At 39.7% G+C, this 70401-nt stretch overlaps 6 protein-coding genes and 2 non-coding genes across 9 annotated transcripts; 1 reads left to right on the forward strand and 7 right to left on the reverse strand.

The window, feature by feature from the left end:
• Positions 1-3222: 3222 nt before the first annotated feature.
• Positions 3223-12651, forward strand: abhd11 (abhydrolase domain containing 11). Its single transcript, XM_004550195.3, has 6 exons — positions 3223-3477; positions 6363-6507; positions 6866-7039; positions 7245-7415; positions 8847-9028; positions 10920-12651. Exons 1-6 carry the CDS (start codon positions 3269-3271, stop codon positions 11053-11055), a joined length of 1017 nt encoding a protein of 338 aa, XP_004550252.2. The 5' UTR covers positions 3223-3268; the 3' UTR covers positions 11056-12651.
• A 3472-nt stretch (positions 12652-16123) lies between these two features.
• Positions 16124-23169, reverse strand: bicdl2l (bicaudal-D-related protein 2-like). Of its 2 annotated transcripts, XM_004550414.3 has the most exons (7): positions 22851-23169; positions 22171-22706; positions 21458-21577; positions 21207-21365; positions 20204-20286; positions 19950-20070; positions 16124-17094 (listed from the first exon to the last, which is right to left on the reverse strand). In XM_004550414.3, the coding sequence occupies exons 2-7, from the start codon at positions 22696-22698 to the stop codon at positions 16741-16743; spliced, it is 1365 nt and encodes a 454-aa protein (XP_004550471.2). In that variant the 5' UTR covers positions 22699-22706; positions 22851-23169; the 3' UTR covers positions 16124-16740. The 2 variants fall into 2 exon arrangements, with proteins under 2 accessions (XP_004550471.2, XP_076745389.1); XM_076889274.1 differs by lacking the exon at positions 22851-23169 and having other exon boundaries at positions 22171-22782.
• A 4353-nt stretch (positions 23170-27522) lies between these two features.
• sumf2 (sulfatase modifying factor 2) lies at positions 27523-31181 on the reverse strand. Its single transcript, XM_004550196.5, has 9 exons — positions 30978-31181; positions 30742-30889; positions 30547-30661; positions 30244-30288; positions 29601-29751; positions 29284-29339; positions 28251-28335; positions 27921-28062; positions 27523-27823 (listed from the first exon to the last, which is right to left on the reverse strand). The coding sequence occupies exons 1-9, from the start codon at positions 31018-31020 to the stop codon at positions 27721-27723; spliced, it is 888 nt and encodes a 295-aa protein (XP_004550253.2). The 5' UTR covers positions 31021-31181; the 3' UTR covers positions 27523-27720.
• A 954-nt stretch (positions 31182-32135) lies between these two features.
• Positions 32136-37558, reverse strand: cct6a (chaperonin containing TCP1, subunit 6A (zeta 1)). The gene is made up of 13 exons (XM_004550197.5): positions 37320-37558; positions 36655-36718; positions 35906-36040; positions 35619-35792; positions 35297-35400; positions 34940-35210; positions 34466-34548; positions 34119-34215; positions 33860-34007; positions 33083-33216; positions 32838-32940; positions 32601-32673; positions 32136-32525 (listed from the first exon to the last, which is right to left on the reverse strand). Exons 1-13 carry the CDS (start codon positions 37454-37456, stop codon positions 32453-32455), a joined length of 1596 nt encoding a protein of 531 aa, XP_004550254.4. The 5' UTR covers positions 37457-37558; the 3' UTR covers positions 32136-32452.
• LOC111500477 (small nucleolar RNA SNORA22) lies at positions 33321-33455 on the reverse strand. The gene has a single exon (XR_002721125.1). It is a non-coding gene; the product is annotated as a small nucleolar RNA SNORA22 (small nucleolar RNA).
• On the reverse strand, positions 34630-34765 carry LOC111500476 (small nucleolar RNA SNORA22). Its single transcript, XR_002721124.1, has one exon. It is a non-coding gene; the product is annotated as a small nucleolar RNA SNORA22 (small nucleolar RNA).
• Positions 37559-38317: 759 nt separating the features above from the next.
• Positions 38318-49642, reverse strand: LOC101468186 (protein NipSnap homolog 2). The gene is made up of 10 exons (XM_004550198.6): positions 49344-49642; positions 48087-48214; positions 47923-47968; positions 47706-47800; positions 45900-45970; positions 43501-43641; positions 43326-43357; positions 42756-42850; positions 41953-42036; positions 38318-39660 (listed from the first exon to the last, which is right to left on the reverse strand). The coding sequence occupies exons 1-10, from the start codon at positions 49433-49435 to the stop codon at positions 39596-39598; spliced, it is 849 nt and encodes a 282-aa protein (XP_004550255.2). The 5' UTR covers positions 49436-49642; the 3' UTR covers positions 38318-39595.
• Positions 49643-50497: 855 nt separating this feature from the next.
• Positions 50498-52562, reverse strand: mrps17 (mitochondrial ribosomal protein S17). Its single transcript, XM_004550200.2, has 3 exons — positions 52428-52562; positions 51987-52129; positions 50498-51028 (listed from the first exon to the last, which is right to left on the reverse strand). The coding sequence occupies exons 2-3, from the start codon at positions 52107-52109 to the stop codon at positions 50711-50713; spliced, it is 441 nt and encodes a 146-aa protein (XP_004550257.1). The 5' UTR covers positions 52110-52129; positions 52428-52562; the 3' UTR covers positions 50498-50710.
• Between the last annotated feature and the right edge of the window lie 17839 nt (positions 52563-70401).

The raw sequence follows: 70401 nt of genomic DNA on the forward strand, positions 1-70401 counted from the left end.
TTTAACCTCTTATTAGATGGAATGTAAAGTTGCATGAAGCAGATAAAGTATAATCTGCATCTATAATTGTGTCCCAGAGATGAAGGCAAGATCTTGACCCAAGTCCCCACCCTTATCAAATGTTCTAGTTGAGCTTTTGCTGTCTATTGAATGTTTTGCTGCTCGAATGAGGGAGACTTTGATCCTAGATGTTGACAGCAATGAGTGATTGTGCGGATGTTATATATTACCATTCCTTTCCTCTCCAAAGCCATCAAGATAGTTCCCTTATCTGGATTTTAACGTTTATGACTTTGGGAGTTAATAAACCTTTTATATTTGTCATGCATCCTGTGAATCATTGTAGTAAAAGACTAAAATAGCAACTTATTTCATGGTTTTTTGTTAGTGTTGATTTTTTGTAACCTCTTGTCTTGTTTTCATACCCTTCCACCTTGTATCTTATCTATGTCAAGTTTACATGCATTTGTCTCTGCTTTTAGTCAATCGCTTCCTCTCTTATTTTTGTGCTCACTTGTCTTTTCATATTTCTTGTTTATAGTTTCTCCAGTTTCTCAATACAAACCTGTTCTCGATTCTTCGAAATAGCTCTTAGTATGTCCACCTATCCATTTTCTTACGGGCCAGATAGTTCACTGCACTGCCCTCTTATGATCTCATCTTGTATGTGCTGTCGTCCACCTTGCCTCAGTTTTTGTAAACCTGCACTTTATGTTCTTTGTTTGCTCACGAGTCAGTTCGCCTTTTACTTTTTGGACTTTGAATTTCTTGGACTGCTTCAACAGCTTTTGAGTCAACTCCTATCTGTTTTGTGTCCTGCATTTGGGTTCCTGACAGGTTTGTTTGGCGTTAAGTGTAACATTAAGTTCCATAAAAGACATTATAGGTTGCTTCACATCAGCAATGTGTCACAGAATTTCTTAGCAGGTTTGTTTCCCTGCGCTAAAGCCCCCTCCTGCAATTTTAAACATTTTAAAGGTTGCTCTGTGACCTAGACAGCACACCTCACTGATGCGTTTGATGAAATTCAGCTTATGGAAACCAGCTAAAAAGTCTGCCAGGAGCTAAATGTTCAACTATTTCTATTTTATTACCTTTTTGTCAATAAAACACTTGCCGAATGTAATATCACAATTTAAGCAGTAAGAGAACTATTGTTTCAACTAATAACTCTTTAGAATATTAGTTCTTTAGGTTTTCTGCTCCGGGATCGGAAAATAGAAAACACATTGTGCCATGTGGGAAGTGAAGTGACATGCTTGTCGAAGATTAAAATCATTAATTTGGTTATCAAAGTAGGGAAGTACTCTTACATTTACTTCCATCACAAGACTGAATGTTTCCATTTCATCGTTTCTGTGACAGCTGAAAAAGTAGAACAAAGAAATGTCACTAGTTATATAACCTTTATGTGTTTATGTGCAGGAACTATGAAGAAAGAAGTTGAGAATAAAGGAAAATGCTTTAACTATTCATTTAGTAATTATTACCCTAAGTTTTCTTGTTTTCCATTTTTTCTGTGTGAAAACACAGTGTCATGACAATAGTGAAAAGATGCACGTCTGCCACTTCCCTTTTCTTCTCTCCCTCAGGGTGCACCACATGCTCTCCCAGGGCCTCGCTCTCACACCATCACTACGGCGACAGCTGGCGGCATGCTTTATCCCACAAGACACAGCTCCCATAGCAATCAATGTTTATAGATGCGGCCAGGCTCTAAGAGCTCTTGTGGTTTGTTTTTGTGTTCCTGAACATGATGTAGACGCATAAAGACAAAACCTAACTTCACTAATGAAAAACTAAACCAGATTGAGAAAGAAGGACACGACAAAGACAATATGACACAAATCAAAGACTCAAACCAAAGATCCAATAACTTTCAGAACTAAAAAACCCACAAACTGCTTTTTTGGCTCTGGCGAAAACATCCTTACGATCCATTCCATTGACTATCACAACAATATAAAGTCACACATGATTTTGGAGCAGTCTGCTGAGAGACATGTCCAGAAACAAGAAAGTCACCTCTTTGATCTCTACAGATTTACTTGTCTTCAGTAAATGTTCCTCCTAAGACAATGTAACTCAACAATAAAGGATTTGCACTCACAGATTGGATTTCAAGCAATTCTTCAAGAAAATCATTAAGTTGGCGATAAGCCACTGTAGCCCAAAGTATGAACTCTGGCATCACCTAGTGGCTTAACGACGCAATGTGTGTTTGCATTGTTGCATTAGTGGTTTGCTTTTCTGTAATTTAATGTTTTTTTCAATTTTATCTCTGGTCAACCTGTTGTGGTGAAGAGAGAGTTGAATGTAAAAGCGAAGCTCTCAATTTACCAGTCGATCTACGTCCTTACCCTCTCCTATGGTCATGAGCTGTGGAGAGTGACTGAAAGAACGAGACTGCGGATACAAGCAGCAGAAATGGGCTTCCTCCGAAGTGTGGCTGGCATCTCCCTTAGAGATAGGATAAGAAGCTTAGCCGTCCGGGAGGGGCTCAGAGTAGAGATGCTGCTCCTCTACATCGAAAGGAGCCAGGTGGTTCGGGCATCTGACAAGGATGCCCCCTGGCGCCTCGTGGGTGAGGTGTTCCGGGCATGTCCCACCGGGAGGAGGCCCCGGGGCAGACCCAGGACACACTAGAGGAGATGGCTGGGGAGAGGGAGGTCTGGGCTTCTCTGCTTAGGCTGCTGCCCCCGCGACCTGGCCCCAGACAGGCGGAAGAGGATGGATGGATGGATTTTCCATTTAATTCTGAAATATAATGTTTGTTCCAGAAACTTTCCAACGTTCTGTTTTACAAAAACAAATCTGGAAAAAAAAAGTAAAGCCCATTATTCTTGTATTTAGATTATTTTATCGGATTCCTGAACGTGAAAAAATATTTTAGGACACTTGATTATTTTCTGACTTCTCAGAAGTCAGAAGTTCAATGGGCTGAAATTTGTGTAAAAAAAGTGAAATCGGTTTATTTGCCTGATAAATAACAATATAATTTTTGATTTTCAGATGGTTTAGTAAATTTGTTAAGCATTGTATATACATACAGTCACCTGTAGGTATATATGTACCTACTTTTCGACCTGGGTCGAAACAAACCCCCCGAAAATACTGTACATGGTAGAATGTGAAAAGTAACTAAATAGCGCTTCTCATGCTGGTAGCCTGATAGTCTAATTTCAGGGGAAAGAACCGCCTCCTGCGTCATTACGCACAGCACAGCCAGGCCCTCTCCCTGTAGTTTCAACCTCCGGCCGCTCTGTGCATGCCCGCTCATCAGCTGTCACTGTGGCCGTGTGGAGACGCACATGCTGTTTTTCTACTACCTGGTAACGGAGCATATGCTGCCATGAGTGCTTTGTGTCGCCTGCTTCAGAGAGGACTGCTGAGCGGCCGGCCTCTGTGTCGTTTATTCCCCGGACAGCAGGATGTTAGCTGGGTGGCTCCCGCGGTCCGGTCAGCCAGCTCATCCAGGTATCCGTGCTAGCTTTCCCGGCTAACAGATGCCCTCTGCCTGTCACGTCTGTGACATGGTTCTGGGTAGATATGACAGCCCAGTGTTTCTGCTATAAAATAAAAACTGTTTAAAACCGTTATATAACCAAAGGAATCTCTGGCCATGTCATATAATTTTTGTCTTTAAACGTTACTTTCACAGTTTTACGTAAATGACATTCAGATGTTAGCTGCATGGATAACGGGCAGCTCAACTATCATCACAACCACAAACAGGATTTTAGATCTGAGCTTTTATTATTTTATATTTATATTGTCGGGATAAATAAAACAGTCTTTGCTGTGATCTAGTTCGATTATTATATGCTACATACCTTCTGAATTGCCAGCAGTTTAGCAGTCATGCTAAGCCTGATTAAAATAAATGCTAACGTTGTTGTAATAAGCCCTTAATCTTACCTTTGTTTTGTTACTTATTTACATACATACAAATGATTTTACCTTAATTACTTTAATATTATATGAATATTGAGAGGTACTAAGAGGTTTATTATTATTTAAGCAAGGTGTGCCCGGTAAACAGGCAGCTGCCTGCAGATATGGTAAATTTCCATTTCAGATATATTTTCAATATAAAAATAAATAAAAACACATTGAAAACCTCAGCTTAATTAGCTTTAACTGTGTGATAGTTTCCTAGCAAGCATGACAAATATTTGCTGTTTCCAGCTCGTCGACTTAAAATGTTTAGTATGGGGCGCCGTTTGTAAAGTGAAACATGCTGAAATTAACGGCAACATTTTTCCACATTTAGCTCAAAACCTTACAAAAACATATTTTTTCGAGTAATTTTTACAACATTTAGTAAAATATTTGTAACTTTTCATCAAATGTTAAATATTAAATCTAAATGTTAAATATTAAATCTAAATATTATATTTAAATCTAAATGTTAAATATTAAATCTAAATATTATATTTAAATCTAAATGTTAAATATTAAATCTAAATATTATATTTAAATCTAAATGTTAAATCTAAATGTTAAATATTAAATCAAAATATTATATTTAAATCTAAATGTTAAATGTTAAATCTAAATGTTAAATGTTAAATCTAAATGTTAAATCTAAATGTTTAGGCTAATATGCAAATTTATGTACGGATCAACGGAAATACCAAAATAAAAGCTTCCCGAAAACCTCCAGTGCAAAATTGTGTCTGTTCTCCTCCTCACTTCTCCCCGCCATGTGCTGCTTCACTTCTTGCCTACGAGCATGTCCAGCGATTTTGCTGTACATGTGCTGCAGCGATTGTGAAGTGGAGACTGCAGCTGCTAAGAGTGCACTACTGCTAAACCTTTGGATGGCCGACAAAACGGATCTTCCGATGTTTTCAGCTAAATCGCCGGACGTGCTTTCTCATGGTCGGGTTATGGCTGAATTCCAGTGGAATGACGGTCCCGCCATAATAGACGTTCCAGCCATGTGTTCCAGCCCTAAACCTAACCTTATCTAACTATAACCTTATTCATAACCTTTACTAGCAGTTAAACGACGTAAAATAGTGTTTTCCAAATCGATTTTTAGAAAATGAACGAACATGTGTAGATTGAGTCCAAACGGTTCTCATGTGCTCTCCTTTTTCCGATGCCGTAATTTAGGAACATGTTGGGTACCCGAAAGCATAAAATGTTGACAATTTGTCACCTAGCGAAAATTATTACGCTTTGGGAGTGAGAACGTGTCTGACCACTACCGCCACACTTTTGCGCCGGAGGTTTTCGGAAAGCTTTTATTTTGGTATTTCCACTGATCCGTGCAATAAATTTGCATGTTAGCCTAAACATTTAGATTTAACATTTAGATTTAGATTTAAATATAATATTTAGATTTAACATTTAGATTGAAATACAATATTTAGATTTAACGTTTAACATTTAGATTTAACATTTAGATTTAGATTTAAATATAATATTTAGATTTAACATTTAGATTTAAATATAATATTTAGATTTAACATTTAACATTTAGATTGAATATTTAACATTTAGATTTAACATTTAAAATTCTGTTTTAAATATGAAAAGTTACAAATATTTTACTAAATGTTGTAAAAAATTACTTGTTTTGAGCTAAATATGGAAAAATGTTGCCGTTAATTTCAGCATGTTTCACTTTACAAACGGTGCCCCATAGTTTAGTGCCTATCTTTGATTTATGTTGTTGTGAATGGATTATCTCTGGACGATGACTTCCTGTTTAACAAAATAAATGTATTAAAGCTGTCGCCTGGCACTGAGGGGCTTTAAAGTGTGTCGTTTTCATGTTTTATAGACTGAATAAATGAATAATCAAGCAAACAATCACAGGATGAGTCAGTGATGGAATAACTCACAAACACCTTGTCTCATTGTCCAATTAAAACCTGAATGTATTATTTTTCTCACAGTTTTCTGTCAGTGTTTTAATCTATTAACTCTTTGTACATGTTGTCATGTAATTAGTCATCTTCCCCTTATTAACATTGTAATGACAACAATTTAAAGTCACGGTGAAATAAATAAGAACACGTTTAACATTGATATCCTATGTTTGCACGTAAGAGTAAATGTATTAAATTCATTTGTACATGTGTGTGGTTGCCTGTGTTGTACCAGTAGGTGACAGGAAAATAATTCCCATCAAATAAATTATTTTAACAGGGCAGTTTGAATGGGATTTAATATTAGAGAAGAAAAATGCCCTGTAAGTGACTTTAAGCATTTCTACTCCCTAAAAGTTGAATAAGAGTTTTATTTGTTGGATTTATTGCAGTTCCTGTCTAAGTAGTAACACAAATCTTAGCACAGCTGGAAGCATAGAGGTTCATTCTAATAAACATGAATGTTTTTTTCTTTCCCAGCCTCCTCAGTCCTGTCAACTTGACCTATGACGTCTTCGATGGGAAGGGAGAGAGCACTCCCCTGGTGTTTCTGCACGGTCTCTTTGGCAGTAAATCTAACTTCCACTCAATAGCGAAGTCCTTGGTGCAGCGCACAGGCAGAAAGGTAATGCAGTGATGAAGACAACAGACCTGTCAGTTTTTACATCAAAAACGTTCCCACTTATCTGTTCACTTTAAGCACCCTGTTAATAGTCTTCATACAAAAGCAGGTGTGGGAACGTACAGTTGACAGTGTGTTGTGTGTAATTTGATACAGCTTCCCAGCAGTCTGTGCTGTTGCGAAATTGCCCTGACAGATAATCTCTCATGTGTTTCCTTGATGAAACTCGTGTTCACAACACATTCTTTGTTCGTGCTGGGCCCAAGACAGACACAGCTGACATAAGAGCCAATTCTGCGTGTACGCTCTCTCGCCTCCTCTTCTCCAGTCCAAGTGTCCTAACTGTCCTTTGTCCAGTTAGGTGCTGACAGTAGATGCCCGTAACCACGGCAACAGCCCTCACAACCCCGTGCTGACCTACGAGGCGATGGCGAATGATTTGAACCACCTCCTCGCCCAGCTCCATATCGACAAGTGCATCCTGATCGGCCACAGCATGGGTGGGAAAACAGCCATGACGACCGCTCTGACGCAGGTCAGCGGTCACAAAATGTCACATGAATTTATCATGATAGTGCAATTCCCTCGCTGGATGTCACCTGACCTTTTTCACTGTACATTCCTATGAACTTAATAATCCTCCTGTCCTAGCAATTTCCATTTTCCTACTGGTTTTCCCACAGTGGCATTTTTTACTTCCATTGTCCTGCTTGTTTACCTCAGTCTGTCTGTCTCTGTAGCCTGCTTTAGTGGAGAGGCTGGTGGTCGTTGACATCAGTCCTGCTCAAAGCAGCACACGGACCAACTTCCGGTATTACATCCAAGCAATGCAGGAGATGAAGATCTCCACAGACATCCCTCGTTCCACTGCAAGGCGGATGGCTGAGGATCAACTGCGCAGTTTAGTGAAGGTCAGGATAATCCATTACACTTCTATAATTTAATTTCTTATATTGTTGTTATTAAATGGTATTGCATTTCTATTATTATGTTAGTATTCAGAGATGTTTTTTTTCTAAGTTTGTGTTATTATTTTATTTCATTTACTAAATGTATTGTTTGTTTTTCCCACCTAGACTAGTTGTAGGTAATTATCTTCATTGTGAGTGCTTTTTGATATGATACCAGTCAGTATTTTAAATAAATAAACCAATAAAACCAACCTTTTCCCCAAAAACGATTGTTAGTTTGTCAGAAGTGTCATTTATCTGTTTTGTTAAGGGTTTTTGTATAGATATTAAATCTGTAATAGCTGATCTGTTGGACCACTTGAGGTCAGCATTGTTCCATAACAAAGCCACTTACCATTTTAGAGTCTTGGAGAGACACAATAATGGCATTGATTATGATGACATAAGACCAGTATACTGTGTTCTAGTCACAGAGGCAGGCCTAAGTCTTTGTTTGTGTTAATGTTGAGCAAGAAGGCTCCAGAAGGTTTTTAAGAGCTTTTCTTCTTAAGAAAAGTTCCCTGTCACATCTGAGAAGGATGTTAGTGAGGAATGTGAGTAAAGTAAAAGAGGAAAGCTGTTTTCCATAAAACTATAAACTAATAATTTACATCTGTAAAATGTTAATATATTTCAATAAATCTATGTAGATTCACTACATACCAGCCCCTTCGCAAAAAAAAGGTGTTTATGCAGTTAACAGTTAGGGGTGGGGGAAAAAATCGATACTGTGTAGTATCGTGATATTTTGTTTGCTAATAATGTATCGATACAGGGACAGCAGAAATCGATATTTTGTTACAAAAAACGTTTTTGTGCTCTGACTTCAGAGCATGTTGATCCTTTTTCTGAGCAAGAATCCTGACATTCCTTCACTGTCCAAATGTGTTTAACTTTTTTTTTTGGCAGCAATAAACATGAGAGTTTACTTATTTTAATTTAAGACATGTTTTATTTTAATTAAGGTTAAAACTTTTTTATTTAATGTAAAATTATATTTTGTTTTAATTTACTTTCAAATTCTTCAGTTGCCGAATGGGCTGCATAGTTTTCATAAATTGCATAGTTCAGAATAGCTATAATTGTACCAGATGGTTGCATTCAGTTAAGTTGGACTAGTATGTAATACAAACCGTTCCGTTTGTCAACAATAAAACTGACTGAAATGAGAGAAAGACTGAGTGCGAGACTTTATCAATATTCATTTTATCGAATGTCAAAGTTTACCTTTATGTACAGAATCTGAATATCCCAGATATTTTTAAAAAAACGCAATAATATCGTATCGTGCGTTAAGTATTGTGATAATATCGTATCGTGGGATGTATGGTGATTCCCACCTCTATCAACAGTTAAGCTCGTTATTCAATAACCTGCTGTTTCCTTCCGCAGGAACATTCAGTGCGTCAGTTCCTTCTCACTAACCTGGTGGAGCAGAACGGACACTACGCCTGGAGAGTCAACTTGGAGGCCATCTCAGCGCACCTTGATGACATCATGAGTTTCCCCAACTTTGACACCGGCTATGATGGACCTACTCTGTTTTTGGGTGGAGCTAGTTCTGCTTATATCAGGTATAAAACACAGATTGTGAACTTTTTTGAACAGGTAAAATATTTCCTGAAAAAGGTTCATATTATAACATTTAAAACTAAAGTATTTAGATTTTATATATTTATGAAAATAGGAAAATATTTAACAAAAAAAATGCAAGTGGACACGAAATCATTCTGGGATGCTGGGACTGACCATTTAGTCAGTTTCTCTGATTACAAAAATGTAAACAATCCAATTAAAAATGATAGAGGTTACCTTGAGCTTATCGTAAATACCTAAACTTTAACAGTTTTGCACTGTGTGTAAAGGTAATGCGACATCTATTATATGCTGGATTAATCGCTCAATGATCACAACAAGAGTCCACAGACTGAATAACAGAATGTTTTTTTCTTTTCTCCTGCTCTGTTGAGTGTTTCTGTTTATTATATCTCCTTTAGTCTTAAGCTGTACATGAGGCATAAGAGACGTTGAACTTTCTGCAACAGCAAAGACGTTTGCAGAAATACAACTTCCAGAGAGAAGAGAGCTTTTATCATTTTTTATTGTTTTTTTTTTATCCAGTTTAACTATTAATTCTAATGTTGTAAATGCAGTTTTTAATGTACAGGTGACCATTAAATTTAAATTTAAATAATTAAACTAATTCAGATATTACTTCAAAGTAAGTGCCTGAGAGTGACTGCAGAGTGATGAGACTTAGTATTAAAAGGACTTTGGCTATACTAGCTAACATACATAATCTGTAACAGGTAAGTGAACTTGAAAGCCACTGGCTGTGAGCACATGTGTGGCTCAAGAAAATACTAATGAACTCAGGTTTAAACAACTGGAATGCAAAATGTTGTCGTAATTATTCAGACAGAAGAAGGCACAGTAATGGATATAAGAGAAATAAAATAACACATGATTATCCCTGAGAGGGTTTGCTTCAGGAAAGGCATCCAGGATGAAAAAAAAATCGAAATGTGGATCCATCTGCTGTGTGAAGCGAGCAGCAGAAAGACTTTAGCTTAGAAGTAAGCACGTCACACCAAAAAATATTCAAATATATTAAGACTGTCCTTTTATATACAGAGGAGAATGGCTAGACTGCTTTGAGCTGATAGTAAGGCAACAGTAACTCAAACAACCAGTTTTTACAACTAAGTTGTGCAGAAGAACATCTCGTATTGTTTAACATATCAAACTTTATAGCGGATAGGCTGTAATTCACACAGGCTCACCAAAATTGGGCAACAGATGATTTGAAAAAACGTTGCCTGGTCTGACATTCAGATGGTAGCTCCAGAATTTGGCGTAACAACATGAAAGCATGGATCCATTCTGCCTGGTTGCCGGTGGTGTAATGGTGTGGGGGATTATTTCTTGTACATGTCACAGCCCACCAGAGTATTGTTGCTGTCCACAGTCATCCTTTTATAAGCACAATGTATCCATGTTCTGATGGCTGCTTCCAGCAGGATAATGCATCATGTCACAAAGCTCAGATTATCTGACACAGGTTTCTTGAACATGACAGTGAGTTCACTGTACTATACTTAAAGTTTCAAGCACTTGTTGAGTTTATGCCATGATGAATTATAATATTTCTAAAACCAAAGAGACATCTGCCCTCTACGAGCAGGACTTAGAAATCCATTGTGACTGATATAAATTCGTATATATATTTATATATGTATTATATATGTAAATATACATGAAATAAAAAGACTGTATAGTGTAAAATAAACATAACATTTAACAATATATAACCCCAAAACACGAACCCAAATACCAGTGATTAACAGGTTTCATTTATATTCCTTTAGCACTTTTTCAGTTGCATATTCATGACTTTTACCACCGCCTGTCTTCCTTATAACACCCTCCTCTTCCTCCTCCTCCTCGTGTTCACTCCTGATCCAGCTCCGACGATTACCCAGAAATCCAGAGGCTGTTCCCCAACGCAGATATCCAGTACATCCCAGATGCCAGCCACTGGATTCACGCAGACAAACCCTTAGATTTCATCAGCTCCATCATCTCCTTCCTTCAATCCTAGCTGCCTCCAGCGTACGGGTCTGAACTTTTTTTATGCTCGACACCGTGAGCATCCGCTCGTCAAAAACTGAGGGTGCCGAATCAGCAGCTTCAGCAGGAGCAAGTGTAACTATTAACGATGCTTGTATTTGCCAACACTGGACCAAACTCACCCTTATACAACAGTCAGATCATACCTTTTAACAATATAGCACTTAGTGTAATGTACTGTAGGTGAACTTTTATTTTGTTTAGCCTCTCTGCCAGACAGGTAGTGTTATTAGATTGGCTGGTTTCTAGATGTGTGTTTGTTTTTTGGTTGATTTTTAGATAATAGAAACAAAAGAATCTCCAGTTTAACATAATGGGGCAGTTTTTGGAGGCGGTATACTAATCCAAAGAAATTCTCATTTGCACAGTGCTTCGTTTGTTTCCAGTGGCTTTAGGCCGAGGACAATCTGGGACCGCTGAAGTGTAGAAAGTCATGACAGCACTGCAATGAAACAAATACTGTAAATCTTAGAAGTGATGAATGTGTTAAGCAAAAAAGGTATCAGGAAGTTCGAGCTTGGCGCAGAGGACGTGGTACAGGATTTATGTGGTCAGTTGGTTTGTCATAGGAATTTATTTTACTGTTGATAATAGTGATATATTCAGCTTTTGGTGCAGAACGCGTCTCTTCGTTTGTGTATCTGCTGTGTGTCGGACACGAGGATTTACAGGTCAGTTGCATTTTGCAAAACTCAAGGTCACGGAGAGCGATGGTTGTGTTTTTTAGGCCAACTCATGCATCTATGAAAGGTGAGCAGAAACCACACATACAGTATTATCGCACTGTTTCCTGAGTGTCTCAGGTTATAACTGGATATACTACTTATTACACACTTATGCTATTGTTTTGTCTGTCTGGGGATAAGCATCGGTAACGTCGTCGTGTCTTTGTATGTGGTCAGTCCAAATAGTGTTTTGATGAAATAATGTTTTACCAGTCTGTATCTCATTTATCTCTACAAATAAGGCGCGTATGGGTATCTCACAAATATATGCTGCAACGAGGTACAACTGTACCTTGTTATGTGATCGTAATAGTAGTGAAACTGCCATTGTGTGAATAAGCAGGGTGTTGTTAATTTGTATACGTGCCTCTTTTATCCAGAGCTCCTTTTACATTTCTGTAAAACTTTATTAAGAAAAAACAACTTTTATTCTTCAATAATAATCTAGTAGAGTTTAGATTGGCAGCTGGGTTGCCAGTTCTGTGTGAATTTTCTCACAAGGAAAAGTTCAAGCACTTAGATGTTTACCAGAGTCAATGTTTTTTGTTCTTTTATTGTCATCACGAACGTCTAAAAAGGTTTAAATGGTCAGAATTAAGTTGAGTGAAACTCTTCTTAAGTTGTTTTTTTTTTGTGAAGCTCCAGCTAGTAGAGACTCACCCTTTCTTCCTCTTTTAACCCACAAGACAGATTTTGTCTTGTTGCACAATATTAATAGTTGGTTAGCACTTCCACTTAAATGCAGATCTTGCTAAAGCTTCTGGACTGTTGCAGTGGGATGAGTGGATGACAAAGCAGAGCTCTCCATCAGCAACAGTATAAAAAAATATTGTCAAATTATTCAGTAACATTACGAGTTGTTTGAAGACTGTAACCATCTGTTCAGGATTGTATAGTTTCACTTTGAGCATGCCTTCTCTCTCTCGTCGTCAGGTGTGACTTTACTGTGCTATATACATCCCTGTTTGTTGAATATGTTACCATTATGATGGCATTCATTCTAGATAATGACATATATGTATATAAATTTTAAATGTGTGGAAGATGCATATATATGTGGAATATATATTGTTGAAAATATATTATACAATAAAATGACCAGGAAAAAAAACAGTTGGTCATTTTTCTTTCTTTTTCATATTGCAAAAAGCAAACATGCTGACAGTGAACAGAAGACTGTAAATGATGGATGTCGCTCAAAGGTTTGTGTCGAGCCTCAAAGCTGAGCCAGTTCACTGTTGCTGTCTTGGCGTTTTCCAACTTGAAAATAACTTCACTGAGAAATCAAGGGGCAGTACATGTTCATACAGCGCTGTGAAACAGTATTTGTCCCCTTCCCAATTCTTGTCACACTTACCATATTTTCCATACCATAAGGCGCGAGTAATCCGGGTCCAAAACTCCATCTGCTTCAGGTCCCAAAGTTAAACGAACACTGCAGTATCACTGAGAGTTAAAAACTGTCTAAATTCCTTCATTTTTAATATTTTTAATAAACATTTTTAATAAAATGTTTAATAATGTTGCTGCTTTACTAGACGTAAGAATTAAGTTTAACATCCAGGCATCCATGAAAATAGAATTTATTAAATTTAACAGAGGTAGAAGTTAGCGGGCAGTTAGCTCACTAATTTCCACCTAAACATGACAGCATGTCCTGAGTGAGAGATTTCTGAAAAAATTAAAAAGTACAGCTCTGCTATCACTTCCACCATAAATAAAGACAGAACACGTCAGCAGTGACGTTTGTAGGGTTACTGAAGTTGGGCTAGCTGGTATAGAATGATGTGCTACGTGAACGCTAGTGACACAGCTATGTTAGCATAATATTAGCACAGTAAAGCTGAAGGATGAACGCCAAGTTTTTTTCGCTCGATAAAGGTTAACATGAGGGTTCCTGATGGTTAGGGACAAATGCAATCGCATGGCAGGATGCTGTAAACGGACTAAACTTTAGTCAGGAGGACAACTGAGATAATCCATCCACAATATGAGTCATTAATATACTGCAACAACATGGGAATAGAGCAGCTGCGAGAGAATTCAACATTAATGAATCAATGGTACGGAAGTGGAGGAAGCAAGAAAAATGAGTAAAGTTTGACTTATCTGACTGTTTTGCTTAATGTGCCTTATGTATGAAAACAGACCCGTTCATCGACAGTGCGCCTTATAATGTGGTGCACTGTATGGTCCGAAAAATAGGGTACGTGTTACAGATCATTAAACAAATTTTAATTTTAGAAAAGATCATCTAAGTAGATGCAAAATGCAGTTTTTTAAAAGATGATTTCACTGACTAAGGAAAACGGTTAAACCTAACTACCAAACCTTCCTGGTCCTGTGTAAGAAAGTAATTGCCCCCAAAACCTACTAACTGATAGGTTCACCCTTGGCACCAAGAAATGCAATCAAGTGTTTGCTGTAACCGCTTGATTGCATTTCTTTTGTTTTGGCCTAATCTTATTTGCAGAATTGTTTTCATTCAGCCAAATCAGAAGGTTTTCGATTATGGAAGTTTAAGGTGATGCCAAAACATCTCAATCTGATTCACATCCAGACTTGAATCAATTCAAAACTTTCATTTTGCAGGTTTTTGGGTTTTTTTTGAGCCATTCAATGGTGGACTTGCTGATGTGTTTTGCATCGTTGTACTGCTGTATAACCAAATCGAGCTTCAGGGCACGTCCTGATGTTCAGACATTCTCATTTAGGACTTTCTGGTAGAGAGCAGAATTCATTTTTCCATCAATTACAGCAAATTGTTGTGGTCCTAACGCAGCAATACCACACTATCACCATCACGTCTGATTGTTGGTGTGGTTTTATGTCATATGTAACAGAACTCAGACCTTCCATAAAGTTCAGCTTTTGTCTCATCAGTCCACTGAATATTTTCCAAAAACGTTAAGATGCTTCTTGGAAAATGTGAGATAAGCCTTTGCGTTCTTTTTGGTCATGGATGCACTTTTTGCCCATACTCTTTCTTAATGCTGACTTATCTTGATGCATTCTCAATCATCCAGGTAAGTAAAACCCCAAAAAGTTGATTCTGTTCATCTACGTCCAGATGAACAGAATCAACTTTTTGGGGGTTAATGCTGACTTGTGAGTGCTGACCTCAACTGAGGCATGTGAGTCCTGCAGTTCTTTACATGTTCTGGATTGTTTTGTGACCTTTAAGTGATTTCTTGACTCACCAGGTCTGACAGTAAACAGACCCGGGTGTGGCTAGTAAACCTGAACTCAGCTTTCCAAAAAATGTGGTTAAGCACAGTTAATTCATAACTTAACAAGGAAGGCAATTACTTAAACCTACACCACAGATCATGTAGGTTTTTCCTTAAAGGTACGGTGTGTAAAATCTGACCATTAAATGTCAGTAGCTTGCACAGTTTTGTTTTCTTACCTCTCCCAGTTGAAGCACAAAATCCTGACTCCAGTGGCCGTTGTAGAACAAACAACTCTTGAGTGTTGTTTGTCTGTAGCGAGTGTAGGCTGTCAGTATGCTGTTTACCTCGGTTTGTCCACATCTACTTACTCTGTAAGAGGCTGTAAAAGTTTATAAAAGGAGTCTGGTATGAGTCAGAGAAGCTCACTGTCCGATGACAATGATAAAAAGGTAAAATGTTAAGGAAATGCTACGTGGTAATCGCTGCTTATTTTTTTAACACTCACGTGTTAGAGCCCTGACTTCAGCTCAGGAGCTGAGGCTTGCGGTAAGGAGGAGGAAGAGGATAACATTTTATTAAGATGTTTTTATTTCTTTGGTGAAAGGTTCCTCTTCTCAGAAATATAAAGATAAAGAATAGATATTAAGTTTTATATCTTGAAGGTGAAGGCATGAATTAAAATTTGCATCCGCAAATGGCTACAAGTTCTTGTTTCCTCTGCTTTTGGCATACTGCATATATGACACATATATTAGGCGGGATGTGCATTGGGATACTGGATTCAACATGGCAGCTTCCACAAACAGGCGCCTGTTTCTGTGAATTTCTAATGAATTAATTCTAAGTTTAGGAGACCAGAATTTCAAATCAGCATCATGTTGCCATGGTAAGACTTAAAAGTAGTGACAGAGCACACCATCCCCCACCACCCCTGCCAAAGAAATATCAGGAAATGTTAAAGGTAGCTGAGATTAAATGGCTCCTCAGATTTTTACAGTCACAGCCTTTTTATTCAAAATCTAGAGGAGTGGACTTTTGCTGTTCAAAACACTAATTCACTTTTCAGGCCTTGAAGCAAAACCCACATATAAAGTTTATTATTTAAAGGGACTTAAAATAAACTGAAGCTGGACACCAAGAGTGCTTTTTATACAGCATAAGAACTGAATAGGATTTTAATAAATTTACAACAACAGCATTTGTAAAACTGAATAAGATTAACAGTATTTAATAATTACATGTCTTCATATTATGTTTCATACTTAAATTGCACTAGATTCAAGATCCAAAATATGTTTCCCAAGAATATTGAAACATCTCCTCCAGGTATGTTGAGATATTTAAAAAAAAAATACATGATGGTTCTTGCACAGAAAAAGTTCAGTGACTTTATAAAAACTCCTTAAACAGAATTTGCAATATGCAATATTATTGTTCTTTGCAGAAGTGTAACAGAGATGTCCCTTTATTCACTCCAGACCCAGTTCTCTGGAGCGTTTTCGCATCACACTTGTTTCAGCTGTTTATGGCTGCCTTCCTGACAAGCTGTCACATCATCCTGTCCAAACAACTAAGACTTTAAGTAAGAGCAAAGAAGGAGATCAATGTGAAAACAGTCTTTTAGTTTCAAACGGCGCAGTGAGGCTCAAAGGACAACAAAAAGCAGCGTGTTTTTCATTGTGGAGGAATTCTAAAGAGCTACACGTCAAAGTTTTGCAGCAGAACGAGTGTTTGAAGTCATTCGAAGTCATCACTACTTCAGTCGAGCGATACGACCTGAAAGCCATCGTCTTCTTCCCTTCCTCTCGCTAAATCCTGGTCTCCTTGACGACTGCTCTTGCCCATCCTGAGCTTGTCCCTCCAGTTGCTACTTCTGCCAATGGTAGGGGGCGTTTTGGGAGCCAGAGCAGCAGATGCTGCAGACTTGGAGGTGGGGCTTTGGTTTGAGCTGTTTGCGGGGGTGGCGGCTCCAGCCACAGGGAAGGTGGTCGGCCGCTGCATGGGTGCTCTGTTCGTCCTCCTCAGGATGCCCATGCGAGAGGGCTTCTTCTGGTTCTGCTCTGCCTGCTGCTGACTCTTCACCTGCTGTTGGAGGATCAGCTGAAAGTCCTCCTGAGGTAAGTCAAGGAAAAAACAATGTCAGCACATCGTTACAGCACATCCATCCCTTTTCTTCTGCGTACCCATATAAGGATCATGGAGAGACTGGCCTATCCCAGCTGTTATAACAGTGGCAGGCAAAGTAGACACAGGACAAGTCGCTAGTGTGACACAGTGCTAACACATAGAGGCAGTTCACTCTGACATTCACAGCTGTGGTCATATTAGAATCATTCAAGCACATCTACAGACTGGTCTCTAAGCAAAGGTAGGAAACAAGTGAGAAAATATGCTGATTGACCAGTTTTATAACATTAGAGTGTGACATCTGTGTCACACATGCCTTTTCTGCAGCTGCTTTCAGAGCGATGCATGTATACTGACTGAATAAGAGGCTGTACAGAAATGCATTAAGGGAAGGCCATAGAGACAGATTCAGGACTTTTCATGTTTTTATATCACAATTACCCCACTAATAAGTGCTCACACATAATGCATGCGTACTGTGAATCTGTCTAATAAAGCAAGAAACATAACTACATTAAATTTGGCCTTTATCCACCCCTGGATCACCCCCAGAGTTGCTGTTATTGCTTTTTAGATTCCTCCGAGGAAGTCCGGTTCTGAGCAACCATCAGCTTTAGTGATGGTTGCTCTTTGACCTTACCTTATCCGTAATGACTATTAGACCAATCTGAATATTGTATTAGCGTTGAGTCCAAAGATGACCAAACCAAAGGCGGCATATCTGGTCAGGAACTCAATAACACTTGAATTTGTCCCACAGGTGCAAACTATCTTGGAGTTTAATGGAAATGTATATATATATATATATATATATATATATATATATATATATATATATATATGTATGTATGTGATTTGAGGACCATTTGAATATTTCGGGGGTTTTTTAAGGGTGGCTGCATAAGCAGAGACCACCCTCACTAACTTCTGATGCAAACCCAGTCATTTTGTTGCATAAGCAGGCCTGAACTATGACAGAAACACCTCAGAGCTTCAAGGTCGACTCCAAGTAGGATTTCAGGTGTAACAAGTTAAGTCACGAGTCACTTCAGCAGAAATGTCTTCTACTGTGATGCGTAAGTTCAACAAGACAGGTCTATAATCACTCGTCTGCCTGCTTTCCTGGGTTTTTGGCTACAAGTCTACGCTTTACAATATTTCCTCTTTCCCACACTGTAAAACTCAATGCTGACATCATCGCTCTAGTCCAATCATTTATCTTTCTCCGAGCTGCTCGTGTCATTCTATCATTCAAACTTTATTTCATTTTTTTTAAAACACAGATACCACTATACTCTGTTATGAGGGGTCGTCAAAGTCTAATCACCAAACATCATGTTGAGTTCTTCCCGATAATTTCTCCTTAAACAGCGAATGTGCAAAATTTGTGTGTAAAAATATTTTTTGGACACTTCTCTTACAGCAGCCATTCACATCGGCAGTTTTGTGGCATTTTTTTATTTTTGTCATAAATTTAATTTTCCAATTGTTTTTCCCACAGGGATGAAACAGATCTGACCAATCAGACCATTGGATTTGGCTACGAGTGCACCTCAAAACGCGCACCAATAAGGAATATAGATTATATAGAATATTTTACCTCAGACACACAGCTAGACAGCTCCAAGTAAATGAGCTCCCTGAAATTATTTGATCCCAACTCTGCCAACAAAGCTCAAACTGCCACACTGACATCCTGAAATATGTACGAAAGCAGCTGCGATCCACTTTCAGCACCACAGCTCTTCCTTTTCTTGTTTAGAAACATCAAGACCAGCTCCACATTGCCTGATGTTGACCTCTGTTTTTTCAAAGTGCATCTTTTGAGGACGAATTTTTCACAAAATCGCAACGTGTTCGGTGTGTGTGTTGTTGTTTTTAACAGCTCATTCAGTGCATAAAGGCTTTAAGGGATGACAGTATTTTTATACCAGCGTTGATTCCACGTTCATCTTTATCTTGTAAAAAGGTTGTAACATTAAAAACATTTACTGTATGGTCCTTAGGATTAACCCAACATAAACAGTGGAGTCCCACTGTGTGACTTAGCAGACTGCATAAAGACATACAGATAAAAGGATCACTAAAAATACACAAATAAAAGCCAACAATTAAGAAATTCTAGGAAAATGGCGCTAACGAAGGTCTAAACACAAAGAAATCTAAGATATAATGAATGGGTAGGCTTTTGATATTTTACAGAAAGCCAGAAACACACTTAAATGAGATTCACATCCTATCCTGAGATGCATCGGAGTGAGATGAACACTGACAGTGACAGTAAGGTTTTGATGTTTTGTTTCAATTACTCACAGATGTGTGATGCATTAAAACCACACTTTTTCTTCTAAACTATGCAAACATAAGTCTTCCATCTTTCATGCAGTTTACGTGAAATGACTTGAGGTTTCAGGTACACCTGAAACAGATGCTGCTGCTCTCAACATTAAAGAGCATGCCGTGTAGTTTCAGTTTAACGCTGCAGCAGTCAGGTGCTCGGAAGATGAAGATGTGGGCCATAAGCCAAAGTGCCAGAACAGCCGCTGGCATTAACGCCTGCACGTGATGGCGTGCTGAATTCAATACAAGAGAGTTTTAATTGCAGTCTGGTGTGTGTTTTTATTGGCTGAACACGAAACCAGGTTGTGAAAGTATGTGTGCGTGCGTGTGTCCTACTTTCCCCCACTCCTTTGAGTGTCTTATGTTTACACCTTCCCACCAGCTCTCTTTTCCTCAGTAAAGCCCAGTGTGCTCAGATTATAGATCTCGGTTGAGTGTTTGCCCAGAGAAGCACACCCTTGTGTTGTCTCTGTTAAACATTAAACTCATTTCAGGTTTACCTTCCAGGCCTCGAGCTCCAGCGACAGTTCCAGACGTTTCTGTGCAGCTTCCAGCAGGTGGTTGTTCAGCGTCATCATCTCCGTCTTACTCCGCAGCAGCTCGGCCTCCATCGCCTTTTTCCTGCACAGAGGAACAGAAAGAATGACACACTCCACAAAAATAGATGCAGTACAGTCAGCTTCCCTCTTTTTTCCCCCCTCTTACATTTCGATTATTTTGCTCTTTAGAGGAGTGTGACTGTGTATGTGCTCACTTTTCTATGGCCTCATCTCTGTCCCGCAGCGCCTGCTGGAGAATTGCACTGTCTTCTGCCACCTTTCCTCCAGGTTTGGACTCCTGGATGGACAAACAGGCAAACATGGCAGCGTTATCTTTCTTTCCATTACCTAACATTTTCCACATTTAATCTCACTAACTTTAGTCTCTCTTATCAGCTGAAATCTGGCCTCTACCTTAGTTCCACACCTTGAAAGTTTCTGTAAACATCTCACGAGGCAAACTCCAGAAAGACTTGCTGATGGTGTTACTTGTAAACTTGTTCGACTGCATACCTGAGCTTAGCACATGGGTGGAGGAATTAATGATGTTTTTTTCTGAGGCAAACAATGACGATGTTTCATCAGGAGGAGACAGAGATGCCCTCAGCGTGAGCGTTAGTATCTGTGTACAAGCCTCGGGGCTAATGCTTAGAGGATTTTTGTGGTGTTAGCCAGAGTCAAAGAAAAATTACTCGTGTTAGGATGTTTGTTTTATTTACTGTGGCCCATTTTCTTAAGTATAATACACAATTTTGCCTTTACTCTATAATTTCCTGTTTACTGACTCCCCAAAAGGCCCATTGTTAGCCAAAAACCAACAAAAGCACTACAAAAATGTATTAATGCTTCTTTTGAAGTCACGTTAATACCAGGAGTGCCCAGTGGTCTAAAGACTATATAATCACTAATGTTTAAGGTTATACAATGGAGCAAATAAATATTTGATATCTTGCTGAATTTTTTAGTTTGCTCACGTACAAAGAAATGAGCAATCACTAATTTTTATAGTAATTTCATTTTAATGGTGAGAGACAGAGAAGCATCCCAAAAAACACACATTACATAAACGTTATAAATTGATTTGACTAACGAATTCATTTGTCACCTTTGACCTTCTGCTAGCATAAAAACATTCGTCTGAGTAACGTGTCCACTGAAACCAGCTCAAACAACGACGTCAGAGAAATAGAAGTGCTGACGAGCTTTATTTACTCTGACCTGTTTGGTGTGGCTGATTGCCAGTTTGCGGGCCACGTTCTGCAGCTGGCCCAGAGCGGCGTCCAGGCGGTTTTCCCCATCGGACGGCTCGATCTGGCTGGACTCTGGCTCTGTCAGCGGGTGCAGCAGCCTCAGAATAGACAAAACTTCCTCTGTGACCTGGAATAAAAATCAACGGAAAAGAAATTTTTTTTTAAACCTCCAGAGCTCTGCGGATGTATACCATAGTACTGTGTTGTGGTAAACTGTACCCGATCTTTGTGTTGACTCCAGCCCTCTCCTTCTCTGTTTTCCTGCAGTTTGTCCACCTGGGCCTTCAGCTTGATACTTCGTCTGCGGGACAGCTCCACTTCTCGCCGTACTTCTTTAAGCTACAAACACCATAATTTAATATCCCATCAGAAAATGTTTAGTTTCTCTTGCTGTGAAAGTAAATCAAAGCCTGCACTCAAAAGCTCCTACTTCATGACATTTTTTACACAATCTGAACAGAAACTGCTAATCTACAATCTCGAGTGAAACAACAGATAAAAAATCCAGTCATACTAGTTGAGAGGTCATCCAACACTAAACTGTTTGATGACGTTCACGTCTTCACACATGAATGCAATCCTGGAAGTGTGCGTACACACAGATATCAGAGATATAGGACTAATAAGTGCTGTTAACATGTGTCCAAAATCATTCATTGTCACTGGAAACTGAGGTTTACTGCACTCTGACAGCAGAGCATCAAACGTGTTTTTATTCTACTTCATTATGTTTGCATGGCAGGACTCTGTGCGCTTTGTGTGTTTGTACCCTTTGATACACTGCTAAGCAACAGTTCAATCAGCCTCCTCCCTGTTTTACAGGTTTCATGTTTGACAATCCTCTTCAAACAGATCTCAGTTCAAGCGCTGGTGCTTTAAAATATTTGTGGTTTTTACACACGTGAATATTAAAAAGACTATCTTGGCGTTACCGTGTCTGAGTAGTGTCCCAGTGTTCTGCGTCTGCTGAGCGGCTTGCCACTGTTTAGCAGGTCTGGTAGGGTCCCGTCTAGGTAGTTCCTCTGGAAAGAGTTTGTGTTTTCATTGGATCCTGACCCTTCAGAGTCCCTTGCTTCCTCTGAGGCCACCTCACCCACGCTGTCTTTCTCGTCAGACTGTGAGGTGCTTTCGTCGTCACCCAGCTCATCTTCGCTGATATCGTTCAAATTCAATTCGTTAATGAGGCATGTGTTTTTACCAGCCAGCAGACTGGCAGTGTTTCCTTTAGAGTAATCTTTCTCTGTCTCGTCTACAGACTCTTCTGGATCGTCTGTCTTTGTTGTGGCATTTGGTTCAGGTTCTCTTGGCAAAACCATTGCTCGGTAATAAGTATATTTGTTCCTGAGCGAGCCCAGCTGTCTGTCCTCCAACCTGTTCAGAGAGGAGTAGAGTTGCTCGCTGGTGGTGACTCGAGGTCTCAGCTTCTCATTGAGGACTGAAAAAGGCTGACTGAAATCCATGGCCGGCTCTGTGGAAGTCACAGGCAGAAGTGGGCTCAGTTAAACCATCTGCAGACAGCGCCAGGTAAAAACAAACTCAGGAAAGCAAGAGGAAGTCCATAAAACAAGGTGGAGTGAGGATGACAAATAGAATGTCATTAAACTTGTTTTACCTGAACTGTGTGCGTCTTCACTGGGGCATGATATGACACGATGTGATGTCAGCGGAGGCTGTGGCTTCAAGTGGCCCGTCTGAGCTTTCTTCCTCCTTTTTCTGCCGCTACAAAAACATGACGTGCAAACATACCACAGCAGCAGGGAGACAAATGGGAGGAGGGCTTCTGATACAATCTAGTTATTCAAACCTGACGCATGAAACTTTATTTAAACTCTTCCTTTATCAAGAAAGTCACACATACATAGAACATAGCTACTAGGAGTAGGCCAGTAAACAGAGGTGAAAATAAATTACACAACAGCATCAGCGGAAGTGAATGTTTGCTTGTGAAAAATCACACTTCTGATAAGTCCCTGATTTATTTTTGGTACTGAAAGACTTTGGGGAAAACACCAGTTAGAGTCATTCCTGATATCTGAGGTAAAACGGATTCTGTGACAAACCTCCCACATGCCTGTGCAAAGATGAATCAGTAAGTGACTGAAGGAAAAAAATGATCATCATCAGTTATGTGCATTTAAAAAAAGCTGTTTCCATTACAGTTCACATGGTTATGCGATTCACCAAGATGCAGCAAGGAAGTGGTTCTTGATTGTGTTTTTCCCACTAAGCCAAGGCTGTTTTGAGCAAGAAGTAGGTCGCCTCTAAATTAAATATTCAGCTAGATAGGCCCACTTTTTTTTTTAAACAAATTCTCTTAAATATGGAATCAGACATCTCTATTTCACTGTTTTGAGGTGCTTCTGCTTTTTTACCCGTCAGTGCCACAATTAATCTTGTAATTTGCCTTAATTACCTTTTTTCTTTTTTTGCAGTATACAACTACTTTATTGTGGCTAATCAAAGTCAGTAGAATGACAGACTGAGGCACATACCTATCTGAACAAATGTTGTTTAACTTTATTTATGCCTCAGAGTTTTAATCAGATATATCTGACACAGAAAGTTTTCACAGGACTGCATTCAGTCACGCTAGAAACTAAATACACCCTATTATCTACAATCCTGTAGAACGATGTGGAGGAATTTTGGCTCACTTTTTTACTAATGTTGTTTCAGTTCATTGAGGTTTGTGGGCATTTCATTATGCACAGCATTTCAATCATGTGCTTCAACATTTCCTCCTTTCTTTTTCAGTCATTCTGGTGTAGATTTGTTGCTGTGTTTGGGATCAATGTCCTGTTGCATGACCATACAACCTAGCTTGAGCTGTTGGATGGACGGCTTCACATTTGAATCTTTGGTATATAGAGGACTAGGCCTGTGGCTGCAAAACAAGCCCAAACCATCACCCCTCCTCCACTGTGCTTGACAGCTTTTACTAGATGTTTCTGCTAATGTGCTGCGTTTGTCCATTACGTCACATATCTCCAGTTTCACCTTGTCTGTTCAAAGGACATTTTTCCTTTTGTTCATATGCAACAATGCAAACCTAAGCTGTGTTCCCATCTTCTATTTGGTTGGAAACCCTTCCAAACAGGCCATGTATGCTCAGTATTTTTCTTATTGTACTGTCTTGGACTTAACATTTAACATGCTAACTGAGGCCTGTAGAGTCTGAGATGAGCGCACTTTGCTTTTGCGTATCATCTCGGAGTATTGCATTGTCTGACCTTGTGGTCAATTTGCTAGGAAATCTACTCCTAAGAAGATTGTAGCATTAAGCTAACACACACCTACTTAGTTAATCGAGTAAATTTGATAAGCAGCACCTGGCTGCTGCTTATCCACTTGCTTCCTGTAGAAGCTGTAAGGCCATCTGCATATAGTCCCGTCTATGAGCCTGTTGCAGCTAGCTATTGGTTATCTTAGCTTAGCATTTTTGATCTCCAGATCAAAAGCACCTCAGCACATTTAAAGCTTTCTAATTAACTCTTTATGTGGCTTAATTCTCACAAACAGAAACAAAAAGAGTAAAGAATTAAGAACAGCTTATTATTATTCAATAATAATAATAATAATAAATTTTAATTATGAAGTTGCCTTTCAAGACACAAGATAAAATGAACAAACAGTGGGTTCACAGTGAAAATGCACATTTGAGCAGATGGGTTTTGAGTTGAGATTTAAACTGGGGGTAAAGAGTTCCACAGCCTGGGAGCAGAGCAGCTAAAAGCTCTGCTTCCCATGGTGCTGAGGCGGAAAGAGGGCACAGCGAGCTGGATAGAAGAAGAAGATTGAAGTGAGTGGGCAGAAGAGATAGTGCTTAACAGGTCAGACAGGTAAGGAGGTGCAAGGTTATGAATGGCCTTGAAGGTGAGCAGAAGAAGTTTGAATATTATCCGGAATTTTACTGGGAGCCTGTGAAGTTCCTGAAGAAAAGGGGTGATGTGCTGGTAGGAGGGGGTTCTGGTGATAATGCGAGCAGCAGAGTCCTGAAACAGTTGAAGCTTATGGAGGGTTTATGGGGGAGACCATGCAAATGAGAATTGCAGTAGTCAATACGGGATGTAACGAGACTGTGGACAAGAATGGACGGAAACTGGGTGGAATGAGAAGGACGTAATCTGTTTATGTTGGGCAGATGGAAATAGGCAGAACGGGTGAGATTATAGATGTGAGATTTATAGGAAAGTGAACTGTCTAGGATGACACCAAGGCTCTTAACCCGAGGAGAAGGGAAAACTGTGGAGTTATCAATAGTGAGTGAGAAATGGTTCAACTTCAAAAGGTTGGATTTGGTGCCAATAAGGAGGATCTCAGTTTTATCCTCATTGAGCTTTAGAAAATTAGAGCTATTTACTAAGTTTTGAATGCTTTCTGCTGTTTGTAACTGATGTAACAAGTTTTGTCACCACGTTTATTAATGAAGTCCTCCTGAGCCCTGATACATATGTCAGATTTAGATTTTTCAATTCTATTTTTTTAATATTATGTATTTAATGTATATGAAATAATCCCATGACTTTGCGTTCTGATATCAAAGCAAAAATATTCAATAAAACTTCACCATGCTCCAGAAATATTTGTGCACAATTGCTTCACATTATAACGCATTCCAAGAAGCTGCATCGTCAGACAATACCTGTGGAGGTGGTCTGTGACAATGTGAGGCTATTCATATGCATTCATTTGCAGGGCGGTCCCTGTTGTATTTCCAGTGAAACAATTTTAAAATGTCAGCAGTGTTGCGCGTTTAATTTTTGTCTTGTGTAATTATGTTCCAATCAGAAAGAAAGTCAGTAAGCAAAGAAACACATTTAACTCTGTTCTGTATTTTGGAGTTATTCTCACTGTTTTGGTAAGGTTCAATAAAGGGGGTGGAGCCTTGTGAAGCACAAATACCAGACTGTACAGCACCTTTTGTTTTTCCTCAACTGAATGAATCAAGGACCTCCCAGGTCTTTGGTATTAATACAGACATTTAGCCTGTTCTTAACCAGGAAGATTAAAAAAAAAAAAAAACTTTCTGCAAAGTCATTCAGAATTTGGTAACAAGACATCCTAACATCTGCCTCTAACTTTGCTCTCCTCCTCAAGAAATGCAGCTTAAAACAACCTCTGCACAAGCTGTTTGATAACAGTTTGTCCATTTTATATCATTAGATTATTAGAATAACCAGGACTCAAACTGATTCTTTGGTCAGGGCTAAGACACTTCATCACAAAGTCAGAGGTCATGGCTTTATACTGTTACTGTATTTAACCAAAGTGGAGTTTTTCAAAACATTTCTGGTCTGTTTAGCAGAATGAGCCCAATCAGTCAGACCCTCACTATGGGAAAGTAAACAGAAAGCCAAGGACAGGATTAGAGAAGCCTAGACTGAACAAACGGACCAATTTACTACCCAGTCACATAGAAATGCTCAACAAAAGACACATCCCACCACATGGAAGGAAGACTACCAATGCTGGCAAAGAGTGCCCCACTTGTTCATTTCACTGGATATGTTCAGAGGCATGTAACCAAGTCTCTTTAGTTAAGCCTGCACTACGCAGCAGAAACAGCTCCGGGATGGGCAGCCATGTGCTGTGACCAGTGAGGAGAAAGAGAAAAGAGGGGCACAGAGGGAGCACAAACAGCAGTGCTCCGTGGGGATTATATAGTACAATGAGGTCTTTTGAGAATAAATGTGGAATAAATTCAGGAATTCACAGGGATCCACTGAAGAGAAGCTAACGGGGGAGAAACATGATCTCGCAGTACTCACACTGCAAGGTTGCAAAACGAGGAATTTCAACAGTCCAGCCTAGAAAGAAGGAAGTAGTTTTGAGAGAGCTGAAGAATTTTAGATTGATGTTGGAAGTGTCCAGAATTGACAAGATTAGAAATGTGTACATCAGAGCTCAGGTTGAGTGTCTTGGGAGCCAAAGGTTTGAGAGGCAAGGATAACAAGCTTGGACATTTACAGAAGAGGAATAGTGGATATATTGGACAAAGAATGTTGAAGATGGAGGTGCCAGGCAGGAAGAAAAGAGGAAGACCAGACGGGAGATTCATAGATTTAGAGAGATGTGAGGGATAGGGTGAGATGGAGGCAGATTTATCTCCTGTGGCGACCTCTAAAGGCGAAGTAGCAAATGCATGGTGTAATCATTTAGCAAATGCATGGTGTAATCATTTAGCATCTGGCATGATGTTACTGTTACAGGTAAACAGAAAGTTCTTGGAAAATAGCAATAAATTATTTTTTTCATCATTTTAAAAAGTATTTTTTTATTAAATGTTTCATAATGGTAGATTTCCTTTATTCTTTATGAAATTCTCCACAGGAGAAATATAGTTAGCTTCACGTTTAATGTGAATTTCTTCCTCATTTTTATTTAGTCCTTTGCTTCCATCTTGTTGTAAACTTTAAAGTCATCACATTTATTATTAAAGGCTGTTCACTGCTGGCTCAAATCCACACTGCTGTCCTCTGAGGCTATAGTTCTGCTTTTTCTTTTTTCTTCCTGCCCTTCTGTCCATCACTGGCAGCACATCTGAATCCAAGGTTGTCAGAAGCAGAGTCGGGAGTGTTGCCCATCCTGCAGGATGCACAGTTGTAAGCCTTACTCAAGATTAAATCGGTGGGTCTGAACATACGTTATCTTTTGTTTTTGTTTTTTTACCTCAGAAACTCACCTGGTTGTGATTCGAGCCTTGTGATTAGCTGAACCGTCCACTGTGTCGATCCAGGAGGCACCGCGCAGCACGTACATCGGCCTCGCTGCTGAAAAGCGTGTGGATGTCCACTCCCATGTATTTCCCATCATGTCATACAGTCCTGGAGGAAGATTTGTCATTATGTGTTAATGTTCACAACATAAAATGTGAGAAGAAAAATCAAATGTTTCCAAAAGCTCAAAACACAAATGTAAAGTCTTAATGCACAGTTAATATTCCTCTTAAACATCTTAGCTACCAATCAGCTCTTTCATCATGCTGATAACATGTGTGTTAAAACAAGATTACCATAGCTATTCTGGGGAGGGTATGCTGTAACAGGAGAGATGCCGTGGTATCCATCCTCTGCAGTGTCTCCATCTGGGAAAGATCCCTAAAATACACGAAAGCTAGAATTACCACAATACCACACTTTAAATCCATGTTTGTCCAGACTCACAATACAGTAAGTGAAGAATTACATGAGTCTTAGTCACAGATGGGCAGTAAAGCGTAATCCGATTACTTTTTTCAAGTAAAGAGTAAAGTAATTAGATTACTGCTACTTACCCGTAAGCAGGCTACATTACTGCGTTACTAAACCATTATTTTGTTTGTGAGAGTGTCTTATGACAATGACGTACGAGCGTGCGACGTCCGTGGCAGCAATAGACGTGTGTCAATCAACAACAGATAACATGGACTGCAGCTGAGTACTGAGTACGACCATGTGGCGTCCACAGTACTCTTTGCGTGGGAAGAAAACGTCTTTCTACTGCAAAAACTTTAACTTTAAATCTGAGCAAGCACCTGGCAAGCTGCCACAGGAATGTTGAATTCACAGAGAAGCCCCCGGATCCTATACAGCTTTATAACGTATTTGTAACGTATTCAAGTTGTGTATCATGTTTTTTAAAGTAACTTAAGTAATAAAGTAACCAACTACTTTTGAAAAGAAGTAATCAGTAAAGTTAATGGGATTACTTTCTTGGAGAAGTAATCAGTAATTAGTAACTAATTACTATTTTCAAGAAGCTTGACCAACACTGGTCTTGTCTTAGCAACAAAAATTAATCTCCCCAACTCTGGATCCATACAAATTTAAAATATAGTCGCATGTTTTGTTCCTCAGTAACAAAACATGCGAGTGTAAAACATTGTTTTACATAAACACAGAGGGTTTTTTCTGTATTCAGATATACAATATATATTTACTTAATAACAAAGACAAAAACATAATGTCAGTGGCTAAAGAAGCATTAGTGAAAACCTAATCAGAGCCTCCCATGAGAACAATACTAATGACCTAATGATGACCTAACCATGACTGCAACATGCTGACCTGCCACAGGTTGGTTCTGTTGGCCTGGAACTTGTTTCCCCATGGGTAGGTCCAACCTGCAGCATAACAGCCAGGAAAGAGATTAGATGAACAATAAAATTATATTTCAGTTTTGTGAAAAAGTCCATTATTCAAACTAGTTTCCTGATTTTTCACAAAGACTTGACTGAATCTGAAACACAAAAGCAGTTTTGGGTTCCTCTGTCGAGACAATAACAAAGGAGCTGCTGAGCAGAAACATCACTGTGTGTGACTTAAATGTTGTCAGCTGGAAGTGAAAGTCAAAAACTCGACTATAATAGCAGTAAACATTATACCTTGCAGCCCCCCACGTGCAGCCCACTCCCACTCCTCCTCCGTGGGCAGTCTCTTGCTTTTCCAGCTGCAGAAGGCCTGGGCGTCATTCCAGCTCACCTGAACCACTGGAAAGTCCAGACGATCTCGAATCCCCGAACCAGGCCCTGAAGGCTGAACAGTAGAGGGTCAACGTGCGTGGCAAAAAAGTAGGCATGGCAGGAAGGCAACAATAATTCTACCAACCACTCGTTACAACAAATGTGTAAAGAAAAACACCTCTGAATACTGAAACTGAGACTACAATTTGGTCGGGCTCAACAAAGCAAAAGTTAGACAACAGAAGACTGGAAAAATGCGGTTTGGTTTGATAAGTGTCGATTTACGATAAAGCACATTTGGGATGTGGACGCAACAGAAGAGTTGCATTGTGGATGTGCAGCTGATGATCTGCAGCGGCTGTGTGATGCTGTCCTGTCAACATGGACCGAAGTATCTAGGAATGTTTCCAGCACCTTCTTGTATCTGTGCCACAAAGAATTCAGCAGTGCTTAAGGAATAGGGGTCTGACTCAGTACTCGCATGGTTTACCTAATAAAATGTTATAAGTGAGTGTAAACAAAAACTGTCAAAAACATAGGAACAAACTCACAATGTGCAACTCACCTGTCTCCAAAACACACGCTCTATAGGCAGCCACCACGGAGCAGACTGATGGAAAAGATGAGGAAATAGGTCAGAAGCTGTTTACAACAGTAAGAAGCTCTACATTATATATTTTATTTATTGTGGAGAATCTCTTTAAATGCTGAGATGCCTACAAATTGTTTCATTAATTATTATGAACAACACTAACGTTAGACATATAAAAACAGCAAATCTTCATATCTGAGATGTATGCTTAAAATTGTGAAATAAGTAATCTAGCTGGTAATCTGATCTATTAATCAGAGAAAAATAACTCGGCACCTCAATTCTCTGAGTGACTTTGCTCTTCAGCTCTTCTGACACGAAGTCCTGAAACACGAAACTCCAGCCAAACGTCTCGGCTTCAGTTTTGTACTTCTGGGCTCTCACAAAGTCTCTGTGGCAAATAAATGAACAAGTCACCGACTTCAGTGCATTAGTTCTGCCTTAATTCATTTCAATGTAGATCTTATTTACCTGAAATCGGCGTTTGTGACGGGGTGTCTGTCTATTTCAAAAGGCTGAAGCTCGACCTCCTTGGTGGGAGACTCTCCGTCTCTCCCATCGGGTGCACTGGTTCCCATTGACATCTTTCCTCCCGGGATGTTCACCATTTCCTCCGCGGCTGCCAGGAACAAACATGCCTCGATGGGTATTTATTTAAGTGTTAATGTTTTTGTTAAATTCAGAAATGAAAGAAAGAGTCCTCTTACCGGCCCCTGTCAGTAAAAACACAGCAAACATCCAGAATACCATCGTCTTTGCTAAAACTGGTTTGAAACCACGTCTAAACAAAAATATACACGTTAAACGTTTAACCACGTTCAAATGGAGAACTTCTCAAAGTTCAATTTCATTTTTTAGTCGTTTCTATCGGACAGATTTCACCGTTGCACCTCAAAATTGGTTCCGTCCGTTTTTTCAAATTCACGCGATACTTCCTCTTTCTCAAAGCTTTGTAGTTTAATAATATTGAGAATAATATTAATATTGTTAATAATAATAATAATAATAACAGGAAGAGTATTACGTTGGAAAATATTTCGAGTAAGACGTAAACACCGATGCTCTGCGCTGGTGTAATATAAATCGTACTCAACCCTATCTGACTGATTCAGCTTCTCAATTACAGTTACAGGTTATGTTTTACTCCCATGCAGCACATCTGTGTAACCCTTTCTCAATTCTCAAGTACATCTGCTCTCTGGTGTTAATAGGCTATTTCAGCCCAACACCCCAAGTACACATTACACCACTTTTAATGCGCTGCACTGTCCACTTGACTTCTGTTATACTGAACCACTAACATATCTGATATTTGCTATTTTTTAATGTGAATTTGAGAACTGCTGCTTTATTAAGCATATTTACTTTTTAATTAAAATGTCTTAATTATATAGACTTTTTTTAATGTTACAAGAACTCAGGGATCTCCCAATGTTTGTGAGCAATGACGTTTTACTCATTGGGGTCTTTTGCTGGGATGCATTTATTGTGAAGCCTTCATTTTGATGTCAAAAGGCAGGTGAATACAGAAAGTTCAGAAGTGTTTGCGTTTTGATTTGGTGTGTCGTGAAAACTCTTTAGAAACTAGAGCTTATTTACAACAGTAGAAAAGTGCAAGAGGAAGCACACAAAGGACACATGCAGAGGATCAGTGTGACAGGAAGGATGCTAAGGGGAGAGATAAGAGGAGATGGAGACTGATGACCTGCTTAATTTCTTATGCTCCGGTCCAACACTGGTTGTGCATTACAGATCACATTTTTCCTGATGAGCTTCCAAAGCATTCATGGACTCAGAGCAGAAAAAACACAGATGTTAACTTTTATATGTTTGACTGATTAATTCTTCAACGACAAAGAACCACATTTTTACGGAGCCAGGAAAACCTTTAATGGGTAGAAACAAAACTGAGGCAGAGGTCAGTGCTTTTAACAAAATCTCATAAATAAACCAATCATTTTAGAGGGAGGCGATGACAAATCCATGGAAAACAAAAAGAACCTCATGACTAGCATGACAATGATGTCTGACAGGCGCTGCGATGGATGCCGTGGATGTTTACAGCGGGCTGTCCATCAGACTGGGGGTGCTTCAGAGTGCCTACAGCGGGAACACGTTGACTGAACCTTTAGGTAAACAACTATCCCTGTGAGTATAACAGCTGCAGCTTCTTTAGGTGACTTTAACCTTTGAGAGAAGACATTCCAGCTCGCATGATCTCATCCACCAACAAGATGTTGCTTGCGATCACCGTGCTGTGAACAGAGACCCGTGTTAGTGACCCATGTGGGCGATACATCGGGGTAATTTAAAACATTCCTTCGTCTCACCATGAGTGAAGAAGCTGTTTCTTGACACTGTAATTATCCCATACGCCTGCTTCTCCTGCCACCATTGGTTCTCCTGCAAAGCAAAAGGTTAGAATTAAAAAAAAAAAAGGTTTAAATTCTGCCAAATTGTTACTGTTTAATAACTTCACATAGCTAAATACAACAATTATAGAGTTTTACTCTAAACTTTAAAATGCAATCACTTCAGGATTGACTGATCGCTGCTGTGGTTCTCACCTGTGCTGAGGTCTACTCCAACTAGCTGGCCAGACTCTTTGTACTCTGTCTGCAGCTTCAGCAGGGTCTCCTGTGGGTCGTAGCCAGAGTTCTGGGCCAGAACCTAAGAACAGAAAGATGGCATTTTAAAAACATCAGTAAATTTTGATACAGGATGGACTATAAGAAGGTGACAAATAATGGTGCAGCAAGAAACAAACCAGGTTTCGGTTAATAAAAATGACAGAAAATGAATTATTCTTTACCTTAGGGATGACTAGGAGAGCATCTGCAAATGCCTGGACTCCCAGCTGGGCTCTGCCTTTCACATTGGGCTTGTGTTTTACCAGAGCGTCTGCCACAGCAACTTCAAAGGCACCTGCACCGGAGACTACACTACCTGAAGACAGAAAAATAAAGATATTTAGGAAAGCAAACAAATGTGTCATATAAATTAACCCACTCGGGGAGGGAACAGCTCTAATATTTAAAACAATTAGTGGAGTTTGTTCTGATCAGCTGAATACATGTAGGAGAGACTAAACTCTCCTAATGCAGAGGATAAGATCAGAGTCATTGTAGCACAGACACTGAGACCAGGGAGAGCCACACTAGCATCCCTGGGTGTTCGCTGTGCAAATGAGACCTGTTCTGTTTTCCTTAAGGACAAATTAACCACCTTCAATTTCAGCTTGTTATCAACATAAAGAGAAAATGGATATTTTGATCTACAGTTTGTCCACACAATATTTGGAAAAAGCCTTAAAGGACTTCAGAGTGTTGTTTCATGAATGAATTTCTGCTTAAAGAATTCTAAAAACACTGATTTGTCTGCACACAGACATTAAAAAAAAAGTGTTAATCTGTTTAAAAAGGTAGCATTTTATAAGCCATACTAATGGTCAAGCAGAGCATCCAGTAGGATTAATTCAGATAGAACAAAACTGCAGAAATTCATCATCAACAAAAGTTTATGTTAATAATTTTTTAGTAAAAGGATTTTAAAAAGTAAAATAAGCATAGAGGAAATGTTCAGCTCTTACCATCTTCAATAGCGTTCTTTACTGCCCGCAGACCGTCCCTTACGGCATCTTTGATCTGTGTGAGGGTGTGTTTGTTGGGTCCCTTCACCAGCAGGGTAACTGAGCGAGGGTTTCCACACTTCTCGATGAACGTGTACTTCTCCTCTCCCTGCAAGCAAGGTTGCAGCATTAATATCATTTTAATTTTAAAAAGTTTAAATTTCACAGTTTTGTGGACTGAAAGGTAAAAAATAGACCCCCCCCCAAAAAAAAGTCTCACCAGTGTGTGTTCATAAACCAGGCCAGCATGTCCCAAGCATTCAGGTGTGAGGTCATCAACTGAGTTCATGGCGATGCCACCGCAAGCGAGGGTGAGCCTGTCACAGGAACGACACACTGAGTGTAATTCAGCTTCTTAATATATGACTGACTGACACCGGCTGGTAGTGTAAAGCACCTGTACGGGTGTGTCTGTGCCAATTTCAAAACATAAAGCATGAGCTCATCTCAGCATGTTAAATCAAACAATTCAAAAATCTTCTATGAACTTTTATCTAAGTAATGTAATGCTCATCTCAACTATAAAACACCACCAACATTTATAACACTGAAAAATATTTTTCTCACCTCTCCATGTTCCTCCTCTTTGCCCTCCGCAACCCAACAATGCCCTCTTTGGCTAGGGCGTCCAGGGAGAATGGGTCAATACCCTAAACACACACACAAAATAAGAAGACATGCTTGAGACTGCAGTTTACACTAAATAGTTCGGTAAATCTAAGCGATGTAAAGATTATCCTGATCCGCTGAATACATGTAGGGGAGGAAGAGACTCTCCTAATGCAGAGGTACAGATCAGAGTTACTGTAGCACAGACACAAAAACCAGGGGGAGCCATGATAGCATCCTTGGGTGTTCGCTGTGCATGCAGCCAGATTGGCTGGGCCAGTCTCAAAAGGCTTAGTGTTCATATGAAAACACAAAGTCAAATTACGAGCCTGTATCTTTAGTAGTACAAGCCAGACTGAACTGAGTTTGACAATTCTTTTTTTTTAAACTTTAGCCTTTGAACTATGTTAACATCCGCATTTTCTAGCATACCTTCTGGTTAATGACGACAAAGCCCTTGTCCCCATTGGGACACACTTTGTTTTTCAAGGCGATAATCTTCTGCACGCGGTCCTCGATGAACTTCCTTTCTGCAGCCACGAGCTTCTCCCTCTCATCAGCGCTCTTGTAGAAGAAGCCAGAGTTGACCTCGGTCTTCTCGTACTCCAAAGAGACGTTGCACGTCAGTATGTAAGCATCCTCCACCCTCTTCTTCATGTCTGGGTGCCGGGCGCCGTGGTCCAACACCAGACCTCTGATCAGCCTAAGAAATAACAGATCAGCATTTAGAATTCACAGTTAAGCACAGTCTTGTCTTATTCCCCTCTCCACCTCTGTATTTACACTTACTGTGTATCACAGTCGGTCTTGTGCTTCATCTCCATGATTTCCACCATATACAAGTCAGTGGGTTCATTGGGTTTAGCGATGGCGAGCACAGCATCTACTACAGCCTGCAAACAGACAAGGTGATCACAAGCTAAATGAGCGACAGCTAAGATTAGAGAATAGAGAAGTGCACTCACAACAAGCTACAGACTGCCATAAAGGTTCAAGAATAAGTAAGCCCTTAGGTCTGTGGCAACTTTGAAATGTCAAAGTAAACTAACTAATTGGCTATAAGGTAAAAACATCTAACATCTGCTTTGTGCTCGATTCCCTCATGTCTCACCTCAGTGAGCAGGTCTGCCAGCTCTGCGTGGACCTTGGTTCTGAGGGAGGTGCGTGCGACGTTAATGAGGGTCTCTCTATCCATTTCCCGAGTCACCTTTACTTCCTCAAGAACAGCCAAAGATTTCTCTTTTGCTGCCTCAAAGCCCTCGGCAATGATTCTTGGATGAAGACCCTGCAACAAACCATTAAAATGGAGTTGTGGTTAAAAAAAAGATACCTCAACAATTCATTCACTAGAGAGACTGACATGCCAAATACAAACACACACTGTGAACTATCTTGTACCTCTGAAATGTAAAGGTCAGCCTGCTTCAGCAGTTCACCAATGATGAGGACGTTGGAGGTGGTACCATCTCCTGTGATGTCATCCTGTGCAGTGGCAACCTTGGCAATCAGCGATGCTGTAGGGTGCTGAATTTGCTGAAAGGGAAACAGGTTGGGAAAAATTTTATGAAAATCCTCATTCATGGGTAATTCATGGCAGCAGTGCTAAACCTACTGATCCATTATTAATTATTATGAATCCTCAGTTGCATTACAAGGTACTAAGTTTGCTTTGAAGTGCTAAAAAAGGTATTTCCAGTTGCTCCCTTGTTTCCCAAAGGGACAGATCTACAAGTTGAATAGGCACAGATTTTACACCGGATACCCTCCCATTAATCTGTACTTGGGATGGCATTAGGAGGATAGCAGGTTGTGTGGCCCGGTCAGCTGGTAAAGACTTCTGCGTTCAATATATTTTTTAGAATTTAGGTACGTTGTAATGGTTAACAAATTATTGTCAAATTATTAATGTGCACTGTGACAAATGTGGAAAAAGTGCCATCAAGTTCAAACCCTAAAGCACATCTATCCAGATATTTAAAGCTCAGTCAGATAACATGCTGCTGTTAAACTCATTGTTTGTGAGAACAAAGGCTTAAGAGACATATACAAACATTTAGGGTGTGGTCACTCTGTGAAATAGGCAATACAGTACTAATATGACATCACTGACAGAAGATCCTCATTTTACAGCTCATCGTGTCCCTTACCATCTCGTGTAGCAGGACGTTGCCATCTTTGGTCAACTTTATGTCTCCTGCACCAGACACCAGCCTGCAGATCCACAGAGACAGAAGAGGGTTAATATTTGTTACCCTACCTACTAGCGGCTTATATTATGATAATGCAAACTTTCACCCTATTATTGTTTGCCTGCTGAAGAACTCGCAGATTATGGCTGTTAGCTTTTATTTATCCATTTCCTCACATCATCTACAAATCCCCAAACAAATCTCTACCTGTAACTGAGTTATTCAGTCGCTCATCAGTATCTTTAGTTAGCGTTAAGGCTAAACTTGTGGACACGTTATACTTAGTACTACGACTTTAACGTAAACTGGCATGATCTGCTAACCGACTGAAGCTAGCATGCTAACGTTAGCTTTATGGCTGTCAGATCATGACGATGACTGGGCAGGGCAACGAGTGCCGGGAAAATCCGCTAACCGTTTAGCGATGGCAGGCCTCAGTTTATTTTAAGTGTGTTTTGGACAGGTACTCTGTAATAAAGAGTGGATGGTTTCTACTTTTCAGGCACAAAGACTTTGGTGGCGACATACCGCTATCGGCTGCAATGCTAAACCGGTGAATTGCTGCTAACGTTAGCGAGTTAGCATATCACGCGTGCTGCACAAAGAGCTCCGGCGGCACTCACATTTTCATGGTCCCCTTCGGTCCCAGGTTGCTTCTCAGCACATCCTGCAGCCCCCGGGCGGCACTAATGTTAACAGCCAGGGCGGCCTGGGCTCTGGCCACCTCTGCTTTGGGGTTTAGAGCTTTTACGGCAGCCATAGCGCAGCACAACCAGCGAAGTACAAGTAAAAAGTATCGCCGGTAGGGAGTCCACGCTACTCGGGTTCGGAAGCTCTCGAAAGGGGAGTCGCTTTCCAGAAGGCTCCAACACGTGTTCTCGTGCTGCATTTAGGGGACACGCCGACGCTGGGACATTCCGCATTTACAGCTATTACAACTGGTCCACACCATGATTTATATCAGTGCAGAAAAGTCATTACATTTTTCGAACCCATGGGAATATCGTGTCAGGTTTACTCGGCTTCTCCAAAAGAAACGTTAGAACACCTTCAAGGCAAAGTCAGATCATTTGTTTTCCGACTGGCAATATCGGTAAGCAAATCACAGTGAAACTGTGAACAATGTCCTGAAAAGTTATAACTTTTTGCGTGAAACATATTTAAAATATATATTTAAAATTTCCGACAGAATCCATCCTCTCCTTACTTTGCAGCATTAGTGCCGAGAATTAACCTTTAAGATTTCCATCACACCATGAAGGCAGCACAAGTCACACCCTAGACACCAATGTCTGGAAATACAACACACACACACACACACACACACACACACAGACCACAAAATTCAGTTTGTGGTGTGAATTTTGCCTCACTTTTACCACTGGAACACCTCACAGAGCCGACATAAAATCAAATTTCGATATTTAGTTATTTTAAACGATTACTATTATTATTAAGCCTTACCATTTAATATAGTAGCATCACACTTTCTTCAGCATGCAAAATTAATATGCATATTTGATTTTTTTTTTTTTAATGCTGAAGAAAACAGAAAATTGTGGTCTGACAGTCAAAAATCAACTCACGTTCTATCATTTCAAACTTATGACAAAGAGCGCTCTTAATTTTTATCAGAAGTTTAATTAAATATGTACAACTAATCTTATTAAAGCACTGCATTTTACAATTTATCACACAAGATACTACTCCTCTCCTGTTCACAGGGTTATCAACCCCCGCTAGGTAATAGAAGACCCTGCACATTCAGATTCAGGAGGGTCTGTAACTATGGTTTGGCCAATAATCCCACTATGTATATCTACAATCTGCCCATTTAAAAAGAAAGAAAGAAACGAAAGAAAACATTGATCTTAGTCAGAGCATACAATCACCCAGACATCATCTACTTGATATAGGGAAAGGCCAAACTTGTCAGTAAGCGTACAGCAGGCTATGCTGTAAATACAGATTAGTTCCGCTGGATTCAAAAACATTTCTTCTGTGTGGAAGAGCCACGTGTGTCATATGTTACAATTTGAACAATCAGGAGTTGTGGTCAGTTTAAAAAAAAAAAAAAAAAAAACAGGGCAAATAATTCAAATTCAGTATTCATGATTCTGGTAAGACAAAAAAAAACAAACAAAACAAAAACAATGAGCTGGCAACTTGTGTGTATGCAGTATTGTTGACAGGAATTGGTTCATCCAGTCAAATGATTCTGAAAGGAGTAAACACCAAGTTGGCTGTATCAAAGCTGTGTAACAAAAGAGGAGTGGACACACGATGAACTTTGAGTGAGACTGTGGCTCTGAAACAGACCAAAACCTGTAACTCTCAGCTTTAGTGCTCATTTTATAACACTGAACTTTAAACTGCAGGTTTATCTCTGTGAAACTGACCACTCAGTATGTATTTTAAGCCATGTAATTTTGACAGTGAGCTACTGTGAGCTCTTATTTTCTGCTGTAAGACACTGGTAATCATTATTTTGTTTCAGGACTCAGAAATCATATTAAATTTTCTTGTACATTAAAAAGGCCCTGTGACCAGCACACAAACAACAAAGAAAGGAAAAGAAAATGAAGACAGACAAGACATTTCAAACACCCTTTAAATGACAGAAGGTGAAGAGGAGTGCGCCCCCAAATCATAAGAACACCACATTAATAGGTCAGTAACATAGTAGCTGCTGTAACAGGTACAGTTTTGGTGACAATCATTTTGACCTCATCATCCAAACAGAAAAAGGGGAGAAAAGAAACCAAATGAAAGGAAACAAGATTGTGTTGATGTTGAGCAGATTTCCCTGGCAGTGCACACTTTGACGGTTGGTTACACTCTCGACAGATCAGTGTAATAGTTGCAGTGGCGGCTGAGAATTCTCCTCAGGTGTTAGTAGTTACTTCAAGGGTGAATTCTTCATGGGAATCATTATTCTAGACTCCATGTGCTGAATAAGAGGGACTGTGAGGTAAAGAACAAACAACAGTCTTAACAACAGATTTCCAACAGGGAACACAACTTTATCTCATTTAAATTTGCTAATGTTTCATGAATTTATAGCTAGAGTTCTCAGTTTAGTTTCAATGTTAACATCCCAATAAAAGCTCATTTTATTAAAGCCTGAGTTGTTGTACATTGTCCTTACACCAACACTGCTGAGTGTCTTTGTAATCCCATTGAACATAATGATTCCCTATTGCTAAATCAATCCTTCATAGATTCAGGCATCAGAGAGACGCTGAAGTAGAATTTATTGTGCCACGTTTGTTTCCATTTGTGTAGGTATGAACAAGTGAAGAATTATGAGTATGTAATCTACAGACATGCTTGTGTGCAGTTCTCCAAAGAAAAGGAAGGAATGAAGCCCAAAGGTGATGAAAATCAGGCTTGAACAGTCTTCTCTGCAGCACGAGCTAAAAGCTAAAAGCATGGACTAAAGCACAAACAAGAATAACTCAGAGCACCTGGTGTTGGCCAGAGGGGCCGATGGCGCGATATGGCAGCCTCGCTTCTGTCAGTCTGCCCCAGGGCAGCTGTGGCTACAACTGTAGCTCGCCTCCACCAGTGTGTGAATGCGAGAGTGAATGAATAGTGGTATTGTAAAGCGCTTTGGGTGCCTTGAAAAGCGCTATATAAATCCAATCCATTATTATTATTATTATTATTATTATTATTCCACATATTTTAAGCTACTTTTATTTGTTTTTAAATGTTTGTCCAATGCTGCCCCTCTGTACCTCTCTGAGCTTCTTCATCCATACATACCTTCCTGGCAGACCAGCTCCTGCTGAGTGTGCCTAGGACTAATGGTAAGCTCAGAGGGGATCAGGCGTTTGCTGTGGCAGCACCAAAATTGTGGAATGAGTTGCCTTTACATGTTAGACAGGCACCTTCCTTATCCGTTTTTAAATCACGTCTTAAAACATTTATTTACCTTGGCTTTCAGCACAGAAGGACTTGTTGATGTCTCTTAATATGTTTTCTTATTAATTATATTATTTTTAATTTTAAGAAATTTTAGATGTAATTTAAACTGTTTTCTCTTTATTTTATATTTGTAGCACTTTGGCCAACATTGTTGGATGTAAAGTGTGTTATAAATAAAGATGCTATATTTGTAACACAGCTCACTGGTGAAAGTCTGCAAAGCTCTATGTACAACCAACACACTTTAGAGCAGAAGTGGGCAATTAATTTTCCCAAGAACTTTTACAGCCATGACAAGTTTTAGTGGCTAAAATGTCCAGTGAATGAACAAAAGTAACTCACTGACACTATTGTTCCCGCCTCCTCAAGTAGACTTTGGCTGTAGCTGAATAGTCAGTTTTTCATTGGGAAGCTTCCTAACAGGGAGACTTCATTGCCGGCTAAGAGGTTACATTTTCTAAACACTAAAGAAAGATTATACGATGCTTCTACACCTCATGCAGCTTACGAAATTCACTGGCATTAATGAGGTTTAACATAATTCAGTTTGCAGTTTCGCCAGCATTTAGGGATAACATTAATTCACATAAAACATTAGTAGATGCCACACTGATCATCTCTTCAGCAGGAAGCAGCTAAATGAAAAACTCATTTACCACAAAGTTGTCTTTGTTTATATGATCTGCAGCAACCACAGCAATGACACAACAGGATGAAGTATCAAAGATGTGCATTTTGCAATTCACCTTTAGATTATAGCAGTTTCAACGCTGCGAAGCCAAGTCAACAGCATCTACTGACACACTGCAAGCACTTTAGTGCAATCTGAGTCTCTTTTCCTGTGTCCTGTGTTCTACTTCACTGTTTTCCTTGCTCTCATGATGCTTTTTCTCCCAGTAAAGCGATTATAAAAAAGACACTTTGTAAAAGGTCAATTTCTTTTCTGTAGGTTTGCACCTATTGTATCTTTTTAAAACACGGCATTTAGTTCTCAAAATTCATTATTACCAAGGTGTGTAAAAAAGTCAATACTTCCAGTATTTGAAGCCCTGAGAAGAGAATATGTTGACAGTATTAGTAATTAGTCTTCATTGTTTTAATCTATTCTTGATCGACAATTTATAATAAGTTGTTGGCAGCTTGGGTTCATCCGAGCTTAAATGTTTGAAATTAATATTTTCATTTAACGTTAACATGACACAAATATGGATAATAGATATAAAATAGGTTAATTTTAATGTCTTATGCCCACAACAGAACAACAAGACTCAGCACTCACAGTAACTAAAACTTGCTTAAGTATAAAAGTATCAGACTGAAACCAACCTGTGTAATAAACAACCTCGTCCCAGCCGTCACGCTGCCAGGCTGCGTTTCTGGTATTTTCTCTGGACTGCAGGTCCTTGTAAGCTGAAAAGAAACACGTTCAAACTCACTGAGTAAAAGCTGTAGCTTTTTAAACCAAAGACGAATCATAACGTCAAACAGTCGTGCTCAGGAAAATTTAAATACTTGACAGCTTTTGCATTAAGTTCACTTCCAGAACCTAAAGGTGCACACCGTCACGTGGAAAGAAAGAAGAGCAACACCAAGTAAACTGTTTAATGCTACAAGCAAAATGGGAGCTTCTTTCAGCAGTACACATTTGATGCCGGATGCACCCTCCAAGGGATTCGTCCCCTCTCCTGGTCCTGGACTTTTTTACATCAGCAGTCCCCAACCTTTGTTGCGCAACGGACCGGTGTAATGTCAGACAATATTTTCGCAGACTGGCCTTTAAGGTGTCGCGGATAAATACAAAATAATTAAAATAATACGACCAAGACAAAAACTGTGGTAATTTGTAAATATAATAATAAACCCGAATTCACTGTGTAATTGTGTAACTTTATTAGCAGCGTCCTCCTGAAATGTACCAACAACATTAAGAGTAACATCCTCCTCTCTGCCCCTTAATGCTCTCTGGTCACTATGGTAACGCGTAAATACTGGTCTGTGGCCCGGTGTGGGGACCGCTGTTTTACATCTAAAAGGCATGTACCAAAAACATGTACATACATTTGCATTTGTAGGTGACCTGGACAATATTTGCAGCATTTTTCTTGAATGATCCTGGAAACTCATCTTACCCCATAAGTGGTGAACTGTGTACAGACTTCCAATCTGTGAGAAAAAGCCTCCCACCGCCTCTTGGTTCTGCTGGCGAATCTCAATAGCCCGAGCCCTGCACAGCACCAAAGACATTACACAAAACAGCTTCTAAATAGAGTGGCAGTAATTAAAACACCACAACATCCACCAGTACTCCCCTCATTTCAAGTCAGTACATCAAATTTCAGTTTTAAACCATCAGCCTTGTTATAATCATCCCTGCATATTTGGTTTTATAAAATTAACAAAAATCAATTTCAATTCAACAGATGAATATATTGACATATATTAAATGAAGCCCAGGCAGTTAATGGATTATTATATGCGGTCATGCTCAGGAGTCATGCATACATTTTGTAGTCAGAAAGTACTGCAGACTCATTTTCACCTGCAACAAAATGTGAAACCAACAAACTAGCAGTGAGGAACTTTTTAGATTGTAGCTACAAGACTAGAACAAAGGGAACTAAAGCTCGCAAAGTTATCCCCCATAAATGATCAAATTTGGTGGCTCAGATATTACATGAAAAAGGAAAGTTGTGCCTTACCAGTAATTTCCCCATTCAATCATTGTGCCTGGCTGAGAAAAAGAAGGTAAAGATCATGTTCACTACATGTACCGCAAAATACAAAACAAAAACGCTCCCCCCAAAAACCCAGACTTACAGAGGGAGGACGACTAATTCTGTGGTTCATAAAAAAAAAAAAAAAAAAAAGAGTTACCCTGAGTTGATACGATCGGAGCTCATAGATGTTGGGTCCTGGACGAGGGACGGGTTCGTTCCAGAAACTGAACTCCAGCAGCAGCTGGTTCCTACGAGACAGCAGCATCTTCCCCCTCTCATTCCTGTACTCCATAAACTTCTACAGCAAAGACAAATGAAAGAAGCACAGCGCTCAGAAAATCTGACTCAGCTAAAATAACTGCCAAATATATTTGTATTCATGTTGTTCGACTGTGAAGTCTGATCAGAATCTAGACAATGAAAGTCAGCTAGTGTGCATTCAGAGAATTTAAGTGAAAGAAAATATCTTTTTACCTGGACTCATAAAAATATATATACATATATAAATCACCTTTTCTGAGAAGGTATAATAGAGGAGTAGTGATATGCGGAGAATATATATGGCATTTATGGTTATAAATATAGTGTATACACTTCTAATTTGCCATGTGCTACTTAATGTATGCAGAGATAGATGAGTAAATTATCTGGGCAGATTAACAGTAGTATGTATTTACTGATTAAAGTTTGTGGAATTGTGCAAATTAAAAATCATGAGGTTTGCCAAAGGACAGTTGATAAAGCAATAAAGGGAGCGTCACAGATGTGCAGGACCAGTGCACAAAGCCTATGCACGGTTTTGTAGCCTCTTGTTTACATGTGGTAGCTGTATTCTGTCACCAGGGGCCTGTTCTTCGTACCTCGCTAAGTAAGTTAGCTGGATTTGATTGTTGACGATTTCGCGTGATCTTGGATCGTTCGGTTCCCCGAAGCTCATCCGGGACTTGCTGTCATAGCAACAGAGCCATAAGCGTAAACCTGCTCGGGAGCAGGTTTACTTTATGTAAACAGGATTAGATCGCGGCCACGCAGGTATGTCCGCTTCATTTATACGAAAGCAACAGAAATATTCCACCACTGTTTCACCATAAATAAATATCATCAATGTAACTAAAGATAATGCAGCACTTGATCCTTTTATTGATGTCACACAGATACATACAGGTCATTTCCTGAAAAAGGGAAATGTACTATTAACATTCTATTATATGTATGTGATTATTACAGATGTAATTCATATTTCACAGTAATAATTGTAAATTACTTCGTGTAATCAAGATGAGAGACCACGGCTATAAAAGCGAAGGTGGATTTGGGAAGCCTGTCGCAGCCATGTCCTGTCCGTATACGCAAGCAACCCATTGCGGAAGGTGCAAGATTGATAAGGAGAGTCCTCAGAATTCAGCGTATATTGCGGGATAGACAGGATCCTTTAGCTCAGCGCGACAGTGTGCTCATTGAGAGATATCGATATTCCCGTGAGGGTATTATTTACTTAACCAACTTGTTGACGAGGGGGTGCAGGACCACCACCTGTCTTTTTTTCCTCTGCCCTTTTCTTGGTTGCTGTTATGAACAAACAAACAGATTATTTCAGGGTCTCTTTCCAAGAGACTAAAAGCAATATAAGTGATAAATATTACCATTCTGTAGAATATTCTTATATTTCACTTTTACTTGTTCCCATGTTCTAGTGGGTCCTGTTGTGAATGTGAGAGTGACTGAATAGTGGTATTGTCATGCGCTTTGGGTGCCTTGAAAAGCGCTATATAAATCCACTCCATTATTGTTGTTATTATTAAATTACTTACGAGTTTAATTTGTCAGCAACTTTCTGCCAGCCCTCTCTCCTTGCTTTTGCAGCCTTTGCAGTGTTCCCTTGCGTTCTGATTAAACTCTGAAACTCCTGAAATCCCTCACTCAAGGGTTCTTGCTCTGCTGCCGAAAAATACCGAGCGCGCTCCTTCGACATTTTCGCCGACCAATCAGAGGGTTGCCGATCAATGTTTCTGCTATCGATGCGTAGCCCCTTTTACGACACCCAGTGATCTCACATTACTTCATCCAGCTGTACTAATCGTCAACAGCAGGTGTGTTCGGAGAACCGGATTAGCGAGCTCAGAGTTAGCGCGATGATTTGGTCTTGGATGTAGTAAGCGACGTACGAAGAACGGGCCCCAGGTGGCAGAGCCACAAATATGTGAAACAGGTTGATTTTCTTTGTAATTATCTGACCAATCAGTTCATGCTCTTCAATGTGGGAGGAACACATTATTACAAGCCACTTACTTTATTTTATCTGCAGGGCTTTCCAAAAACTAAGAAAAAAAAACACATTTCTGAAGATTAAACCCGCAGCATGAATCATCTGTTCATTAACACTTTCCTTCTTCAAAGCATTACTGTGTAAATAACCTTTAAAGATTACTGGAAACATTAAAGATAAAGATGGAAGGAAAATGTCACGTGGGTCTAGCTAGATGGGTGCACTGCTGGAAACATTGGCCTACAGATAACCAACGGCCAGTAGGCTTAACTAATCAGAGCACCCGTTACCTTATTCTGCCTGAGTTTGTTCATGACTTCGGTGAGAGCCGGGTATCCTCCCCGATATCTCCACAGGTGAACTAGAATAGAAGGAGCAGAAGAGCCAAAGATAACGTAGCTCTTAAATAGATCTTGTCTTTTTTGGGGGAGTAAGAGTTTTGTTTTTCACAATAGCATCTGTGGTTAGACCTCCCTATGAACCACCCGTGATTGTGGAGCATGACGGGATTCAGTCTATACAGCATGAATTTCCAGTCAGTTTCTGTGTATGCATGTGAAAGGACATCATGTCATCTTACCACTACAATTATATCTCAGAAAAAAGAAAAACTCTTAATTTCATGAAGTGAAAAAATGAACATGGCTCTAACATACACTCCCCAGCCACTTCATTAGATACACATTGCTATTATCAGGTTGGACCATTTTCTGTCTTCAGAACTGCTTTAATTCATCAAGGTGCTGGGAACAGTCCTCACGGATTTTGGTTCATGTTGAAGTGACAGCATCACATAGTTGCTGCAGACTTGTCAGCTGCACATTTATGATGAGAAACTCTCTTTCCACCGCATCCCAAAAGTGCTCTACTGGATTGAAATCTGGTGACCAGTCTTTGTAAACCTTAGAGATGGGTGTGTGGGAAAATCCCAGTAGATCAATATTTTGTGTGTTGTGTGTGGCACCAACAGGTATGCCATATTCAAAGTCACTTAATACACCTTTCTTCCCCTTTCAGATCATCAGTTTGAACTTTAGCAGGATTTCTTGACCATGTTTGCATGCCTAAATGCACCGAGCTGTTGACATATGATTAGCTGATTAAATATTTGAGTTAATGAACAACTGAATAGGTGTACCTAATAGAGTGGCCATTGAGTGTATTTAATACATATAGTATCTCGGAAAATATTAAAAGAAACAATTCTAATGTTTATTTCCACATTAAACTAAATGCCTTTAATCTGTTAGTTCAAGATTTAGCATCAAACTGCAAATCAGAATACAAAACACAACCATGACAATAAGACGGAGCCAAAAAGGGACAGCGACAAGCTAAAAACATAGCACCATATACTGTCTAAGTGTTCACATGCTGAAAGTGTACTGATGCAACCTTTTAGAAAACCTTTCCTGACACTGCCAACATTACAGCTCTGTAACACCAGAGAGGGCCCACAGCTGTGGAACGACAAATGTCACCACTTGGACAAAATGGAGAGCAGCCAGGAAAAAGTTCAGTTCAGTCTCAGCTATAATTAACTGAAATAGAAAAGCTGAGAGAGGAGAAAAAGCACAGTGCCTTTAAGTAATGTCTGTTTTTACACCAAGATAACGACATAGTTTGAAAAATTCTGCCACATCTCAATGTAACTCATCTGCAGCGGGAAACAGAAAGCAGCAAGATTATCCCGCTGTACAACTTGATTTAGCTTAAACACGTACAGATTCTCATTAATCAATAGGACTCACAATCAAGAGGTCAAGTAGTTTGCATCTTGTAGAGCTAAAAGCAACAATATTTATTATAAAATGAGTCTGAGCATCGCATGAAATACGCTGGATTAAAAAAAAAATCCAGGTCTCAAGTCTGTATCCATAAACTGCTTATTTAAATAAATAATATTCATGATGAACATTGTTCTCATTTTTACCTCGTAGTAATATGTTGTCTGCGAGGTTTCAATCTCATGTTTCCTCTTCTAAAAGAGAAGGTTGAGCTTTGACGAATAACCAGATTGAATGGGCTCAAATAATTCACCTCGCTGACATTCAAAAGAAAGTCCGTTGTAACTCAGGTAGGGTGGATGTTCTTACCTGCCTGATCCTGCTCCCCATACCATGTGTTCCAGGTGCCCACAAGCTCACAGGGGTATTCAGGGTCAGTGTGAATGGAAGGCAAGACATCCTCACTGAAGACACAGACAAAAAGAAAAGAAAAAGTGTGAAAATGCAAAATATCTGACATACTGGTTCCAAAAAAAGTGTTCTAATGTGACATCTGAATTAAGATAACACAACAAAAGACTCATACCAAAGTTCATTGTAAGCATCGAGGCACTCAGGTTTGACATTGTGAACTGCAACAAAAGAAGAAAAAAAACAAAGCATGAGTAGACAACATGATCAAACAGATTTCATGGGTTTATTAACTGTTGTGGTAATCATTAACTGTGTCCCACTGCCAGCAATACATACACTGTATTTTATACAGGTTGTTGTCTTCTTTTTTGGCAAGCAGGTGAGAGTGAGCATCTTTTCTGGGGATGACTTTTCTAACAAAAAGGGATTTGAACCAGCTTTCATCACCAACATTTGAGAGGCTCCTGTGATGGGATTAAAAAAATTTTTTTTTAAAAGTTGGATACAATCAGCATTTAAGTACCAACAACAACAAAGCTCCCCTAATAATCCAACCCTGTTTCCTTCTATTCTGTGTTGTATTTCTCTGTGAACATCTGACATATATATTTTAGTGTTAAACCTCTAGCTGCTGCTTTATCAGTCCAAGTCTCAAAAATACAGATGTGGACGGGCTATATTCAATAATACCTTTACTATTGTTGTTATGAAACTTTCAAAAGTGTCCTGGCTTCCTAATGTGAATAAGGTCAGTTTTACTGCAAGAGCCCGAGGTGTAAACTAGTAAATGTCGGCTGAAGAAAAGGTGCAAATCTTTTTTTAGCCCAGCCAACCTATGCATTTCAGAGGTCAGCAGCTCAGAAGGCTGAGGGGTCTACACAGAGCACAAAACCCTGAGATTAGTCTGCACTGACTTTAATCAGCCTTCCTGCATTTTCTGTTAATGTACTCGATCTACAAGTGCCAACAGTCACCACGTGTAGCGGCTGAGCTTGTTTATCAGGAAACAGTCCACCGGTTTTCCTCATAATGCACCAAAAAAAGGACACATTTTAGTGTCAGTCTGTAGTCAGGTTTATACAAATATCTGCCTTTCAAAGGGAAATAACAGCTCATTTTAGGCCGCTCAGCTGCTGCAGCGAAGAAACTGAATCGTCCAGTGACCAAAACAAGCACAGCTGTGCAGCAATTCAATGCATTTTGACCTTGAAGTTGAATTCAGTTTAAGACTCAGAGTAACTCGGCGGTAAGTTTTTAATAATTTCTTCAACCCAAGTCTATAAAATCACGCATGACATTATAAATCAGACACTGGCGATTGTTAGGACAAGTTGACTCGCTGTTTATTTTAAAAATCGTGGGGGTAACAATCAATGTTAGCAGAAAGTTAGCAGATTTACAGCTACATGGCTAATGCTAGCTACGTTGCACAGAGATGTAAACGTAGCGAACGTCCTTACGTTCCCTTTAGCATTAGCTTAACCGCCTAGCAGAGCCCGCACGTTGTCATTGGGCTACACGAGCAGAAGTTTAATGACTTTTAAGCAATATTTATGCACCTGCACAGATAAACTGTGTATAGAAGAGTCTAACCTGAGGGCGACGTTCACCGGGCTGCTCGCATGAAGCCCGCTTCTCGTCTGTTTAAGGCCTCTACCCACTGTTTGAAGGACTCTGATCGCCATCTTTCCTCGAAAGCCGTGTGGAGGTTGCTGGAGGCTACAGCCGCAGTCCGTTCCCGCAGGAGCTGACGTTACTCACGGGAGCGTGACCCCGAGTTAGAACCGACAGTACCGGAATCACTTGTGGAGCTGATTTAAAGCACAGATATTAACACAGCTCAATACAAAATACGCAGAGTTCGCTGTTGTTGGATTTATGTGAAGTTTTCATAGTTTTGGGGGCTTTGATCGATCCGCCTGCTGAGCTTGCATTTATAACCTGCATATTCCCATTACTTAAAAGTGAACAGTTTGTCCCTAACAATTTCATTCACTGCACCTTTGTGCAACAATAAACTGTAAGGACAGCTCCCTCAGTAATTAGACCAGACTCACTGACTGCATATTCATTATAGCAGTCCCACTTACAGAGCCACTACTGACTGGAATCACCCCACCATGTCCAGATCATCACTTTACACACCCCTGCATACAAATGTTGTTGTTTTCAGATTATAAAGTGCATATTATTTATAAATGCAATTTGCACTATTCTCTTAAACAATCTCAATTTTACTTTTTATTCTTCTTTAGCCTCAGTTTTATTTTTACTGGGGTTTTTTTAATCACCATGGTATACATAAAAGTTGTGCACTATCTCAGTTTAAGGTCTTAACTATGCACCTATTGTACTTTGACCATTATTTATTGTAAACTATACTATTATTTCTTCTTTATCCCGCTGATGTAACATAATTTTCCTTGTTGGGTCAATAAACGTCATTACAACTTCACTTAAAGCTCCAAAGTACCTTATATTAAATGCAAAATGAAGCAGCCAAAGCTTCATGCATGTTCTATGATAATAACATGTCTAATGTACGTTTTTTGTATTCACACACCTGATATCTACTTTCTTAGTTTTAAGTGAATACCATAATGGCATTTATTTTATCCTCCCTCCTCTCCTTTTCTCTTGGATGGGTCCTCATGGATGGGCCGATTAGATGATCCAGCCCAGGCCTTCACCTTTTGATTATAATATATTCCTAACCTGGATAACAGACACGAGTATCTTCCATGACATTGTTTTTTGCGCAGTTGTTTTATTTTGCAAATTCCTCTGAAAGGTGTCCACTACCTGAGCAGGTAACAAGGAAGTAATATTTAGTCTCTTCACCCATACATGTACAGCAAAGATTCTTAGTTTATAAACATAAATCCACATTAACACTTGAAACACAAGCATTGTAGAGTGACAAATAAGCTGATATTACTGCATGAAATCACAGTTTTCTGTCATGAAGTGGGAGTTTGTGCCGGTGGGGAATCGGCTCCACTGGGGGCAGCAGAGATGTTGAGCTCCTGCAGTTTCTCTGACAGCGTTTTCTCCTCTTGAAGTGGAAGGTCTGTTAGAGGCTCCACAAATTCAGTTCCTGCAACCCTCTTTCCTGTTAGGGGGTCAACCACCCGGCCAACTTTATACACGATCTCTGACAGTTCATGCTTCACGTGTTTGCTTCTGGGCTCAGGCAGAGCCTTGAGGAGGACGATATCTCCCACAGTGCACTGTTGCAATGCATCATGGGCAAAGTACGTCTTCCTTTTGTTGTAGTACTACAGGAGAAGAAGAGACAATATCACAGTTATTCAAATATAAATTCATAAATGCTTGAACGTTTATGCCCAGAATTTCTAGTTCGAACCAAGTGGCAGAAAGCTAAGACTTTTGTGGCCTGAGGCCCTCGTCTCTGCTTTTTGCAGATGATTTGGTCTTTTTGGCTTATCAGGTAGTCACCTTCAGCAGAAATGTGCAGAAAAGTCACTGAAACATGGGACAGTGGACCTCCCATCCATATAAAGGCATAAAAATAACATAATAATAACGCCCAATATAAACAAATAACCACCACCACGTGTGCCTCTTGCCTCTACAGAATAAATTGCAAGGCTCACAGTTTTCTTACTGACAATAAATAAAAACAGAAGTCCTTGTTTCTACCTCGGATATAATTGTGTTTAATGTCATGAAAACTTCAAGCTCTCTTGAAACCTTTGCTAAATCATCAATCAGGAAAGTCAGTTGATGCCTTTATTTTATTGTATTTGGATTACTTTAATTCATTGTTTATTTGTCTAAGCAAAGAGTCGTGGAGTAATGCCAGTGATCTACTCATTTCCTCTGATAGTATGCAATGAGTCTGACTTGCATAATGTCACCAGAACATGTATGTGAAGCCTTTTTAGGACATCCACGAGCCTTCGCTATATATGAAAATAACATCAACAGCACCGGCTCACTCCCACACACATCTGGTGTGCAAAACTGTCCGTTTACACACCTGCATCAGGGTATATTCTCTCCCTAAAGGTATCTGAGTCTTTTCTCTACAGGACCTTTAGCTGTGGACACAATCTTTAAAAAGGCCATTCAAATGTTTTTGTTTTTACTCTTCTCTCCAACAACCTGTAATAGTTTCCTTCTGTATTTCATTTACTCTGTAGCTTTACCGGCCTATTTTAAAGCACTTGTACTCTTATTTTATAAAAGGTGCTTAATCCCCTAAAGGCTCACCTTGAGCAGGTAAGGGTCCAGCACCAGCCTGGTAACTCTCACTTTGGCCGTTTTGTGCATCTTGGTCCCGATGACTCTGCCGATGATCCATTTGGCATGGACTGATGCGTGCTGGACTGACATCCTGCAAAGCTTTACTCAACCTGCAGAAACAAAATATTATCAACCTTGACATCATTATATACGGATGAGACTCAACTGAAATGTAATCAATCTAAAGACACGTTCAGTTACAGTTTTACCGGATAAAACCTCTGAGCCGACAACTGTACTAACAATGTGAGTCAACGTAAAACAGCCGCTAAACGGTTAGCCTTGTTATGTTAGCATTAACTTAAACATACATTCATTTTTTTAAAGAAAAGGTCATAAAAATAAACTGATGTAATTCGGCAAGAATACAAAATACCATTGAAAGTAGAAAATACAAAACTAACTCACTATAACCACGGGAAAATATCATCAGAAGGTCATACAAGCTCCTCCATGCTGTTCAGTTCTGCTCGTTTCGTGACGTAAACTACGGCTAGTAACGAGGGACATCGACAACAAGCGTATGCTTGCGTGTATGGAAGCTTGTTTCTGACACTTGAAAATGAATATTCTTTGCCACCAATAAGTAAAACCTCGATTTATCGACTCAAACGTCTGACCAAATATCTTGAAATGAAAAAAAAAAACCTAACGTAAAATGTTATTAAGGTCAAGACAGAAACTAAACACAAACAAATGTTATTTTCAGCTACGGAAACAAGCTTCCGTATTTACGTCCTACACAATTAGTCACAATTTTCCGTTTTAATTTCATATTACTTTATTTATGTGTAATTATTTTTATTATACGTCATCTAGGATTGAATGTGTGTACTTTCATATATTTTTGCAATTTTTAATGAATAAAATCGATTTTAAATTTATACTACTTACTTGAAGTGTTTTTTTTTTTTTTCACTTTTTTCAACTTAATCTGTAGTGACATGCTAAATACTGGATGCTGCCGCCTATATTACCTTTCCTTTCTGTTTGATCAAAGTTAAAATCTGACTTCTGTTTGTCTGTTCGGTTGGTTGTAATTTTTATTCATTTATAACCTTTACTTGAATCTGAAATGATGACTACACTGCACTGTCTTTTGGACAATAATTATGTAAATATTTATTGGACATATTCTATATATGACGTCACTAGTGAAGGGCAGTACCTACTTTTTATGCAATCTACGCAGCTCAAGAGTGGCTGAAGTTAAAAACTTGGAAACTATGAACATCAACAACATCAAAGATTGTTAAACAATTTTAGAGCCAAGCCAGCCAGTTGAATGTGTTCTTACCTACACTTCTGCTTTTCTTATGTGCAGAGCCACAAGTCTAACTTGGTGATATTCAAGTGTTTACAGATATGCAGTTGTGGTCAGAAGTTTATATCCACTCACCATGAGCGTGAAGATCATGGTAATTCTGGGCTTGTAATTATTTCCTTGATCTGTTCTTTTTTCCAAAGTGTAATGATTGCACAGCATATATCTTTAATCAATTAAAAGAAAAAAAAGAAATTGGTGCACAAGTTTGAATATATTTAGGATTTTCTTTAATCCACAGAGTTCAAAGTATGCATAGAGGCCCAAATAATACACATACTCACTTAAATCTTTACATTCTACAGTGTCTTTTAACTTGACAAAGCCCATTCCTATTAACTTCTCATTAGTGATTATGATTGACTTCTCGTTCAGTATAAAACAGATTTGTTTGACAGTGTTCATTGGATTGACCAATACTCAGAACAATGGGAAGGTCAAAAGGACCCAGTGAATAGGAAATAAGGAGAATTGTAGAGTTACACAATCTGGGAAAGTCTCCTGGGTCTTTTTCCAAATAGCTGCAGATTCCAAGATCATCAATTCAAATAATTTCACATTAAGTACAACTTAGTTGGATGTGCCACCACTTTGCCAAGATCTGGAAGAAGATCCAAATTGTCACCATCAGACCAGAGGAAATTGATTTGAATGTTCTGGAACAACTCAGGATCCACACAGCCTCAAGCCTGCCATGAACTGGAATCCGTTGGAACAGCAGCATCACTGTCCACAGTTATGGGAGTTTTAAGTAACCATGGACTGAAAGTGTGCAGACCAATAAAGAAGCCCCTGCTCCAAAATCCACATCACGAGTTCAGCGGAAATTTGCAGCTGCTCACATGGACAAGCCAAATGTCCGCTGGAAAAATGTTTTTGGTCAGATGAGACAAACATTGATATATTTGGCCACAATTACAAGAGGCATGTTTGCATTAAAGGTGAGGCTTTTAAAGAACACTGTAGCAGCTCTCAAGCATGGTGGTGATAGCATCATGCTTTGGGGTAGTTTTGCTGCCAATGGAACTGATAAATTCCACAAAGTGAGTGAAATAATGAAGAAGGAGGACTAGCTTGGGGTGCATATAGTTGATCCTGTATATGTAACTCTGACTCTGTGGATTAGATAATAGTGCAAAGAAAAAATTAAAATCTCCAAATTACTAATAATGAATGTATATAAGCATCTGAACAGAAGTGGGTTTCCCTTTTCCAGTGTAAATAAAATATTAATTTTAACCACAAGATGGCAGCAGAAGAGAAGAGAAGAGGTGTATTCTTACTGAAAAGGATATACTTTGAAATTATGGGAAAAAAGACAAAATAAATATTTCTATATTTATAGGCTCCAGCCTCCCCTAAATTGAAACTTTTATAACAAGTCGTGAAAAGGATGGATAGATGGATAGTTTTAATGCAACAACATGACAGATGTTAGGTAGTGTTGCTGTGCTGATGATTCAGTGAGTAACCAGGGCTGCAGAGGAAGAGTGAAAAGAGAAAGGGAGGAGGTGATCAACAGTAATAAACATCAAATATTTCCCATCTTCACGAGTGTGTTTACACTTGGTTTTAAAATGCATCTTGTGTGATCAGATCATAGCTTGACATTTAAGACACATAGTTTTTGTTGTTGTTGTTGCCAGTCAAGGATCAGCTTAGTGCAGGATAGCAAGAAATGAATAAATAAAATGATAACAGTAATGTAAAGAAAGACACAGTGGAAGAAAGACCTGTTGATTGAAACAACTGGAAATCCTGAAATAACAAAAAATCTTCATAATGGAATATTATCACTTATGAATAGTCATTTCTCTTTTCTTTAGCCTGAAATAGTGGTGTGAAATATAAGACCTCAGGGACCAAAATCACCACAGCAAAAACTCCAATCTGGCCCACTGGACTGCTTTGGAAAATGCGAAGGAGGACACAAATTTTAGACATTTAACTGTATATTCACAGGTTTTACAGCTTTTCTTACAGATAAAGACCTCCCGATGGCTATTCATACAGCTCGAAAGTAATTAAGTTATAGATTTCTGTAATTTACTCATTTACTTCTTGTAATTGAAGCCTGAAGAGTCATGCTAAAAGATTCCTTTCCATTACTACAGCTGCATTTATTTATTATAAATACATACTACTCTTCTTTTTCTTATATTAAGATGTAATTAATTAAATATGCAATTACATCTCTGTACGCTGACAGAAAGAGGAGTTTCACTGGTCTAGCCCATATAAGATCCAAGTGGGCTGTACGTGGCCCCTTGGCCTAGACTGTCAAAGGTCTGCAAAATGACCAACACACTAACCAGCCACACTGATGTGAGTGTTTTTCCATCACCGGTAAAGCACATATAGCGTCTGAAAGAGCGAGGAGGTGGGGGGTTAACATTCATGCATTCATACCACATTGTTAGCAGCTTCGTCCCTGAGCATTGGCTGCAGCTCAGAACCAACCGCAGGCAGACCAATCTGGTCTTAATCAGAGCCATGTTGTAGTAAAGCACAGGTCTGGGTCTCTGTTTCCCATTTAAGGCAGTGCAGGATTGGTTTACCTCTGCCAGAATGACAGCATTAGCCAACTTTAGTCAGCTTCATACAAGAACACTGAGACAATTCAAATAATACCAACTGGTTGCATGCTTTTCCCTGCTGAACTCATTGTCTGCATGGGGCTAAACCCATGTAGGTCAAATTAAAGGTGTCACCACAATCAAAAGAACATGAAGTGTGTTTTGGTGCACCTATAAAAAAAACAGTTCAAACCCCTATTAAAGTTTTGGGTGAGAATCATATGGTGAGGCTACAAGAGAAAATCACACGGTTCAATGGCCATATTAAAATATTTACCTAAAGATAATCACATACATAACTAAGTTAAAATGCAGCCAGTGTTTTCATACATGAGAGCTGACATGGTTGCTTTATCAGCTCTGAATCATGTGAAAGCTCTGCTGGTGTGATATAAGACAGAGGCCCGATAGCAAACCCACCGTGTGATTGCACATGTATGTTTTCTGTGATAACACTGTGACCCTCTTAATCAGCATGTTTTATATTTCCAGATTATCATGCTGGAATAATGTAAGCATCCTCCTGAGTAAGTTATTAGTCTCTAGATATAACATTTTTCTATAGATTAGACAATTTAGTCAGCGTGTTTGTTCATGACTTTGACTGAGCCTATCACTAAATTAAGATCAGCCCTTAGGACCTGGACATGGGGTGGTTTTAAAGCTGAGTGAATGTACTACAGAAATAATCAGAATCTGTTGTTATTAGAGTCTATTTTATTGTTTCTCGAGTTTACAAAAAGTTCAAAACATCCCTTAAGCCCAGGGTGGGATACATATGTGGACTTTATCGTAAATTGAAAGAGAATTTTTCCCCAGTGTAGGGCCTGGGTAATGACAAAGAAGAAGAAGAAGCTTTATTTCTATAGCTACAGTCATATAGTCAGGTTATGAACTCAAAAACATTACTTTAAAACATTAATAACATTTTTAAAAAAATTAGAACAAAAAACGATTTAAATTTTTTTAACAGCTTTAAAGCTGACAGAATCATTCACTTATTACATAAAAAAAGCTTTGGCGCTAAATCAGTTAAAAAATGCTCCTTTGTTTTAAGCCTGGTTCACAGAAGCTTTAACCCACCTGAGGGGTCTGAGTTAAAAGTTATAAAACAGAAATCAGAGCAATACTATGTAGTTATAAAAAACAAACAAACAATCAAATATAAAACTGGATTTTGTAACAATGAGGAGCCATTGTTATTCTGCCAGGCCTAGAAGGAAACTGTTGCATCATTTAGACTTGCACATAATGACCCGATGCATTCGTTTGCATAATGTCACTGGGGAGTGCTGCCCTGAAGTTAGCAGTAATTATTTTCCACACACAGGAAAAAAAATTCTTACATACCAAGACTAAAATCTTGACACATATATATCATATATATAATTAAAAAATAAATATGCTTATTTTTTAATTATATATATGATGTATTTTAAACAATTAAGGTTAAGGTCAGAGATATGAGTGACATAAAGGGTTAAGAAGATGAGTTTGCAACAAGGAATGTTGCATGAAGTGACCTATGAATGTGTCTTTTCTGACTGGCAATAACCAAAGAAGTGGAAAGCATTAAACCATAGTCTGTCCCTGAGCCTCATCTACATCTCTCACCAACTCTGCACACCTTTTGCACACCTTCAGTTCCTCATTGTTAGAATTCATGGTGTGAAACTCACTTGTAAAGACAAATAGTAACACAAGAAGAGTTAAAAGAACTAAAAAGAGATTTTTCTCTTGCCATTCACTTACATTTAAAGCATACCAGGGCATTCGGTTTGAGCATATTGTGGTCCAAAAGGAAGGATTTCATACACAGAACTAAGGGCTACCCAGTCAGAAACTAACATGACTATAAATTACAATACCAAATGCTTTAACAGAAAAGGTCTCACAGACCACATACTGCTTGCTAGTTATCTCTATAAAATTGTGATTTATTGTGGCATATTGTGACGTCTGCTAACACAGGTAGTCTCTACAGTGTAGCACATAAATGGATGGTTTTTCACTTTTTGTTTTAACTAAATGTGTTGATTCCACCTCTGTTTCAGGTCAAAAGTTTAAGGTGCAGCAATGAGGAAGGGTGAGGCATGTCACGCAGGAAGAAGCTTAGCGGTGCTAACGTTTGTGGTCAATGCAAAAGCGGCAGTGAGTCACACAAAGGCAGGTAATGTGTTTGTTTTCATGCAGGACTGACTGTAGCGTTCATGAAGGTGTTCCCCTTCAGGTTTGCAGCTAAAATCTGAGCTGAAGTGGAGACGAGTAGATAGAGACGGTCTGCGTCTGGCAGTCTGCTTTACCATCCCAATGTTGGTTTAACCTCAAACACCAATATCATGTCCTCTTCATGCGCCTGACTACATTCAATGTTAAAAACCCCCCAAAACAAAACAGAAGTTGTGCAGCTTTCTTAAATGCCAAAAGTGTATATCCTGGCCGGGGTCTTTCGGTCTGGAGTTTTCATGTTCTCTCCAGGTACTCCTGCTTCCTGCCACATTACAGAGACATGCAGTTAGTGGGGTTAAATTAATTGGTGATTCTAAATTGCACATAGGTGTGAGTAGGAATGGTTGTCTGCCTTTCGCCCTATAGTAGCTGCCCCCCTGCAACCTTGAATTGGATAAGCGGAAGAGAATGGATAGATTTAGATGGTACCATGTGGTGCTGATGTCTGAATTTGAGGCGAATCCTGTTTTCACAAAGAGAAAAGAATGATCACAAACTGTCAACAGTGGAAAAAAAAACAAAGATACTGATGAGCAGCAACACGTTTTTCAGATCTGGTTTGATGCTTCAGATTTGATTACACAGCTCCATCAGTCTGAGGCTTCATGCAGTATGCAGAGTTTATATTTCTGACCTGTAGAAATTATTTATCTGAATGATCAAATAAAAATGGTACTTGGACACCAACAGCACCACAGTCTTTTCATACTTCAAGTTGTGATCCGCTGATCCTGTTGCTAAATTCTGCTGAGCACCGAAATGAAAAAACATTGTTGGATTGTGGGTAAAATGATATTGCTGTTTGTGGAAATGATTTTTCTAACTTTTAAATACATTAGAGCTGATTGTAGCAATGTTTTAGGAGCGAAATACTACAATGAAAAGGTTGTCTTGTGTAAAACGTTTCCATGTTGTAAGATTTTAGTATTAACGGATTCTTAAAAAGTGTGACAACCACTTGATTCACGTGTATGGTGATGTATGATACGTCTAAGTCAGAGGTGAGAATTTTGTCGTGTGTTGTGACAGGCTGACACTGTCACAACAAATGACACGCTCACTTTTCCTTCACACCCAACTTCTGTCATGCACAGCAGTACAAACTGGTTGTTCTCACTCCCCTGCCTCTAACAGCATGTGTTGTCACGGCTAATGATAATAATTGAAAGTGTCTGTTTATTTCAGAATTTGCATGCAAGCGAACGTGTGACTGTGTTCTGTTTATGCTGGTGTGCACAGGCCTCTGTCTGTGTCCGGGCAGACGTGATTCTATTACATCAACATGAAGTTCTGGGTCCGCGGGGGGAGAGACATGAATCATTCAGTAGTAACAAAAAACAAAAAACATCCAATGATGAGAAGGGATTTTGCTCTTTGTTTCCATCTCTACAATAAACAGTCATGTGGCAAAAAGAGCATTTAATAGAATTTGTTTCTAATGCCACAGTTTGTTATCTGTTATTGTGTATTCATAGGAGAGTTTTGGTGCCCCAAAAACAAAAAATGTGACTTCAGATCCTCTCGGCTTCCAAAACTTTGCTTAAGCAAATGTGAAGGAGAACTGATTTGCATTTACACCACAGACCATTATGGCTGTTTAGCAAAACAGTTAAATCAACTCCAGCGCAGTCTCACTTATATCTATATTATATAGCTCATATCTATATTAAACAGCAAGTTTTGGTCCATCTGACCTTCACCAGCTACATCAGGTGAATCTTGCCTGTCCCTACTGGGATAGGGGAGTGGGTAGGGCGGGTCAGTAATCTGGGCGTTTGGCATATTCCTGAGCCATTGTTAAGTTTTTGTTGTTTGGCAGGGTGGTGCCATCAAGGAGTCTTGTTGCCATGTGTGTTTGGTTTACAACAATGTTTAGGTGGGCAGCGTGTGTCAAATTAACATCCACATGATTTCCAGATTCCACGTTTTCCCCGCACATGTTGAATTGTCACGATAGGATTAGAGTTATTAACTTTAGCTGTTGCAGCTGACACGTATGCATGACTGTGATTTGGAATTTAAGTCAGGTGGAGCACGGACACGCACACACATACATATACTGACACTGACAAGCACTCACTGATGCATCACCCTCCCTACCCCGGATCCAACGCCACCTCCAACGCTTACCTCCCCTCTGGTGTGGACTTCGGGTCAGTTGGAGGCGCAGTCGAAGATTGCAGCGGTCCCAGATCAGATGTACACACTGGAACACTTTCCCATGTTGCTTGTCTGTGTTTATTGTGCTATGGTGTGTTGATATCTGTGCATTCCTGTATTATCCTTTTGCTTTTTGTTTCTGGGTAGCTTTATTTACACTACGTCATGTTCTGAGACAGTCATATTTGGTGATTTTTTGGTGATGCCAGTTTGGCCTTTTAAGATTAAAGCTCCCATCACTCCCATCCATGCTTGCATTGATTCTCTCTGGGTTCTCCAGCTTCCTCCCAGAGTCCAAAGACGGTGTTTCTCTGCATTAGTCCTGTGATAGACTGGCAGCCTGAACAGGGATTACCCCACCTGTTGTCCTATGACTGATGGGATAGGCTCCAGCACAACTGCTGAACTGATGGATGGATGGATGGATGGATGGATGGATGGATGGATGGATGGAGGGAGGGATGGATGAATGGATGGATGGATGGACGGTTGGATGGATGGATGGATGGATGGATGGATGGATGGATGGATGGACGGACGGCCGGATGGATGGATGGATGAATGGGTGTATGGATGGACGGACGGACGGACGGACGGACGGACGGACGGACGGACGGACGGACGGACGGATGGATGGATGGATGGATGGACGGACGGACGGATGGACGGATGGATGGATGAATGGGTGTATGGACGGACGGACGGACGGATGGACGGATGGACGGACGGACGGATGGATGGATGGATGGATGGATGGATGATGGATGGACGGACGGACGGACGGACGGACGGATGGACGGATGGATGGATGGATGGATGGATGGATGGATGGATGGACGGACGGACGGACGGATGGACGGATGGATGGATGGATGGATGGATGATGGATGGACGGACGGATGGACGGATGGACGGATGGATGGATGGGTGTATGGACGGACGGACGGACGGACGGACGGATGGATGGATGGATGATGGATGGATGGACGGACGGACGGACGGACGGATGGATGGATGGATGGATGGATGGATGGATGATGGATGGACGGACGGACGGACGGACGGATGGACGGATGGATGGATGGATGGATGAATGGGTGTATGGACGGACGGACGGACGGACGGACGGATGGATGGATGAATGGGTGGTTGGACGGACGGATGGACGGACGGATGGACGGATGGATGATGGATGGATGGATGGATGGATGGAACAGTGATTGTGAAGATGAATAAACTGCTTAAAAAAATCAAATATGATCAGTGAATAGCGTGTTTTAAAGACTTTGTGGTTGAATGCTCAACAGTTGGAGTTGAGCTCTTGGGCTATGTCACCTTGCCGCTGGGGACATCCAAGCCATTTTCAGTGCCACATGTTGTACTCCAAACACACATTAAACATTAGAGTAGGTCATAGGTAACAATATGGTATCGGTTTGGCTAATGTGCTTCAAATTAAACTCCAGTCAGGGGGGATTTAGAGATATTCTCCAGCTTGTGACATCACCTCCTCCTGTCTCTGCTGCCAGCCCCTTGACCTTGTACATTGCTTGTAGTAAGGGGATACTTTCTTTAAATGGAGCGTCAAACAGCTAACCTATCTGCATTTGATAACGGGGCTCTGAGGTTTAATGTAGGCAATATCCTTGTCAGTACCTGTGGCACAAACACAGGAGGTGTTCCTGCTCTGTGTCATACTGCTAAGAATGTGAAGCATGTGAAGCAGGTATGTTATTGTAAACCCCTCAGCCAGCAGTGGATTTCTCATTTGAAATCTCCCATGAATGCCATTTTTGCCCAATCTCTGTCTTATTATTGAATAATGAACTCTGAACCCTTCAAAGCAGTTCTTTAGATGTTTTTCTGGGTTCTTTTGTGACCTTCTAGATGGGTCATTGATGCTCTCTTGGAACAATTTTGGTAGGCCGGTCACTCCTGGGAAGGTTCACCAATATTCCAAGATTTCTCCATTTGTTGATAATTGCTCTCACCGTGGTTCACTGGAGTCCCAAAGCCTCAGAAATAGCTTGTAACCTTTTCCAGACAGCTAGAGATCAATCATTTTGTTTTTCAGCTGTTTTTTGAGATCTTTGAGCTAATTTCTGTCATGGCACTGGGTCTGTGATCCAGTGTGTGTGTAGTTTCTGGTTTAAGTTATAATTCTTCGATTTAATGATATTCATGGTTCTGTTTCCTTACCGCCCCTGTGTCCATGTTTCATGTGTAGTCGGTCATGTGTCTCGTGTACGTTAAGTTCTGTCTCCCTACTTATTCAGCTGTTTCCCAGTCGTGTCTCTTGCGTTCCTGCTCCCTCCGATTAGCTCCAGCTTGTTTCCCTACTGTTTCTCAACGCCTCGTTATCCTCTGTGTATTTAGTCCACTGTCTTTCGCTGCCTGTTGTCCTGTTGCTGTGCGGTTTCCTTGTGCGTGGCAGCTCCATTACGAACCAAGTTTGTTACTACTCCTGCCTGCCCCTCATTGACACATGACAACTTCACTTTGTCAGACTGGTTCTATTTAAGCAATTTCTTGATTCAACAGGTCTGACAGTGATCAGGCCTGGGTGTGGATAGTGAAGCTGCAGCTTTCCAAACAAATGGGGTTAATCACAGTTAATTTTTTCACAAAGGGCCAGGTAGGTTTGATAGTGATTTTCCCTTAATAAATGAAATAATCATTTTAAAACTGCATTTTATATTTACTCAGGTTATCTTCGTCAAATGTCAAAATTAGTTTGATGAGCTGAAACATGTAAGTGCTCCAAATATGCCAACAAACAAACAAATAATAAAGCATTTTCACAGGACTGCAGATATGCTATTTGAGTCTCTTGCATAACTGTTTTTAGGGAAATATGTAGTTCAGCTTCTATATGCTTTAAAATCTAATTACTTAATGTGTGTGTTTGATGGAGATAGAGCTTTAGAGCTCTTGAGTTCCTGTGGAAACTGACGCCTGCTGTAGCTGTCCAAACTGATCAGTTTTGTCCTCCGCAAAAAGACCAACATTAAAAAGTTTCAGGCCACGTTTTAAAATTTAGTGGGAGTTGCCTTTAAGAGTCTGAAGGAATCCTATTGACCACCTCATGATTTTCTATCTTTACACTGACAGAGGAAAAACATGAGTGGATTAAAGAGCGATGGCTGTAGTACACCGCCCACATTTCCCACAGTACAGTGAGGTCATGTTTTTGGCTCGATATCTGCGGAGACCTCCACAGATAATGAACCTCTATCTCTGAACACACAAAAAATGACAGCTTTAAGTCTCCGCTGATTTGTCTACTCTACAAATAACAGTGAAAATAATTACTCATAGAGTAAATATGGAGCACATTTACACAGACAGACCATTAGACCCACATGATCAATGATTACTGCAGAAAAGTTTAGGTGTTTAATCAAGTACCACCAGCTGGGTTATATCAAGCTGCATAAATATTGCTGGACATTGGTTAAACTTGTGAAAACTGCTGTGTAGATATATACTTAGTATTTGCTGTACTAATTGCCAGTTCAACACCAACAATTTCCAGAATTAAAGAGGTAAATTGAAAGAAAGGGTAAAAGAGTGGCAAACCCTAGGCGGGCTGTCATGTGCTTCATATGACAGCCCACCTGGAGTTTACCAAAGGGCACCTGAAGTACTCTCATATCATGAGAAATAAATTTCTCTGCTCTTATAGAACAAAAATTAAACTCTTTGGCCTGAATGCCAAGCGTCATGTCTTGAGGAAATCAGAAACCGATCATCATCTAGCCAGTACCATCCTTTTACCTTTTAGTTGAAGCATAATGGTAACGTCATGCTGTGGGGATGTTCTTTGGCAGCAGAAACTATGAGAATATTTAGGTTATGATGATAACCTGCTCCAGAGTGCTTTGACCTCAACTGGGGCAAAGGTTCATCTGCCAACAATAAGCACAAGATAGCAAAGGAGTGGCTTCAGGACCATTCTGAATGTCTTTGAGTGGCCCAGCTAGAGCACAGGCTTGGACCCGATTAAACATCTCTGGAGAGATCAAAAAGTGGCTGTGCAGCAATCCAAATTGAAGAAGCTTAAGATGATCTTAGATGTTAAAATTTCTTGAGGCTGTAATTGCTGTCAACGGTATTGAGCTGTAACTACAGTGTCCCAAAGACGGCCTACAAAAAGCTCATTTAGATATTTTCCCTGTCTATCTATCGCTTTCATGCCAGTGACATAAAAGTGAACCAATAGTGAAAAATAGCACCTTATTACAAAGTTTGCAATCTAAATAAATAAGAACGAATTTGCCTGTAAAGTGAAATGGAAATATTGTAACACTGAGATTAATTGGTTGTCATGTCAGTAATTGTAATATAACCTTTATTAAGGCTTTTAGTGCCTGAAGGCACATTATAAGACATGTAACAAATGCAAACTGAGTTGTGGTCATTTTTTTTGATGATTTCATTACAGCTCATAACCTTTATTTATTTTGTTTCTCACATGAAGTATAACACCTCAATATAAAAGTGGATTTTATAGGAGTAGAGGGACGTTCGTAATTAATCTGTTTATTGATTTCCAGTTAGTGTTTCACTTTAAATTACGGCACAGCATTGTCCTTCTTTTCCTTTCATAAAGGATGGCATAGTGGAGTCTGTGCTAAAGAGATTATTTTAGGAAGCACTGAAGCATCTTTCCTTAGTATTCAATGGATGATTCAAACAGCTCTAACTAAAGCTGGCACTCAAATACACTATGTGGACAAAAGTATTGGAGCACCTAATCATTACATGGGAGCTGTTAGGCCATCAAGCTTTTTCAATGGCCGTTTTTGTCCAGATGCTAATGTCAGAGGAGGTTTGGTGACTTTGACACACTATGCATCTCAGCTCTCAGAGACCATGCTGTGTAGCTTTATGTGATTTGTCACATTGTGCCTAAGGTCCTGTGCTTCCTAAACACTTCCATTTTGCATTTATATCACTTACAGCTGATCATGGAAAATGTAGGAGAGAAGAAAGTTCAGGCTGCAGGGTTAGCGTGCGATTACTGAAGCACACGTGAATTAAAATGAGCTCTTTAGAAACACCCATTCTAGGATCAAACCTCTGTTTTTGTTTCTTGTCTCTTTTCTGCAGTTGCACGCTGTTTAATTTTAAGGATTACTTTTCCTGTGTGTCATGCTGTGTTTTTACTTCCTGCCCTTGTATTATTCTTCCCCGCCCTTGCAAGCTTCAGCGTGTGCACAAGAGTTTCACCTGTGTACAATTAAGGAATTAGCTCTGTGTATTTAAAACCCACCCGGTCACCTTGTTGTTTTTGTCAGTCCATCTGTGTTCCCCGCATTCATTTACTAGACCGTCTAACCTTAATGACGGTAAGTCTTAGTAAGGTGTACCCAATAAAATGGCAGCTGGGCCACAGCTCAAGATCTTGTCCCATATGTCTGAACATTGGCTGTTTGTAAATGTGATACATCTATAATCAAGCCCAACCAACAAAGTATTTTTTTAAATACATGAAACAAAGTCAAAAGCTTCTAGAAGAAACCAAACAATAAAACTAACAACAGCAAAGCATCTCCATGGCCACAGCTCCCCATCAGAGCTGCCACAAAACAACATCCCAGAATTCGAGCGAAACGCTGAAAGTCAGACTAAAAAAACGAAGCCATTTTGTCACTGTTTGTGATTAATGGCCCAGCCGATCAGACAGCTCAGATAGTCTATAAAAAGATTACACTAACTTCATTAGTTTTATTTTCCCTTTTTGCTTCTAAGAAACAGCCATCAGCACCGTTCATAGTTTCAGCATTTAGGTCACAGTCCAAGCTGCCAAAACGTCTCAACTCAATATTTATATCATAGCTGTGCGATTGCGCCTGATTCTATGTATGGTCAGGAGTAGAGGACATATTGCAGGTATGCACCACAAGCGGACCTCATAAATTCTGCTGCCAGGGTTTGAGTGGCAGCTCAGACCAGTTGTCTCATGTCTTTCTCTCCAATCGCTGACACCCCCCCCCCCCCCCCCCCCTTTCTCCCCCCTCCTTTCCCTCTTTCTGCAAAGAGGTTAAATTCTTTTGGATGCGATTCAAAAATCAGACGCCTCGCAGTCATGGGTCTGGCATGCGCCAGCAATGCACACATTTACCTTACATTGCACACACAGCACTGCGCTGGAGACAAGGGCTTTAAGTGTTTACGTTCTCAATCAAGTATCAGAGTGGGAAGAGATAACGGTCGTTGGACAAGCTATGAATCTAGACTGGGGAGCACCAATTTAACCCAGCTTTAACCTCCTAAGACCTGAACACTTCCATTGCATGCATTTTTAATTTCTTTTTGCTATTTGGGCTGATTAGGACCCGATTAATGTAAAAACAAAGAATTGCGTGATTTATTTATTTATTTTTTACCTTATTTTTGTTTCTGAGAAAAATGAGATCCACATATGAGGATTCGCTTTAAATTTCGATAGAACAGTGGCAGCATAATGCCCCCATAAGTGGATATCACATCCTTGTAGAGCAAAATGTAGTATTTTGGTCTAGACAACCCAAAATGTGATGTCCACATTTGTGGACGACAGGTCCTAGGAGGTTAATCACAACTGATCCAAAGGTAAAAAAAAGTTTGCATATCGCAGGTACAAGGACAAAATTCCTCTTTCACCTCACTGCCGGGCTACTTCTGCCAGCTAGATCTGTTACTAAACGACTATGTTCACTGTTAAACATTAAAATATTTTAAATGCTGATGCAATGTATGAGTGACGTACGCTTAAACAAGTTTAATTAACATTAACACAGGCGCTGACGAAATGTTTTAACAGCGCATTCGTATAATTTCCATCTCTTTACTTCAGCACTGAGTCTTGGCAGGACTAACAGATCTTTCCTCATTCATGCCATCATCGTGACACCCAATATTTGTTTCTCTAATATTTTTGGAGAAAATACCATTTTCTTTCTCACTTTGTTGGCCGATGCTTCGGGAAACCAAACATGGTAGGAGACAAAAACAGCCCCTCTCACAGGAATCAGTGCAATTACCGTGTTTGCGGAGGTGCAGTCGTCGCACAGGTCGCTCACAGAAGCATCCTTTCACTCTAACAGTCAGATGCTGTGTGGCTCAAACGGACACGTTATGAGAACAAAGGCCTTTAAAAACATTTCTGTTTAATTTGTGTTGTATTTCAGTTAACCATCCTATAAAGCTACTTATCACACTCACTTATATCCAAATCTATCCGCTCATTCTGTAGCTTTAACTCTGCGTACAAATGCAAAAAAAACCTCATCATGTGTGGAAACAGGGATCAGTTTCAAATGTTGCGCTTACTCAGTGCCACAGAACAGAGTAAACACATGTTTTGAGTTTCGCAGGCATGGAAATCAGGCACAGCTTTTGCTAACAGCAAAAACCTTTGACTCTTCTACCAAAAGCATCAGCGTCACTTTCGAAATAAACCCCTCTAAGAAATTAGGCAATCTCAGTGGGCTGGGTCACGTGACGCAAATGGTGGAGCAATAGCTCATCGTCTGTGTTCCTGCAGCTTGGTATCATTTGAGTGAAAGTGCAGTGACACCATAGTGTAGTGCAAACCACTACAGTAAAAATATGATGGAAGTGTTTAGGTGGAGATTTAAGACCTGTGGGAGTGTCCCCCCAAGAGGGACAATGGACCCCCTAATAATGCTCCACCTAATCACACGAGCCAAGGTGTGAAAACGGGTGTAGGTCACGATCAGCCAAGGTTTCGGGTGTGTGTGGTTATTGCAGTGTGGAGGTTCGAGAATGACTAATATTCACTGAAAGCTCGACTTTAGTGCGAAATGTTCGATGTTGAGAGAGTTTCAGTCGCCCCAGAGCAACCAAGCCAACGTGGTGGACAAAATGCCAACTTCTATGGGTCAAGACGACGCTGACAGCCGGTGGACTTTTATGATCTGGGCCTTGATACTCCCAAATAATTACATGAATGTGGGATCATGAGGGCAGCAGGTTGTTTATTTCCCAGCAAAGCCAGAGAGTTGCATTTGAGTTGCTTATGTTTTGTGCGTTAGGTTTCAAGTGACCTGTGATGAATGTCGTTCAACTGTTACTAATTAACTATGGTATAAAACTACCAAAGGTTCATTTTTCATACATCTGGATCAGTGTTTGTACAGAAAATAGTAAACCAGAAAAAGAGCTGTTCTTTGAACATGTTGTTTGTATCCTTGGAGTCCAAACGGCAGCACTGATCTGCAGCCATGTTTCACTGGAGCAACTTAATGCAAAGGTATTTTCTTCAGTTGATTTCAGACATTGTCACTACAATTTCATCTTGATCTGCATCCTGAACTAGAGAACTCTTTGGAAGCTATAAGCGTTAGGCTCAAGGACATACCATTTAAGGGCCCCTTTTAAAACCATTTAAGGGACAGTGAGGGCCGGACCCTCCGGAGTGGTTCAGACTGAAGTCTCAAGGTAATTTTCTACGTAGGTCTCGGTGTTTAAGATTACACTTGTGCTACATCAGGCACTAATGCAGCTAACTGCACGAATCTTTGATGTTTTCTTTGTCTATTTATTTTTGTTTCTCTGTTTTTACTTTTTTTTCTTTTCTTTTTCTTTTTTTTTTTTTTATCTCTGGCAAATCTGTGTGCTGGCCTTAAACCTAAATGAAGGCTACATATTTTAACAGTAGCCTTAAACTGGAAAAACTCATTCATGCATTTGTGTCATCACGCTTAGATTACTGTAATTCTCTGTTTACTAGCTTGGATAAATCGTCTCTCTCTCGCCTCCAGACAATACAAAACGCAGCAGCCAGACTACTAACTCGCTCTACCAAGCGTGTTCACATCACTCCCATCTTATATTCTTTACATTGGCTCCCAATAGAGTTTAGAATTTGCTTTAAAATTCTTGTTTTAACATACAGAGCACTAAATGGCCAGGCTCCAGATTACTTATCCAATCTTCTTATAAAATACACTGCTGCTCGTCATCTCCGCTCACAGACTCAGAGTCTCTTAGTTGTTCCCCGTACACGACTGAAGACAAAAGGGGACAGAGCCTTTCAGTCTGTTGCACCAAGGCTGTGGAACAGTTTACCACTACAATTACGTTTGCTTGACTCTGTGGATTCTTTTAAAAACAGTTAAAAACTCTTTTGTTCAAACAAGCCTTTTGTTGATCTACATATTTTATATTTTTTACATTATTTACATTTGATCTTTTACATTGTATATAATGTCTATTGATTTTATCGTTTATTTTAATATTTTAATATTTGTGTACAGCGCTTTGTGATTGTCTGTCTGTGAAAAGCGCTTAATAAATAAAGTTTACTTACTTACTTACTTTCCTTTTTATGTAATTTTTTGACCCTTTGGATTCAGTAAATATACTCTCAGAGGAAGTGAATAATCATACTTCAAACTACTTGACTTCACCGATGGGATAAATAAGGACAGATAATCTACTGACTGACGCATAAAGCAATAAAAAGTATATCTGGTACACTGAGGCAGTTGGTATTTTGGAGAAAGTCAATTAAATTCAGAAAAGTTATATGACATTATCTCACATACATATATTCAAATACAGTCATTTTGTAGCACTGCTCTCTATGCAGCAGATTAAACTTTAACAAAGGGGCTCTATAACATTGACACAGGTTCAACATAACTTGCGCTGAAGTTTGCAGGTAGAAGTAAAATGTTACCTCGACACTCAACTTATCTGTAAAAGTAGGCTTGCACAGTGCTACGCATACTGTACTTCCACCACAGACGTAGCATGCGTTCTTCCTGTGCGAACACATCCATCCACCAAGACTGGGCTTAAGCTGTGGTTGTCCCCCATCAGAGTCCTGCAGCATCAGGAGTTTCTCCCTTCAGTCACATTTGAGTGTTTTTCTTTATCATATTTTTGTAATGTGTTTTAATCGAGAGTAAAGTCAGATTATATCATTTCACCACAGTTAAGACAACAGTGAATGTCTTGTGCATAAATAATTTTTGTACTGTATGTAGGGAATGTGTTCAGTCGCGGCTCACTAGATGTGATATGCTAAGATGTTGTGTGGCTGTACAACATCATGTGACCTGCAGGCCCTGCCACCTCT

This window comes from Maylandia zebra, linkage group LG10 (genome assembly GCF_041146795.1).
Source record: "Maylandia zebra isolate NMK-2024a linkage group LG10, Mzebra_GT3a, whole genome shotgun sequence".
Taxonomy (NCBI): Eukaryota; Metazoa; Chordata; class Actinopteri; order Cichliformes; family Cichlidae; genus Maylandia; species Maylandia zebra.

Excerpts from the sequence above, each read along its gene's own strand:
- abhd11 (XM_004550195.3), top strand. The coding sequence starts at position 3,269 with ATGCCCGCTCATCAGCTGTCACTGTGGCCGTGTGGAGACGCACATGCT. Across the intron at positions 7,040-7,244 it reads TGACGACCGCTCTGACGCAG|CCTGCTTTAGTGGAGAGGCT; the intron begins GTCAGCGGTCAC and ends CTGTCTCTGTAG. Across the intron at positions 9,029-10,919 it reads GCTAGTTCTGCTTATATCAG|CTCCGACGATTACCCAGAAA; the intron begins GTATAAAACACA and ends CTCCTGATCCAG.
- bicdl2l (XM_004550414.3), bottom strand. The coding sequence starts at position 22,698 with ATGGATTTCAGTCAGCCTTTTTCAGTCCTCAATGAGAAGCTGAGACCT. Across the intron at positions 21,578-22,170 it reads TGGGACACTACTCAGACACG|CTTAAAGAAGTACGGCGAGA; the intron begins GTAACGCCAAGA and ends TGGTGTTTGTAG. Across the intron at positions 20,071-20,203 it reads AGAGATGAGGCCATAGAAAA|GAAAAAGGCGATGGAGGCCG; the intron begins GTGAGCACATAC and ends TCCTCTGTGCAG.
- sumf2 (XM_004550196.5), bottom strand. The coding sequence starts at position 31,020 with ATGGTATTCTGGATGTTTGCTGTGTTTTTACTGACAGGGGCCG. Across the intron at positions 30,289-30,546 it reads AAGTCACTCAGAGAATTGAG|TCTGCTCCGTGGTGGCTGCC; the intron begins GTGCCGAGTTAT and ends CTTTTCCATCAG. Across the intron at positions 29,752-30,243 it reads AGCGTGTGTTTTGGAGACAG|CCTTCAGGGCCTGGTTCGGG; the intron begins GTGAGTTGCACA and ends TCTACTGTTCAG.
- cct6a (XM_004550197.5), bottom strand. The coding sequence starts at position 37,456 with ATGGCTGCCGTAAAAGCTCTAAACCCCAAAGCAGAGGTGGCCAGAGCC. Across the intron at positions 34,216-34,465 it reads AAGAGGAGGAACATGGAGAG|GCTCACCCTCGCTTGCGGTG; the intron begins GTGAGAAAAATA and ends TTCCTGTGACAG. Across the intron at positions 32,674-32,837 it reads TGGAGTAGACCTCAGCACAG|GAGAACCAATGGTGGCAGGA; the intron begins GTGAGAACCACA and ends TTTGCTTTGCAG.
- LOC101468186 (XM_004550198.6), bottom strand. The coding sequence starts at position 49,435 with ATGGCGATCAGAGTCCTTCAAACAGTGGGTAGAGGCCTTAAACAGACG. Across the intron at positions 48,215-49,343 it reads CCGGTGAACGTCGCCCTCAG|GAGCCTCTCAAATGTTGGTG; the intron begins GTTAGACTCTTC and ends ATCCCATCACAG. Across the intron at positions 45,971-47,705 it reads TGGGGAGCAGGATCAGGCAG|TTCACCTGTGGAGATATCGG; the intron begins GTAAGAACATCC and ends CTTCTATTCTAG.
- mrps17 (XM_004550200.2), bottom strand. The coding sequence starts at position 52,109 with ATGTCAGTCCAGCACGCATCAGTCCATGCCAAATGGATCATCGGCAGA. Across the intron at positions 51,029-51,986 it reads TGGACCCTTACCTGCTCAAG|TACTACAACAAAAGGAAGAC; the intron begins GTGAGCCTTTAG and ends CTTCTCCTGTAG.